At 40.6% G+C, this 72,089-nt stretch overlaps 2 protein-coding genes, 1 non-coding gene and 1 pseudogene across 3 annotated transcripts; 3 read left to right on the top strand and 1 right to left on the bottom strand.

Moving 5' to 3' along the window:
- Positions 1 to 1,215: 1,215 nt before the first annotated feature.
- LOC123581721 lies at positions 1,216 to 1,319 on the top strand. The gene has a single exon (XR_006703962.1). It is a non-coding gene; the product is annotated as a U6 spliceosomal RNA (small nuclear RNA).
- A 10,314-nt stretch (positions 1,320 to 11,633) lies between these two features.
- Positions 11,634 to 19,017, top strand: DEFB125 (defensin beta 125). Its single transcript, XM_045444993.1, has 3 exons — positions 11,634 to 11,703; positions 18,418 to 18,735; positions 18,833 to 19,017. The coding sequence occupies exons 1-3, from the start codon at positions 11,646 to 11,648 to the stop codon at positions 18,925 to 18,927; spliced, it is 471 nt and encodes a 156-aa protein (XP_045300949.1). The 5' UTR covers positions 11,634 to 11,645; the 3' UTR covers positions 18,928 to 19,017.
- Positions 19,018 to 30,653: 11,636 nt separating this feature from the next.
- DEFB127 (defensin beta 127) lies at positions 30,654 to 32,609 on the top strand. Its single transcript, XM_045443829.1, has 2 exons — positions 30,654 to 30,762; positions 32,294 to 32,609. Exons 1-2 carry the CDS (start codon positions 30,654 to 30,656, stop codon positions 32,545 to 32,547), a joined length of 363 nt encoding a protein of 120 aa, XP_045299785.1. The 3' UTR covers positions 32,548 to 32,609.
- Positions 32,610 to 34,086: 1,477 nt separating this feature from the next.
- LOC123579822 lies at positions 34,087 to 59,733 on the bottom strand (annotated as a pseudogene).
- Positions 59,734 to 72,089: the final 12,356 nt, after the last annotated feature.

A 72,089-nucleotide genomic window follows, 5' to 3' on the forward strand; every position in this document is an offset into this window, starting at 1 on the left:
TTTTCTCCATTCATCTATTGATGGACACTCGGGTTGCTTCCATATCTTGGCTAATGTAAATAAGGCTGCAGTAAACATAGATGTGCATACATCTTTTCAAATTGGGTTAATATCCAAAATATATTAAGAACTTATACAGGGGCGCCTGGGTGGCGCAGTCGGTTAAGCGTCCGACTTCAGCCAGGTCACGATCTCGCGGTCCGTGAGTTCGAGCCCCGCGTCAGGCTCTGGGCTGATGGCTCAGAGCCTGGAGCCTGTTTCCGATTCTGTGTCTCCCTCTCTCTCTGCCCCTCCCCCTTCATGCTCTGTCTCTCTCTGTCCCAAAAATAAATAAACGTTGAAAAAAAAAAAATTTAAAAAAAAAAAAAAAAAAAAAAAGAACTTATACAACTCAACACACACACACACACACACACACACACACACACACACACACACACAAATAATAATCCAATTAAAAACGGGCAGAAGACCCGAATAGACATTTTTCCAAAGAGGACACACAAATGCCCAACAGACACACGAAAACATGCTCAACATCACTCATCAGTAGGACAATGCAAATCAAAAACCACAAGGAGATATCACCTCACACCTGTGAACAACTAAAATCAAAAAGACAAGAAGCAGCAAGCGTTGGTGAGGATGTGGAGAAAAAGGAATCCTTGTACACTGTTAGTGGGAATGCCACTATGATCCAGAAATGCCACTTCTGGGTATTTACTCAAAGATAATGGGATATTTTTAATTATTGCATTTTGAGAGTTGTTTATGTACTCTATTCGAGTTCTTTGTTGGCTATGCAATTGGCAAATAACATCTTTCAGTCTATGATCTCTTTTAATCCTTTCCATTTTTTTTTTTATTCATTACCACACCTAGTTACAGTTTTCTTTTTTGACCTTTTTTGTGGTGGCAACATTTAAAATCTAGTCCATTGGCAAATTTGCAGTATATAATACAACAGTGTTAACCATAGTCACGTTGTTGTGCGACAGAGCTTCAGAATTTACTCATCTCGCATAATTGAAATTTTGTACCTCCTGAAACCATCTCTCCACTTCCCCCTCCACACAGTCTGACTACTGAGAGCCCACATGTAAATAAGATGGTGCGGTATTTTTCTTTTTTTCATCTGGCTTATTTCACTTAGCATGATGTCTTCTGGGTTCACGCACGTTGCCAAAAAATGGCAGGACTTCCTTCCTGATTATTGTGCTCGCTTCACCAGCACATGTATTAAAATTGGAACGATGCAGAGATTAGCACAGCCCCTGCACGAGGATGACACACAAATTCATGAAGAAAAGTCTGATTCTTATTCCACTTTATATATACACACTTTCTTTAGCCATTCTACCGTCAACATACATTTGGGCTATTTCCATACCTTGGTTATTGTAAATACTGTGAAGAACATGGGAATGCAAATATCTCTTCAACAGAATGATTTCATTTCATCCAGCTATATATCCCGCAGTGGGATTTCTGGATCGTATGAGAGTGCTATTTTTCATTTTTTGGGGGAGAAACTACCATACTGTTTTCCACAGTGGCTGCACAATATTTGACAATATCACCTTCTGTCTGTGAACGCAGGATATCTTTCCATTTATTTCTGTCTTCAATTTCTTTCTTTCTTTCATCACTTTGGCCCATGATTATAAGACGGCTACCTCGCCTCCAGCAACATGACAGTGATTCAAGCAGAGGGAAGTGGCAGGACAAAAGCTAATGGGTACCTGCCACTTCAATCTTTGCCCCGTCCCTCTGAAGTATCTTACAAGATCCCCCACCAAATATATTCTGCTTAACATCACTGACCATAATTGCATCACGTTTCACCACTCTGTGTTTGCCAGATTTGGAAAAGTTGTTGACATGGGCGTGCTGCTGCACCTAAACTATCATCCAGACACAACAGGCCGTGATAAGGAGCAAAGAGGCGGAAATGCCCAGAGCACGCTCACTCCTCAGCAGATATCACCAGGCACACGGAGTTCTCCAAGAATGACGGCATCCCTGTGGGGCCAAACAAACGATTCCGTTCTTGGAACATCAAGATCTAATCGTGCTGATGGCCCGCAGGCACACCCCAAGCTCTGTGGAACATCACACTGGGTCAGGTGAGGAACCGCATGTTCAGACCACCCCCCGGGAGCAGAGCAGGCTGGAGACGTGGCAGATGGAAGAGCTCCGTGGACAGGTGATCAAGCGGCACTACTGAGAGTTCAGGAAGCTGAAGAATTTGGGCGACTGGTACCAATCTGCAGCCCCTGGAACACACGGGGGCTTCTCAGAAAGCCTGTCATCTCAGGACACAGTATGTGGCCAGGCAACACTCAGTGTCGGTGACAAAGTATTCAGGGGCAAAGTTCTTTTATGCAAGCTGCCTATGGCCCTGCTCACTGCTTTGACCTGTTACCACCTAGGTTTCTTTTTGTTAGCTTTTGATTTAGCAAATAATTCACATAGATAGGTTCACTAGCTTCCAAATCAGAAAGTGATTACCTTGATTTATGTGCAAAAATACTTGAAGAAAAATGTAAAAAATCTATATGTCCTAAACAGATCATCCAATATATGTTCCAGAAAACTAATGCTACAAGATAAAATGGTATATTGAATTGCTGCTATTATTTAATAATTAATGACTATAATTTGCCTACATTAGTTATCATCTATTTTCTTCTGTAGTAAATGAGGGTGTATCTCACTTATATCTTATCACTGGAACCTTATTCTTCCTTCTACAATGTGAACTCATTACTTGCTAGACAGGGTACAGGGATGTCATTTTAGAATTTTCATTTTGGGGCACCTGGGTGGCTCAGTCGGTTGAGCGTCCAACTTCGGCTCAAGTCATGATCTCACAGCTCGTGAGTTCGAGCCCCGCGTCGGGCTCTGTGCTGACAGCTCAGAGCCTGGAGCCTGCTTCTGCTTCTGTGTCTCCCTCTCTCTCTGCCCCTAACCCCCTCACATTCTGTCTCTGTCTCTGTCTCTGTCAAAAATAAATAAACATTAAAAAAATTTAATTTTTTTTTCAACGTTTATTTATTTATTTTGGGACAGAGAGAGACAGAGCATGAACGGGGGAGGGGCAGAGACAGAGGGAGACACAGAATTGGAAACAGGCTCCAGGCTCTGAGCCATCAGCCCAGAGCCTGACGCAGGGCTCAAACTCCCGGACCATGAGATCGTGACCTGGCTGAAGTCGGACGCTCAACCGACTGCGCCACCCAGGCGCCCCTAAACATTAAAAAAAATTAAAAAAAAAAGAGTTTTCATTATTATGGGGCACATGGATGTCTCAGTCAGTTGAGTGTCCAACTCTTGATCTTGGCTCAGGTCATGATTTCACTGTTTGTGGGATAGAGCTCTGCGTCAGGCTCGGTGCTGACAGGAGCCTGCTTGGTTCTCTCTCCCTCTCTCTGCCCCTCCCCAGCTCGTGCTCTTTCTCTCTTTCAAATAAATAAACTTAAAAAAAAAATTCTTATTATTAAACTCCTGGGTTGGCATAAATATTCTTGGGTGCTGTATTTGCATATAAAAAAATTACTCCATCTTTCTGCTTATGTACCTTTTATAAAGAGAATAAAGCAGGAAATTTCGGTGCCATGCATTCCAAAAATACGTTTTTCTATATTCATAAACATCTTAAATCAAAAGCTAATTGAGGATAGGCTTAACCACATAAAAATGCATACAATCACAATTTCTGTTCTGTCTATTAAGTATGGACAGGAAATCTAGGATTACCACACTTTGAGGAAAAGCTGCAATTTGACAGAAAATAAATTAAAACAATCAGGCTCTCACAGTGAGTATCTGGCTAGTGGCAATGCCGACACTCTTCAAGACTTTCTTCCTAACAAAGGTCTAGTCTCTAGGGAGAAAGAATTTCACAGAAGGCAATTCCGAGACTTTATCCCGGATGAAAGGTATTGGGGTGCCAGGGTGGCTCAGTTGGTTAAGCGTCCGACTTGGGCTCAGGTCATGATCTCACAGTTGGTTGGGTTCGAGCCCGGATCGGGATCTCTGCTGACAGCTCAGAGCCTGGAGCCTGGTTCCAATCCTGTGTCTCTCCCACTCATGGTCTCTCCCTCCCCCCATCCGCCCCCCCTCAAAAGTGAATAAACATTTAAAAAAAAAAAAAAAAAGAAACGTATCTTGCCCACTCCAACCTGCTCTAAACTTATTTCATCTAAGGAAAAAAATAGGCGGCAGGGAAGATATCTTCAAGGAAATACATTGGTGGCACTGTTCTCAGGGAAGGGAGTAACAGATGGGCAAAAGAGTATATGCTGGGAAAGGGGACAGAAATACTGGTGAAGGTCATAGCCCTGAGACACAGCCTCAGTAAAAGTATGGGACAAAAATCAGAAAAATTTAGATCTTTTTCCTTCTACCACACTGTACCAATATACCAAAAAACCTTCAGTATGTTAACAGTGGATTTCAGCTGAAAGGGCTGAACACAGACTCTTGGTGTTTCTAAGCAGACTTAGATCGTTTAAAAAGATATAACTAAAACTCTAGGTCAAGCACTTAAAACAATGTAAAAATAAGTTTAAATGATATGCCAAGAGACAGAGAAAGAAAATGCAACCATGCAGGGCCATAGGCAACTTGCACAAAAGAACTTTGCCCTTGAATACTTTGTCACCGACACTGAGTGTTGCCTGGCCACATACTGTGTCCTGAGATGACAGGCTTTCTGAGAAGCCCCCGTGTGTTCCAGGGGCTGCAGACTGGTACCGGTCGCCCAAATTCTTCAGCTTCCTGATCTCTCAGTAGTGCCGCTTGATCACCTGTCCACGGAGCTCTTCCATCTACCACGTCTCCAGCCTGCTCTGCTCCCGGGGGGTGGTCTGAACATGCGGTTCCTCACCTGACCCAGTGTGATGTTCCACAGAGCTTGGGGTGTGCCTGCAGGCCGCCAGCACGATTAGATCTTGATGTTCCAAGAACGGGATCATTAGTTTGGCCCCACAGGGATGCCGTCATTCTTGGAGAACTCTGGGTGCCTAGTGCTATCTGCCAAGGAGTGAGCGTGCTCTGGGCATTTCCGCCTCTTTGCTCCTTATCACGGCCTGTTGTGTCTGGATGATAGTTTAGGTGCAGCAGCACGCCCATGTCAACAACTTTTCCAAATCTGGCAAACACAGAGTGGTGAAACGTGATGCAATTATGGTCAGTGATGTTAAGCAGAATATATTTGGTGGGGGATCTTGTAAGATACTTCAGAGGGACGGGGCAAAGATTGAAGTGGCAGGTACCCATTAGCTTTTGTCCTGCCACTTCCCTCTGCTTGAATCACAGTCATGTTGCTGGAGGCAAAGTAGCCGTCTTATAATCATGGGCCAAAAGCACGTGCTAGGAGTGTGTGAAAAAAAGGGTAGATGTTGCCTGGTCCCTGATGTCAGTGTGAAAGTCTTATAGCATTCCTTGACATTATACCATATGAGAAGAATAAAACCCTAATTTGTGCGACACCTTTTTGCATGTTTTTGTGTTTCACATTTCCTCCTAATTCACAGGTCATATCCAAATATGTGGGTTGCATCTAAAGTGATAATTAGAAGGAACTTTTTATCACTAAATGCTTATAGTTAAAAAGAAAAAGGGGTGCCTGGCCGGCTCAGTCAGTAAAGCATGTGACTCTTGACCTCAGGGTCGTGAGTTCAAGCCCCACACTGGGTGTGGAGCCTACTTAAAATAAAAATAGAAAAAAAATTTTTTTTTAATTAAAAAAAGAAAAAGAAAGATCTCTATAATCTAAGATCTTATCTCAAAACTAGAAAAAGAAGAGCAAAATAAACTCAAGGCAAGCAGAAGAAAGGAAATAATAAGGGGAACAGGAGAAAAATAAAATTGAAAACAAAAAAAAAAAGAAAAAATAAACAGAAAGCTGATTCTCAAAAAAAAAAAATCTGTAAAATTACTAAGTCAAATTTCAAAATTGACAAAGATAAAAGGAAGCAATTCAGAAACCATCAATGTCCACAATGAAACATTGATATCATTAAGATCCTACAGCCATTAAAAAAGATAAGAGGGGCGCCTGGGTGGCTCAGTCGGTTAAACGTCCAACTTCTGCTCAGGTCATGATCTCAGGGGTTTGTGAGTTTGAGCCCCATGTCGGGCTCTGTGCTGACAGCTCGGAGCCTGGAGCCTGCTTCAGATTCTGTGTCTCCTTCTCTCTCTGCCCCTCCCCAGGTTGTGTTCTATCAAAAATAAATAAATGTGTAAAAAAAAAAAAAGATAAGAAAAGAAGAGCGCCTAGGTGGCTCAGTCAGTTGAGCCTATGCCTCTTGATTTCAGCTCAGATCATGATCTCACAATCATGAGATCGAGCCTCATGATGACCCCCCCCCCACCAATAGGTGTGGAGCCTGCTCTTTTCTCTCCCTCTGCCTTTGCCCCTCTCTAGTTTGCACAAGCATGTGTGCTCTCTTTATCTAAAACAAATAATAATAAATAATAATAATAAGATGGGAAAACCACAAGAAATTTTTCACTCAAAAATTTTACAGCTTAGAAGAAATAGGTCCATTCTTCAAAAACCAAAAACAATTTAAACTCGATCTCGATGAAATAGACCACCTGATTAGTTCTATAACCATTAAAGAAATTGGATTTCTAATTTAAAAGCTTTCAAACAGTAATCTCCAGGCCGAAATGCTTTCGCTGGAGAATTTGACCCAATATGGGTTTTCCCCATTAACTGAGGGTAGAACGTTTCTATGAACACTTTTGTAAGCCCAATGGCATAAAGCAAAGATGCAATACCATTAATTCATATGGAGAATTTGTTGAGTGTTTCCAGACCGAAAGATAACCTTTCTTAGTCTTTCTGATATCTTGGGACACAGCCTGCTAAGGGATGCACAAAATCCAGACAAAGCCCAGATGCTCAGAGACATAGTGCAAAGCCATGGCAACTTGATGCTGAGATACTGAGTGTAGTTCCCAGGGCAGCAGCTTGGTGGGGCTATTCTGGCTGCTCTAGGCGTGAGTTGCCTCAATAATGACTCATTGCAAAGCAAACGCGTAATTGATCACTATTTTTGCTTTTCGCCTTTTGTAAAAGCAAAAATCCTCTTCAGATTTCTTTGTTAGCAAGAACAGGTACTAATGTAGGTCTTTCATAAAAGCAGAGTGGTGTGACCCAAACTTTCATATAGTGAGGGATACCTGTATGTACAAAGATTTAATCTCCCCCAGAAACTAGAAGAGAAGAAAGTACTTCCTAACTCATTGCATGATATCAGCATTACCCAACTACCGAAACTAGAGACATTTCTAAAAACAAAAACTACAGACCAAATGCCCTTGTGAACTTACATGCAAATACCTCAGTAAAATATCAGCAAATAGAATCCACAATGTATAAAAAATCAGACACCAGGACCAAGGGGAAGCTATTTCAGGTATGCAAGATTGGTTTCATATAATTAAAAAAATTAAAAAATCAACGTAACCATATCAATAAGGAAATTATAAAAAAACATGAGCCTATTGATTGTCACAGAAAAAACATTTTACAAAACACCAGTTCATGATAAAAATTCTTTTCAGGTGAGGAGTAGAAGGGAATTACTTCAATTTGATAAAGAACATCTACAAAATAAATCCCTCATATTTAGAGATCAAAGGCTAACTACTTTCACATTACCAGTACTGGAAGTTGTAGTCATCACAATAAATCAAGAAATAATAGACAAAGATTTAAAAGGAAAAAAGGGCTGCCTGTTTGCAGAAGACATGATTCTCTAGGTGAAAATCGCATCAAAAATCTATTTTAAAAAATCCACAAGAATCGACTAGTGAGTTCAGCTGGGTTGCAGGATAAAAGACAAGACACAAAAGAATTCAGGTTTCTACTTGAATCTGTGTCTCCTGAATTACAACTCTAACGGCCCAAATAAATGTCTGTTTGCTTAAAAAATTATTCAAAAGTAAATTCCATTTCTATATATTAGCAATAAACTTACAGAAACTGGAATTTAAAGGCAGTAGTAATTACAGTCACCCCCAAGTAAATGAAATACTTAGGTATACTTTTAACGAAACAAGTTTAGGGGCGCCTGGGTGGCTCAGTTGGTTAGGCGTCTGATTTCCGCTCAGGTAATGATCTCCCAGTTCCTGAGTTCGAGCCTGGCATCAGGCTCTGTGCTGACAGCTCAGAGCCTGGAGCCTGCTTTGGATTCTGTGTCTCCGTCTCTCTCTGCCCCTCCCCCACTGACTGTCTCTGTCTCTCTCAAAAACAAATAAAACATTAAAAAGTTAAAAAAAAAAAAAACAAGTTTAGGATCTGAATGCTGAAAATTACAAAATCCTGATGGAAGCAAAACAAACCTAAATATGGAATGAGTCATACTGTGTTTACGGATTAGAAGACTTCACATTGATCTATAGGGTTAGTGAAATTCTTATCTAATCTAAGCAAGATTTTTGTAGACATAGACAAGTTTGTTATAACATTGATACACAAGAACATCAGCCCTACCATCTTGACAGAGTATAAAGTATAAAGTAAGAGGTATCATTCCATCAGAGAGCAAGGCTTAGGTACAGCTGTGTTGTATTAGTGGAGGGATTGGTGGAACAAATTACAGGATCTAGAAACAGATCAGACAAATATGCTCAACTGACTTTTGGCAAGGCCATAGTGAATGAAAGGTGGGACCCTTATGATGATGGAACTGCTCCGTATCTTTTGAGTGTGGCGGTGGACACACAAACCTAATGTGTGGTAAAACTGCACGGAACTCCAAACACACACACTATCACAACACACACATGCACACACAAATGATTACAAGTAAAACTGGGGCATCAGAATGAGATTGGGGGGATGTATCAGTGTCACCATCCTCGTTGAGACTGTTCTATAGGCTTACAAGATGTGACCATTGGGGGACACGTGATAAAGGGCAAACAGGCTCGCTCTAAATTATTTCTTACAAGTACCTGTGAGTCTACAATTATTTCAGTTAGAAAAATACTGGCAGGGGCACCTGCGTGGCTCAGTCATTAAGCATCTGACTTCGGCTCAGGTCATTATCTCACGATTTGTGAGTTCAAGTCCCACATCAGGACTTGAGCCCCACTTCAGGGGAGCTCAAGCCCCGCCTTGGATGAGCTCAAGCCCTGCATTGGGTGACCTCCAGCCCCACTTCAGGTAAAACATGAGCCCCACTTTGAGTGAGCCCCACTTCTCTCTCCCTCTCTCTCTCCCTCTAGTGGGATTCTCTGTCTCTCTCTCTGCCCCTCACTTGTGCCCTCTCCCTCCCTCTCTCTCCCTCTCTCTCAAAAAAAAAAATTTTTTTTAAAATATTGGCAGATGGAATTGGGCAATATATAAAAAGAATTAAAGTCATGACCAGGTGGGATTTGATGCAGAATGAAAGGTGGTTAAATATTTGAATATCCCCTAACAAATCAACAGGCTAATAGAAAAAAAATCAAATGATCCAATCAATTGATGTATAAATAGCATCTGAATAAGTTTCAAATGCATTCATGATAAAAACTCTTAAGAAAACTAAGAATGGGGATACCTGGTTGGCTCGGTCGGTTGAGCATCTGACTCTTGATTTTGACTCAGGTCATGATCTCATGGTTTGTGGGATCGAGCCCCACATCAGGCTCTGTGCTGACAGTGTGGAGCCTGCTTGGGGTTCTCTCTCTCTCCCTCTCTCTCTCTCTACCCCACCCCCCACTCACGCTCGTGTACATGTGCTCTCTCTGAAAATAAATACATAAACATTAAAAAAAACACTAAGAATGTAGGGAAACTTTCCTAACTTGATAAAAAAAAAATCTACCAAATACCTACAGCTAATGTTATACTTAATGTACTTAATGTTATACTTAATGGTAAAAGAATGAATATCTCTAAGATCACAGAAATGCAAGGATACTCACACTCACCATTCTTATTTAATGTATTCTGAAAATTCTACTCAACATGGTAAGACAAGAAAAGGAAATAAAAGACAGCGTTTGGAAAGGAAACAAGAAAACTGTCCTCATTTGCAGCTGACATGGTAGTTTATGTAGAAAAGACCAAGGAATCTATAAAAAAAAAAAAAAAAAAAAAAAAAAAACACCTCCTAAAACTACTGAGTTGAGCAAGGTCCAGGATACAAAATCAACACATAAAAATGAATTGTATTGCTGTATACTAGTAAGGGTATGTGAATGCTGAAATTAAAAGTTTCAAATTATACTTACGTGAATGTTGAAATTAAAGGTATTAAATACTTAGGTGGAAATTGAAAAATATTTTAAATCTTGTATCCTAAAAACTACAAAACACTGATGCAAGTAATAAATGCTAAGTGAAATAAGTCAGTCAGAGAAAGACAAATACCATATTGTTTCACTGCTCTGCACAATTTAAGAAACAAAACAAATGGACAAATTAAAAAAGAGACAAACCAAAAGCAGACTCTTGACTTTAGAGAACAAACTGGTGGATGCCAGAGGGGAGGTGGATGGGGAATGGGTGAAACAGGCGATGGGAATTAAGAGTACTTTTATCTTGAAGAGCACTGAGGAATGTATGGGATGGCCGAATCACTATATTGTACACCTGATACTAACATGACACTGTATGTTAACTATACTGGAATTAAAATTAAAAAGAAAGCAAAAAACAAAAAAAAAAAGGACAGAAAGAAATTTAAAAGACACTTAAATGAAGTGGCGTAGGCATACCTGTTCATGGACTAGAAGACTCAACATTTCTCCCCAGACTAATACACAGGTACAACTCAATTGCTATCATAATCCCAGGAAGATCTTTTGTGGATATGCACAAGACTATTCTAAAATCTGTATCGACAAGCAAAGGAACCGGTATATAGCTAAAAAAAATTTTTTAAAGAAGAATAAAGCGAGAAGAATCAGTACACTATCTTAGGACATATTATACAGTTACAGTAATCAAGAGTATGTTGTTTCGTCAGAGGAACAGGCACATAATCAATGGAAGGTAACAGAGAACCACGTATGGCCGAATAAGTTTTGACAAGTTTTGACAAATTGCCAAAGCAGTTCAATGGAGGAAGGATAGTACTTTTAATGAATCGTTACTGCAAAAATTGAATATCCACAGTAAAAAAGGAATCCATCTCAAACTAAACTTCAAAACTTAGACAAAAATGAATACAAAATGGATTTGGCAATCATTCAGATGGAGAGGAAGATACTCTAGTGGAAGTCATAAGCTATTGGTCTGAAATAAGTGGGATCTTCATGTAGCATTCTGCTACCATTGGTGTATATATATATATGATGCTGCATATAGACAGAGGAGAAGTAATTGGCCTCATCTAGGGTTAAAGAGAACAACTTCCTTTGGGAGTTGTTTCTTTCCATCAGACTCTATACTTCCTCAGGATTGATTATAACTCATTTCACAAGGCCTTAGTTTCCTTTAAAGGTTTCTAGAACAGAGCATGATTTTGTCATGCACACTCAGTGGTGCAAGTTAATGGTTTGGTGTTCTGGATGGTGTCCCCATTTCTGGTTCATCACCCACGATAGGCAAGTAAAGGTGACTATTTAGAGTCCTAGCTGGGCAAAGTGCTCTGGATTCCTCAGGACACAGAGCTTCCTCTCTGCCAGAAGCCATGAACCTCCTGATGCTGGCCTTCATTATATGTGGGTTTCTAAATCTGGTGACCAAAGGTAATGGAACCCTACAACATAGGCACAATGGAACTAGGATATTGTTGACCTTGGGCTTTCAGGTGTCTTGAGGGGAAAAGAGGGTCTGCAGGAAAAGCCTTGGGCCAATAAAGAACCACAAAAATGGTCTCATTATGGCAGCTCAATGTCCCTACTCTCTAAGACTCTGTTGGAGGCACCTATCATGTGAGGGTATCTTCTTCTTCTTCTTTTTTTTAATCTTCTTGGCCATGATGTATTTTTTTCTATTCTTTTTTTTAACGTTCACTCATTTTTGAGAGAGCACAAGCAGGGGTGAGGCAAAGCGAGAGAGAGAGAGGAAGACACAGAATATAAAGCAGGCTCCAGGCTCTGAGCTGTCAGCACAGAGCCCAACGTGGGGCTCAAACTCACCAACGGTGAGATCATAACCTGAGCTGAAGTTGGACGCCTAACCTACTGAGCCACCTAGGCACCTCACGTTGGGGTATCTTCTGAGACATTTCTCTAAAGGCATGAATTTCCTCAATCTTCTGAGCAGCTCTTGCTAGCTCTCTCTATAACTAACCAGTGTTAACCAGTGAAATAGTAAGCTTCTCATATTAGATCGATATGAATGGGCTTATTCCTGCTTTTTAGTAATGCTACTTTTGAGAATTATTCACTTTTATTGAAAAGCAATACTTGCAATTGATGGAAAGTATCAGGCACTTGATAGGTTTATATGAGTTTAAGTACTCTCTTACCCTAGAGTAATATTTCTGCAATCTATCTTTCAGAATCCCTCAATCTTACCAATTTCTTGTATATCCTAGCAGATATAGATAGATAGATAGATAGATAGACCGATCTTAGATTTTTTTTTCTTTTTTAGATCTTAGATTTTTAAAAACCCAGTATAAATGAACCATGTGGATTCTTCTGCAAGGTACAACTAGTATGTCTTAAAAATTTGTTATCAATATAGAAACTTACTTTATTGTTATTAATGGATGCACAAGACTTAAAGAAGGTGGGTGGATTTCTGATTATGAACTATTTGCTGACATTTTGAAAAGTTTTGAAATAGTAAAGGACTAAAAATAAAGTTTTGTTTTGTTGCTCTCCCTCAGACTTCTTGGATACTGTGTGAATAAAAATGTGTAGCCTACTTTTAAATTTTCTATTATAATGTAAGTATTTTCCCATGTATTAAATATTTTCCAACAACTGAATTTTCAATAATTGCACAAAATTTCATTGAATGGATGCTCTGCAAATCATTTATCCAATCTGATAATTGGACATTTTACGTCCTTATTTTTGCTAACAAGTATATTTATGTTATATTTACAAATTAGTTCTATATAACCATTCTCAGCCATAAATCAAAAATTTTAAATGAAGGATAATATTTAAAGATGTAATTGTTTCTACTTCATTCAGTATGGAGAAATCAAACTTCATATATATTTATTGTGTATTTTAATTTGTCTACAAATTGTGTGGTTCTGCCTGTTTTTCCTTTTTATTTGGGGGGGGGTAGCTTTTATTCCGGTTGATTTATAGATCTTCCCTTATAGGTTCCGTTTTGAAATTTAACTACTTAATGTATTTGAGTTTATTTTTGTATTTTCAAGTAAGAGAGCATCTGATGGTTTTGTGAAGTAACTTTCTACTAAGCCAAGTTGTCCATCAATGTCAATGGCTATATTTAACTTGGTGCCATCTGATTCTGCATCTGGTATGTTTTAGGCAGAATTCACGCACGGGAAAATGTGTTGGCGAATGGCTTATGTGCCCAAAATGATACAATTGTTATTCATATTCTTTAGTTTTATGATTTTGAGATATTGGTGGTGGAGGTCACAAGTTTTAACAACATAATTCCAGACTGAGGACCTTTGGGGAAAAAAACCAAAACTGCTGTCATTCTAAACAAAAATACATTCAATGAGAGATTATTCCCAATTGCCATCATTGCGTTGCTTAAGCCATATTCTTGGAGTTGTCTTTGGTATTTTTATCTGTGACATCTGTATCTATCAGGGAGTCCACTGGCAAATTGTGTCCAGAGCCAACCAATCTCACCACCTCCACTGCTACCACTCTGGTTCAAGTCACTACCATCTCTCACCTCCTATTGCTGTAGCTTCCTCACAGGTATCTGTCCTTCTACACCTGCCTCCTGCAGTCATCTCACAAGATAGCAGATGGCATAACCTACTCCCAAGAGAAGTCAGATTATGTACCTCATCTGCTCAAAACTCTGCAATGGCCCCCTCTTTACTCAGAACAATAACCAAGGTCCCAACAACGGCTCACCTGCTGTCTGTGATCTGTCCCTTATGAACTGTCTCACCTCATCTTCTACTCTTCCAGTCTTTGCTCCCTTCACTAGAGCCCCACTGGCTTCATTGCTCTTCCTCAGACATGCCTGGCTTGCTCAACCCACAGAGTTCTGTCTGTTTCCTCTGCTTAGATGTACTTGACCCAGATACTGGTGTGGCTAATTCCTTTACCTCCTCCAAGTCATTATTTAATTGTCACCTTCTTTCGAACCCTATGCTAACTGCTGTTTAAACAACTGTCAGGGGGTGTCTGGATGGCTCCGTTGGTTAAGCGTCCGACTTTGGCTCAGGTCATGATCTCACGGTTCGTGGGTTCAAGCCGTGCGTTGGGCTCCGTGCTGACAGCTCAGAGCCTGGAGCCTGCTTCTGCCCTCCCCTGCTCACGCTCTGTCTGTGTCTCTCTCTCAAAAATAAATAAAACATAAAAAAAAGAAACTGCTAGTCTGCCCCCATGACACCCCAAATAGATTCTGCTGAAATCTATTCTCTCTTACTTCTGCAAACCACTATCACCTTCTCACATATAAGGTAATGTATTTGTTTTTCATCGTCTGTCTTCCCCTGCTAGAAAGTAAGCTCTATGTGATTTTTTGTCTGCTTAGTTCACAAATGTACTATACGGACCTAGAATAAAATCTGTATCATAGGTAGGGGCTCACACTTTCTTGAATGAGGGGCATTCAAGAATGGATATCCTAGAGGAAAAGAAAAATTGAGAAACAATCTTTGTAGAAACAAGGAATGAAGAAGTGATGTCAAAGTTTGTCTTGGAAGAAAAAAGTGGAATGTCTACACTTAAAACTTACAGAAAATTCTAACATGAGCAAAGCAAATCGGAGCCAGTAAAAAATAAGAGAATGAATCATCGGAGAAGAGGAATAAACTTCTTGGCCCAGGGGAGGCAACAGGAGACAAATTACTGTTATCTCTATATATGTAAACCCATGAAAGGTGCTTTTCATACATAATCAAATTAAATCCAGAAAAGGTTGTTTTGAGAACGGCTTCCCTTTTTTAATACATACCGGGCTTTCTCCAACATAGAATATTTGCTCTAGCTGCTTCCTCTGCCTAGGATACACTAACCTTTATACATTGCAGGCAATTTGCTGAGAAATACGGTCATATTTACTTGCCTGAAAAATGATCGTAAAATGGAGCAGGCTAGTTTCACTTTATATTCAGATCCTCATCCCTCAAATTATCACATTGCTTAGAAATCCTACCATATTTCTTTTGTGAGCTAATCCTTCCTCTTTCCCAGACAGCTATTTTGTACTGACCTTTCTTTCTCTTTAATTCTCCTGCTCTATTTCTCTACATGACTCTCCCTCCCAGCTTATGACTTTATCCCACACTTCAAGATTTAAAAAATTCAAATAGTCACATGAAAAGATGCTCAACATCACCAGTCATCAGGGAAATGCAAACCAAAACCACAATGAGATATCACCTTACACCTGTCGGAATGGCTAAAATAAAAAGACAAGAAGTAAGAATGTTGGTGAGGATGTGAGAAAAAGAACCCTTGTGCATGCCTGGTGGGAATGCAAATTGGCACAGACACTGTGGAAAACAATATGGATTTCCTCAAAAAAATTAAAAATTAAAACTAGACTGCCATGGGGTGCTTGGGTGGCTCACTTGGTTGGGCGTCCCACTCTTGATTTCAGCTCAGATCATGATCCCAGGGTAATAGGATCAAGTCCTGTGTTGGGCTCCACGTTGAGTGTGGAGTCTGCTTAAGATTCTCTCTCCCTCTGCCCCACTCTTTGCTCTCTCTCTCTCTCTCTCTCTAAAATAAAATTTAAAAAAATAGAAACACCATATGATCTAATAATTCTACTACTGGACATTTACCCAAAGAAAATGAAAACACTAATTTGAAATATATGTGCATTCCTATGTTTATTGCAACATTATTTCCAATAGTCAAGATAGGGAAGCAACCCAAGTATCCATCAATAGACAAACGGATAGGAAGATGTGGTATATATATATATATATATATATATATATATATATACACACAAAATATTATGCAGCCCTAAAAAAGTATAAGATTGTGCCATTTACAGCCAATATAGGTGGACTGAGGGGGTATTTTGCTAAGTGAAGTAAGTCACACTGAGAAAGACAAGTACTATATTACTCCACTCATATGTGAAATCTAAAAAACCGGTTAAACAAATAAATAACAAAAAAATAAACAAAAAAATAAAAAAATTAAACATTCAAATAGAACTTTTTCTTTTTACCACGGTCAACATTCCTACCAGTATGTCTTTGCACCCATCTTCTCTTTCCCTCTTGACATAGCTGAGGACGTGTGCCTTCTCTGCCTCAATCTGTCGAATGTGATTTTGATCCTTGCCAACCATGAAGAACTATGCCTTTCGTTTGTCTCATTTCCCTATTCTGCATTAATCTCTCCCTTTCTACTGGTTTCTTCTTAAGCGTCTTCAAACATGCTCTGTCATTTCCCTGAAAAATGCTCCCTTGGTTCCGTATTGTCCTCCAAGAACCTCTCCATTTCTCCGCTCTTCCTCACATGGAACTTAAGAGTTTTGTCTCCAGGTTCTACTTCAACTTCTCTCATTCACCTTTCACCAACTTCACTTTTCTTTCTCCCCCCCCCCCCCCCCCCCCCCGCTCTCACTCTGAAACCACTCCCCTCATGGTTATCAGTGACAATCATCATGTTAAACACAATGGACACTTCTGCCGTATCTTACTCAACTTCTCCTCAATATTTGCCTACAAATGTCCACTCACTGTTTTAAGAAACACCTTCCTCTCTTGCATAACCTAGTTTCACTGATACAACTTTATTTGTATCCTTTTGGCATTTACCATTTTTCATGCATACTAGCCTGATCTGCACCTTGCAGTTCTCCCCAAAGCATGGTTGATTGTGTACGAAATGCCCCTGTACAGAGCAATCCAGAAATGACAGAAAATTATGAGCTCACTCTGGGATCATCTATCAAATATTGGCTGGCCAGGTGGCAGATAAATACTCCAGCTCGTTTCATTTGCAAGGAGAATTCTGAGGCACTGGCTGCCACAGTTTCCCACAGGATTATGCTCTAGTCAACCACACTGGTAACTAACTCTATAACTCACCTCTTCTTGGCTTTCTTACTTTCCTAACTACCATATTTCCAAACTGATTCCAGATGGAGGAGAATGCCTCTCGGTTCACTTGTTATACTCAAATTTCCCCCCAAGGTCTGCTTTTGGAGAAACTAATCTAATTCTCTAGTGTCTCATTCTCTTGTTTTGTTCCAACTTACCTGGTTGTTCCTTTTGGGTCTTTTCCTCCTATTTGAGCTCTTAATATTGACACTCACCAGAATTTAATCTTGGTCCCCTTTTTATCTCACGTTATTCCAGCTCACTATACTTTATCCATTACTGTAGTCTGAAATATCCATAAGCAACGATTCCAAAATTTACACCTAGAGTCCGAACTTGTCTACTGAGATCCTACAGGTGTTTCCACCGCCTTTTTTGACATTCTAGGTGTATGTTACATGCCCTGAAGTGAATACTTGAGCCTGCCTTTTTCTCTTCCTTCCAAAGCTTGTTGTTTCCTCAGTTTACCATCCTGCGAATGGCAAGTACCACTAATCTCCCTTATCTCAACAGAAATGCAGGAATGCACTTTGATTTCTCCATCTTCCTCTGATCTCATATCCAAACAACCAATGTCTTAAATCTACCCTCTTTTTCCCACAGTTCTTGAAGCCCCAATTCCAGTCACCATTATATCATACCTAGCCAAAGCTTCTAACACACCTTCCTGATTCTGTTCTTTCTTTTCCCTAATCTAATTTCCACATAAAATCCAAACTAATCATCTAAAGCATAAAATAAATTAGTTCACACTGTGTTTTGAAACCAAAATGCTTAACAATGGTGTAACATGACTGGGTGATGGCATTGGCCACTTGAAGTTCACTTCATCTTAGGCTCCTTGTCACGTTACACTTCAGACTCATCGGCCTCCTCCAAACACATGATGCAGTTTCTCAGCAGTGGGACTGAGCATTTGCTGATCCTTTCTCTGCTTTCTGTGTACTTGGCTGGCTCCTTCCATCCTTCTTGCCTTGGCTTAAATATTAGCTGTACATAGGTCTCCCTCTCTACCTCTCTTTCTTCCTCCTCCTCCTCCTCTTTCCTTCTTCTGCTTTCCTTCTTTCTCTCTCTCCCCACCCAGCCCCCGTTTCCTTGATGGCATATGACACAATATTTACCGTACAGTTTCGTTTTTTGGTCTCCCAATGGCTTGTAGCATTTATCATATTGCTCTAGATGGGTAATGGTTGTCAAGTTTTTCAATGAATGCTTATCATATTGGTGCTAGAGTTAAAAACTTATCCTACTCATTTATTCCCCGCAGCTGGCTGGGGAGTCAAAAGATGTTGGAAGGATAACATCGGGCACTGCAGAAAACGATGTTTTCATGTTGAAAGGTACAAGCTTCTTTGTATGAACAAGCTAACGTGCTGCATTCCCATAAAAGAAGATGACGGATACACTAAAACACCACCACATCCTGTACCCTTTGGAGAACAGATAACTGTTAATATGAATGATTGGGATTTATTTTCTAATTCCCCCATATCTTGGTTTGATGATGAGGTAACAGTTAACCCAACTATACCTGGAAACCAAAATTCTTCCACAGCTCCAGCACATTCTCTTGAGACCACTGAAGGTACAACTAATTAACATTTCTTCTGGGTACGGGACACTAGAGATATGCACTGGGAATAATATGCAGGGACCCAATCTTGTTGATGTTATTTCACCAGGGACAATTCTATTGGGGATTGGATGGCATGCAGGCGGACAAAATGCTACCGCCAAGACAAGTACCAAGAGTTACCCTACAGTTGGAAATGTGTAAAGGGAAGTGCATAGAAGACACAGGGGTTCTCTTTATTGGGCTGAAATTCTTTATCTGTCTTCCTCTGATGTGTTAAAATATATTGGTCTCAGTGAACATTTTGTGTGTCTGTGTATTTTTCCATACCAAAAAAAAAAAAAAAAAAAAAAAAAAAAAAAAAGACCACAGTTTGGAGCTGCCTTTATGGTTGAGACAAGGATCCTATCATATACGGAGGAACCTGTGAAGGCACATAAAAAGTTCCAGACAAGTCCTCCCTTTCCTATATTCCCCGCACCCCCACTTTATTGCAAGTTATGAATTTAAGTCCCTATCTGTATGATAAGGTCAAACTTTGTTTAAGGCTTCAACCAGAAACTAACCCAGTTATAGTCAGAAACCACCTCATTCTGCACAAATACTGTGTTAACTAGATAGAGATGAAACTGTGACTTGCCTTGAGAGCAGCATATGAAATTAAAAGCTGCATCACAAATTCGACTCATCTTTCCAATGTTCTTTCCAATCAAAAGTCCAACTTCCCACAATGGTGATCTCACAGCATGCCTCTCCAGATCTTTATCTTGTCCGTGAATGCCTGTTGTGTGTAGGGTGTCTATGCTTTGTGTGCCTGTATGCAGGTTGAGTGATGGTTTGTATGGTGACTGATGAGTCAGCAAGTTTACTCTTTGATATCCCAAAGAAGCAATTATTAACTCTAAACTTGATTGATTATTAATGTGTTGGGCTAAGTCTGGGATGCTACTGAAAGCCACAGTCTCGGGTGCCTAAATGTCTCAGAATCAAGAAGGTTTTTTCCTCTAATTCTTTTGTCTAAGTCAAGTTTTGTCTAAGTCAAGTTGCCAGTGACTGTGACTGCAGTTTGGATATCAACCATCAGATCACTGACCTTTCAATAGACCTCTATTCCAGTAGATCTTAGACACCCTGTTAGGCTGACAAGCCATCCTAGCTTGTCTAGGACTGAGGGTTGTCCCAGAACTTGAGAATTAGAGTGCTAACATCAAGAAAGTCTTTAGCAAATTAGAACAAATTGATCACCTTCTCTCTAAATTGCTCTTCTCTATTTCTTTGCATAGCGGACACTTCATCACAGGTCCTACGTGGACTCTTCACAGGGGCATCTTTTCACTATGAAGGCCTCCCTAAACCACCAGTCTGCCTCAGTCTAGACTTTTTTTTTCATATCTTTGCTTCAAATGTCAACTCCTTAGAAACAATACTTGGCCATGAGACCACTCCTCACTACTCTATATTATTTTCTTCTTCTTATGCTCTTTGAAATTATTTTGTATATTTAAACAAATTGTTTTTATTTTTCTATTTTATTTATTTATTTTTGAGAGAGAGAGAGAGACAGAGAGGGCAGGGGAGGGGCATAGAGAGAGAGGGAGACACAGAATCTGAAGCAGGCTCCAGGCTCCAAGCTGTCAGCATGGAGCCCGATGCGGGACTCGAACCCACGGATCGTGAGATCATGACCTGAACTGAGGTCAGATGCTTAACTGACCGAGCCACCCAGGCACCCCTATTTTGTATATTTCTTCAGTCTCCTACTGAATTATTGAGTTATTCACTAATTTATGGCCCGTCATCAACACCATAGTGCCCATATAGTCCTAACACCTTGATCTTGTTCATGGCTATGTCCTGACCTACTAGACCAGTGCCTTGCACATGGTGGATGCTCAACAAAACCTTGAGAACACGTGGTTCATGCAGTCATCTCAATAAATATGAGAAGGTCACACAATATAAATCAGTAGTCTTCAAAGTGGGATACCAGCTACAAAAAGGATTTCCAAGGTGTGCACATTGAGAATTTAAGGAAATAGATTTTTAGACCCTTGATTTCTGAATGTCTTATCATGATCAGACAATTCTTAACAGGCTTTTCTTTTCTACCTCCACTTTCTCAGTTTCTCTTCTCCCACTCTGAAAAGAAAACTTAACCTCTCACCCATCCTTTTTTTTTTTTTTTTTTTTCCAACGTTTATTTATTTTTGGGACAGAGAGAGACAAAGCATGAACGGGGGAGGGGCAGAGAGAGAGGGAGACACAGAATCGGAAACAGGCTCCAGGCTCTGAGCCATCAGCCCATAGCCTGACGCGGGGCTCGAACTCACGGACCGCGAGATCGTGACCTGGCTGAAGTCGGACGCTTAACCGACTGCGCCACCCAGGCGCCCCTCACCCATCCTTTATCTGACAATCATGGATTGCCCAGAGTGGACAAATCTCCAAGTGTCAAACCAGTGGATAATTGAAATGTTTGTGCTAGTGTTCACAAGATGAGTAATCATAGACTTTGGGTAACAGATCTTTTGGAAATCCAAGTGACTTAAATTTTGTTTATCAAAGCAATGATAGCAGGAAGAATCAAGCTAATGGTGGATAGAGCTTTGAAATTAAGCTTTTTTGAAGCTTAATAATAGCTTACTAAAGAATTTTTGGCATATAACTTGTAAGGAGCTAAAAAAAGCTGTGTGATCTACTATCTGTGTATTATCTATCTATCTATCTATCTATCTATCTATCTATCTATCTATCATCATCATCTGTCTATCATCTACCTGTTGCCTAATCTTCCAACTTTTACATCTACCTATTGATACAAATAAGATCTTTCAGTGTTTACATTTTTCAAAATAAAAACTGGGGAAAAAAGTTGATGCTGACTTTCACCTCGTTCCAGTAAAAAGTAGTATTCATCTAAACTAGTAGAAAGAGGGGATGGGATTCCTGGGTGGATCAGTCGGTTAAGCGGCGACTTCGGCTCAGGTCATGATCTCATAGTCCATGAGTTTGAGCCCCACATTGGGCTCTGTGCTGACAGCTCAGAGCCTGGAGCCTACTTCAGATTCTGTGTCTCCCTCTCTCTCTACTCCCTTGCTCATGCTCTGTGTCTCTCTCTTAATAATAAATAAACGTTAAAAAATTTAAAAAATAAAATAAAATAATAGAAAGGAAGCACAATCTATTTACTAACAAGATGCATTTACAGTAAAACAAAGTTATTTTTGGTTGATAATTATTTGTCATGTTTGACAATACATTTATGCATCTTTAATCAATTTTGTTCCAAATATTGCAATGATGGTTCAATCTTGAATATGTTGTTAAACATTTAGAGCTTTATGTTCATGGAGATTTTACAATAAATCACAATATATATCCATCTTTTGTTACAGGCAAATATGATAGAACGATCAATAATAGACTTTTAAACATAAAAATATATTACATTAAGATTTAATTTTGTGGGGAGGGTGGAATAAAAACTTAAACTGGTGGAATAAAAATTTAAAGAGAAAAAAACGATGTAATGTTTCTATTTGCTTTTCTAAAAAGCTTTTCATATTTATTAAATGAATAATTGCCATTATTATCTATTCAGATTGAAGAAAAACTAAATTGTAATTTTTACATGTCAATTTTTATAATACACCAGTAATCATATCTTTTTATTATATACATTTATGATGAAATATTTTATTTTTCCGTTTTAAATAGTGTTAGGAAAACCACACCCTCAAAATTCAAAAAAGTTTGAAGACCACTCCTAAAACGTGATATAAGGCTTCAAACGTTACCTGACACAGACCACACCAATCATTCCGTTTTTCCACAATTCCTAGATATTACATTTTCATGAATATATGCTTTCTCCATCATTCAGCATGATAATCTTCATATTCTTTTTATCTTTGTCCTTAAGGATCCCCCGTAGCTCAATAACCCATCACTTCACTACATGCGAACTGACCTCCAAATCGCTGCTATCTTCATATATAAACATAATATTTGCATTTGGTTTCTTTTTGTAGTTTCTAGCTCCAGTCTGAAATTCCCCATCTCTTGGGGCGCCTGGGTGGCTCAGTCAGTTAAGTGCCCAACTTGGGTTCAGGTCATGATCTTACCATTCATGGGTTCAAGCCCTGCATCAGGCTCTGTGCTGACAGCTCAGAGCCTGGCATCTGCTTTGGATTCTGTGTCTCCCTCTCTCTCTGCCCCACCCCTGCTCACACTCCATCTCTCTCTCTCTGTCAAAAATAAATAAACATTTAAAAAAAAATTTTTTTTAATGAAATTCCCCATCTCTTGAGCTATACTGCCCATGTTACATATATGATTTGATATGTTAGACATATATTTCCTCCATTCTCTGGGTTTCTTTTTCATTTTATTGATCGTGTCTTTTAAAATATAACAGTTTTTAATTTTGATGAAGTTCCATTTATCTTTTTTGCTTTTGGTGTCATGTCTAAGAAATTATTGCTTAACCTAAGGTCATGAGGATTTACACCTGTGTTTTCTTCTAAAGGTTTTATGGTTTTAGCTCCTACATTTATTTAATTGATCCATTTTAATTTACTTTTTTGTAGGATGTCTATTAGGTCCATTCAGTCTAAAGCATGGTTCAATTCCAAATTTTTTAAACTGATTTTCTCTCTCAATGACCTATCCATTGCTGAAAATGGGGGTACTGAAGTGCCCTGTTGTCATAATCTCGTCTATTTCTCCCTTCTGACATGTTCATATTTGCTTAATACATTTAGGTCCTCCAATGTTGGTTGTATATATATTTATAATTATTATATCTTCTTGATGTACTGACACCTTTACCATTATATAATGACCTTCTATGTCTCTTACTACCAGTTTTGGCCAACAGCCTATGCCCCCACTTTCTTTTGGTTTCCACTTGCATGAAATGTCTTCTTCCATCCCTTCACTTTGAGCATATATGTGTTCTTAAAGCTGAAGTGGGTCTCTGGGAGGCAGCATACAGTTGGGTCTGGTTTTTTATAAACCTCTAGCTATTTTGTGCCTTTTGATTGGGTAATTAAAACCATTTATCTTTAGAGTGATCATTGATATGCAAGAACTTACTACTGCCATCTTATTGATTGCTTTCTGGTTGTTTTGTATTTCCATTGCTCCTTTTTTCCCCTCTGTTTCTAACTACTTTTGTAAGTTGCTGATTTGCCCTGGTGGTGTGGTCTGTTCTCCCCCTTCTCCCTCCTTTTTTTATCCTTTATGAACCTACTTTAGATGTTTGCTTTGTGGTTTTCTTGAGGCTTACATAAAACCTCTCATAGATAAAACAGTCCATTTTATGATGATAGGAACTTAATCTGCATTCACCTATAAAGTCTCCTCCCTTTTTCTCCTCCCCTTTTATATTTTTGATGTCACAATGTACCTTTTATGCTGTGAATTCATTAGCAAATTATAGTAACTACAGTTATTTTTAACACTTTTTCTTTAACCTTTATACTTTAGTTAAGTGGTTCATATACCACCCTATTATAAAATTAAGAGTTTTCTATATCTGACTAACATTTTCCAGCTTTAGCAGTGGGCTGAGTACTGTCATATGTTGTCATGTTGCTGGATTAGCATCTTTTCATTTCAGTTTCGAGAACTCCTATCAGCAGCACCTCTTGCAAGGCATGTCTAGTGGTGAAGAACTTCCTCACCTTTTGTTTGTCTGGGGAAGTCTTTATTTCCACCTCATATCTGAAGGACAATTTTGCCAGATATTCTTGGCAGGCGATTTTAAACCTTTCATCAGGGGCGCCTGGGTGGCGCAGTCGGTTAAGCGTCCGACTTCAGCCAGGTCACGATCTCGCGGTCCGTGAGTTCGAGCCCCGCGCCGGGCTCTGGGCTGATGGCTCAGAGCCTGGAGCCTGTTTCCGATTCTGTGTCTCCCTCTCTCTCTGCCCCTCCCCCGTTCATGCTCTGTCTCTCTCTGTCCCCAAAATAAATAAACGTTGAAAAAAAAATTTAAAAAAATAAAATAAAATAAATAAACCTTTCATCACTTTGCGTATGTCACTCCACTGTCCCCTTAGGGATTCTGCTGAGAAATCTGCTGACAGCCTAATGGGGTTTCCTTTGTAGATTACACTCTTCACTTACTGGATGCCTTTTGGGATTTTCTTTGTATCTTTGATTTTGAATAGTTTTATTATATTATGTTTTGGAGGTCTTTTGGCCTTGAGATAATAGGGCAATCTATTTATTAGCTTTGTGAATTTGGATGTCTAAGTCTTTCCCCAGGTTGGGCAGTTTTCAACTATTATTTCTTTAAATAAGATTTCTGTCCCCTTCTCCCTCTCTTCTCTCTCTAGATTCCCGATTATTCCAACATTTCCCCTTTGATTCAGTCCCATAGAATGTGTAAGCCTTCTTCACTTTATTCTTTTTTCTTTGTTCTCTTCTGTGTTCAAAATTCCTATCCCCTAAGTCACTTATAATATCTTCCATCTGCTCTCTTCTCAAAAAGATGTTCTCTGTTATATTCTTAATTCATTGAATTCTTTAGCTCCAGAATTTCTATTTGGGTCTTTTTTAGGGTCTACCTCTTTGACAAACAGTTCATTTTGTTCCTGTATTTTTTTTCCCTGAGATCATTGAACTGTCTTACTAAGTTTTCTTTAGCTCATTAAGTGTCTTCAAAACAGCTATTTTGAATTCTTTATCAACTCAATTGCAGTATTCTCTAACTTTGGGCTCAGCTGTTGGAGAATTATGGACATCTTATGGTGATGGCCTATTTATTTGATTCTTCACGTTCCTACATTTTTGCACTGTTGCTTTCACATGTGAAGCAGCAGAAACCTCCTTAAATCTCTACTGGTTGTCTTCCCATGTGGTATTCCTGCTTGGTGTCAGTTTACCTGGTGTTTCCTAGGTTGTGTACGGGTAGACCAGCACCACTCTTCTTGTTCCATCTTGTGACAGGATTTTTAAGCTTTTATTGTTTTCTCTTGTTATAACTCACCAGTGTAGCTGCTGGAAACCTCCCTTTAGATTCCAGAAGGTGGCACTGCTGCTCCAGTTTGTGGTTTCTCCTTGCCCAAAGACCTGGGTAGGAACTGCTGTGGCTCCCGTGAGCCACACAAAGATCTGGCTGTGGGGGGCGGGAAGGGGGGTTGTGGGCTTAGCACTGGGTGCACATGGGTGCGGGTGGACCAGGAGAGTCTCCAGTGGGATACTCCCAGAGGTTTGTAGGCAGACTTCCTAGCAGAAGCTGCTTTCTCTATAGCGTTTTAATATTCTTATCTGCTTTCTTCCGTGTCTCTCCCCCCAACCCCACCTCCGGCATGGGGTTCTTTCCTCAGTACTCTGGGATCTTCTGAAGAGAAACAAGTTTCTCCAGCCACAACCCATACAACTAGGGTAACTGGGCACTAACTCACTGCTTTCCACCCAACGCCCCCAACGCTGGACAGCTTAGCCCTGTGCAGTAGCACCCTAGGTGATTCTGGTAAAATTCCCCTCCACTGTGTCCAAACTGATATCCTTCCCACTCTGCTGCTGTGCTAAGCCCAGGCAGTTGTTTTGTGGTTTTTTGTTTGCTTGTTTTGTAATGCAAGTGCCTGACTTAAGCTTTGATTGCTGAGGCATCCACTTCAAAGAGGCAGCCAATTCAACAAAGGCTATCTCTAATAAACACATTGCCAGCCACGGAGCTAGAAAAAGAGCCACCCTCCCCCCCCCCCCCCCCCCTCAATGAGTTTCCTTTGTTTCAGAGATTTTGGTTGAGTTTGAAAACTAACCAGTTGGGACACTAGCTTTTTCTCTTCCCATGCTTTAAATGCCTGCTCTTATGTTTTAAATTCACCTAGTTAGACCATTATACCCTAGGCTCCAATAAAAGCAGAACCCCAGAACCCTGCATGCACTCTCTTTCTATCTAAGACTTTGCTATGCAGCCTCAGGTGTGCTATGTAATTTCCATGCCCCATAAGTAATGAGACTTTATTTTTTCAAAGTTTCCTGATGGTTATTGCTGAAGGGCACCTTGCAATCATAACCACAAGGGCTCGTCCAACCACAACACCAGTAACTGATAGGCTGAGACTGGCACACGCAATACACCTTCAGGTAGGCTGGATTTCTACAAATTCTCTATAGATTGGTTTGCAATTTGTAGACTATCACATAAATGACATTGATCTTAGCAGTGATTTTTTAAATAGGACACCAAAAGAACAAGGAACAAAAACAAAAATTAACAAGTGGGATTATATCAAACTTAAAAGGTTCTGCACGGCAAAAGAAACTATCAACAAAATGAAAAAGGCAACCTACAGAATGGAAGAAAATATTTGCAAACCATATATCAGAAAAGGGGTTAAGATCCAAAATATATAAATAATGCATACGACTCAATGACAGAAAAACAAACAATCTAATTTTAAAATAGGGAGGGGAATTAAATAGACATTTTTCCAAAGAAGACATCCAAATGGCCAACAGACCCATGAAGATGCTCAAGATTATTAATCATCAGGGAACTACAAATCAAAACCACAATGAGATATAACCTCACACTTGTTGGAATGGCTGTCATCAGGAAGACAAGAAATAACAAATGTTGACATTAACAACTCAGGCAACAACAGATGTTGGCAAGGATGCGGAGAAAGAGGATCTCTTTTGCACTGCTGGTGGCAATGCAAACTGGTGCAGCCACTCTGGAAAAGAGTACGGAGGTTCCTCAAAAAACTAAAAATAGAACGACCCTACGACCCAGCAATTGCACTACTAGGCATTTATCCACGGGATACAGGTGTCCTGTTTCGAAGGGACACATGCACCCCCATGTTTATAGCAGCACTATCAACAACAGCCAAAGTATGGAAAGAGCCCGAATGTCCATCGATGGATGAATGGATAAAGAAGATGTGGTAAATAATTTGACAATAAATTATATTCATAAAAAAAAGATGTGATACACACACACACACACACACACACACACACACACACACACTATGGAATATTACTCAGCAATCAAAAAAGAATGAAATCTTGCCACTTGCAACAATGTGGATGGAACTAGAGTGTGTATTATGCTAAGCAAAGTAAGTCAATCAGAGAAAGACAAGTATCGTAGGACTTCACTCATATGTGGATTTAAGACACAAAACAGATGAACATAAGGGAAGGGAAGCAAAAATAATATAAAAACAGAGAGGGAGACAAACCGTAAGAGACTCTTAAATACAGCGCACAAACTGAGAGTTGCTGGCAGGGTGTTTGGTGGGGGGAAGGGCTAAACAAGTGAGGGGTATGAATTAAGGAGGGCACTTGTTAGTGCCCTGGGCACTGGGTGTTATATGTAAGTGATGAATCACTAAATTCTATTCCTGAACTTATTATTGCACTATATGTTAACTAACTTGGATTTAAATTTTTAAAAAATTAAAAAAAAAACCATCAATGATGTCTTCCAGTCCTTTTGAAAGTTGCTTGTGTTACTGCCAAGTAATCACCTTCTCAGTAACCCTCCCTCCCAAACTCTTATATACCTTCTGATAAATTCCAAAGTGCTTAGTACGTGTGGTTTTACTTTTGTTGGGAATGAACGAAGAGTTTTGCATCGGGGAGGATGGATATGGTGCAAGTAAGAATTAGCAAATGAAGATAGAGAATTCTGAAAGCCGGTGTATCCTAAGAATGTAAACATCTGGAACCCACAGAGATTTGAAGAATCCTAGACTTTCAAAAGCCATGCAATTGATGTAAGTCTGAAACAGTTTTATCACATCTTTCCTGTTAATCAGGAAAACCCCATAAGGTGATATCTGGATTAAACAATAAAGGTATTTTTGCTCTATTAAGGAAAAAATTATAAATGGTATGCATGTTTTCAGATGTTTTCTTTAGACAGTAGTAATGCCACTGGTTATTTCCTTTCTTGTGTTTGGTTTTTATTTCCTGATTCTTGTTAATAATGCACACACTATACAAGAAAACTATTTTTCAAGTCTATTTTTAATTGACATAAAAAGAAAAACTTTTTAACTCTTGCAAACAAACACAACCTCCCTGACTGACCCATTTAAATAATCAAATAATTTACTCTCCTAACTCTTCGACTCAACAGAGCATGATAGGTGAGTTATCCAGAAATATATTACACTCATGTCTTTTCATAAGAAGTACATTAAAATGTTGTACTTTTCCTAAGAAACATCATGTTCTTTATTCATCCCATCTTGCACATGGGAACATGTACTTTTTTAGCCCTAAGGGAGTCTTGCGAAAGGAAGACTCTCTATGGAATCAATCTAGAAGATCATGTTCATAGACTCTCTGGCAGCAGGGGACAGAAAAGACACACACACATACGTGTGTGCATACACGCACACGCGGGCACACACACACATGCACACATGCAAGCACACACACAGTATTGAAGTGGGAGTATGGAGACACCACTTTTTCTAAAATGCAGTCTTAATGTTACCTGTGGGACAAAAGAATGTGAATTTTCTAATCACGGAATTGGTGAAAAAGACAGTGCAGATTAGATACAGAATGTTCTCTCCATTGAACAAGCAATGTATTTTGTTAACATAAATAAACTCTTCATCTTGAAAACTCAAAAATCAATTTATCAGCCCCGCTTTGTTTATATTTCTGTCTCTAACCAGAAGAGAGTCCGTGATCTACTTCAATAGCTCTCTAGCCAATAACTAGGGCTCCTATGTTCTTCTTCTTTTAGTCCTTTAATTCCTTGGACACCACAATCCTACATTAACGCAATTAATGTTGTGTACATTTCTGAATTTAGATAGACCAGTGTTGCCGGTGGCATTACACAAACACATACGTTGATACTACCATAAATTCATGGAGATCACTCTCAATTAGTTCATCTACACTGTCCAGATGCTATCGTATCGAATGCTTACAGCCAGAGCCTGAGTGAGAGACTGTTAAGTTAAGGGATGAGCTTAGAGATGGTTTAGAGATGGCATAATCTCCAGAAGCTTATTCTGTCAATATCAGTGCCCTGGTTGGGATCTAAAATGAGTTTCCATGATTCAAAACTATTTATTGATTGATCTTACAGACGAACATGACTAAAAGCAATTCAAAGGAAAGTCTTATCTTTCAAACGAGTTATAACGCAAGAGAAATCAAAGCCTGGGTAACAAAATCATTCGTATAATTTCCAATACCTGCACTAATAGGAAATGTGTTGCTAAAGTAGCATATCCCCCAGAAGAAGTCTCCCCCAACCTCCTCCAAGAGAGAGCCACTGAGATCCATGGACAAAGGGAATCTTCCCAGAGAACAGAATGGAAAAAATACAAATCGAAGAATTCTCTATGTTGGCAGGAGAGAAACCCTTGCTATTGTCCATCAGGACAATGCTATATTGCTGTGTTACCTCTGTCTTTTCTCCCCCTTTCTGTTGTTTCTAGATGAAATTTTATTGTAGTCATCCAATTATTCCTCTATCATTGTATATTGCTTGTCTGTGAGTCATTAAGTATATCCAGGATGTGAGGATGAAAGTGGGCTGCCATTTGGACAGACTGAAGTGATAGACACAACACCCAGAGATGCTACACTTAGCTGAATGCTGCAAATGGAGAATGCTTCATTGTTTGTATTCTTTTATTCATAACTAGATGTGAGCACATGTCTACCTTGGTCTAACAGGGCAGACAGCCAAAGTACAGAAAGCACAGATTATTCTCACCAGTAGTCTACAGCCGACAGAAAGCATCAGATAAGATGGGGTAGAACATGCCGTGTCTCTGAATTCCACGTGGGGGAAAAGTGGGTAACCTCAAATTTCCTGTGCCCACCCACATGGTACGAAGTCTACAGTTCAGAAGTTTGGGAACACACTTCATATCATGCCATCCGTTCTGGTCTGGTGCATAAGAATCCAAGTCTCTGAGGAAGGTGACATGGTGTGCAACCCACTGGACAAAGAGCTTTGGCTGCCACATCCTGTGGCAAGCCTGGCCTTGAAGCTCCTCCTGATCATTGCAATTCTGCTGTTCCAGAAGTCCACAGGTAATCCAGAGCTTTCCAGAGGCTCACCCAAATCAACAATGGGATGGAGTATTTCTAAGAACCAAGGGAATTTCATAAGTCATGGCAGGAGAAGATAGGCCCCCTTGGGATGGCTGAAGTCTACCCAACCTCACCAGAAATTCCCTCTCCCTGATGCCTTCTACCATGGTACTGTTCTTTAAAAAAAAAAAAAAAAAAAAAAAGTATTGACAGAGCTGAAAAGAGGCCATAATTTCCTCTGGGAAGGTGTCATTATAGAAAGGAGTGAGACCATATCTAGGAATGCCCCTATTTATTAGGATACAGTTTTTACTCTGCCACCTAGCCATATTTTCTTCCACTCCAATATATATTTTAGTCTACAGTGTGTGGATAGTGGAAGAAGCACAAACTGTGAAGTCAGGTGTCAGAAATATGCCTTCAGTATCTCCTGGCTGGTCAACTTTGGATAAATGGTAAAGGCTCTCTGAGCTTCAGTTCCCTCATTGTGGAGATATGACACCTGGATCATAGGGGCTTTATAACATTTGTAAAAAAATCCGGCATAAGGCTTGGCCCATATTAAGAACGTAAAAATTCATTTTCTTTCCTCTTTCAAAAGCAGATCTCTTATATTTGGCTCTTACTATAGGATTAGAAGTGGTCCATCCCCAGCCCCTCAAACTCCTAAGAATCAAAGGAATTCTGGAATCTGGGGTTGGAGGCAGCATCTCTGTTTTCAGTCTTCATCTTCTGGGGTCTATCTCAGGGGATTATATAAGTCCAGAAGCCAAAATCTGAACATCTTAACTCTGTAGATCACTAAAAGTATTTAGGTTCACTAAAGAAAAGACTATATATCAAGGTGAGCAAAGTCTGGGACTGAACATTGGAGAAACTCTCGCTCTAGAAGTGGAAGAGGAATGAGGACTCAGAGAGGAATAAAACAAGTTCAAGATTATTGTGATGACATAGAAGTCAAAGGAAGACCTGCACTGGCAAAAATGTGCAATGCTGAGAATCGGGGAGGAGTATTACTGAGGGAAAAAAACACCTGACTGAACAACAAGACAGTCTTTCTTGATCATGGTAGGGAGTATGAACCCAAGAACACAGTCTGACTCAGACAGAAATACAGAGTAACAAATACTATTCTCTGGGCATTACAGGTGGGGCAGTGGTAGAGAAGTGGTGCCCTGCGGCACCCAAACAGTGGCAGATGTGCTGAGATTCCCAGATGGAGTAATAGTTCCATACCCTGCAATCAAAGCTTCCGTTCCTTTATTTTCCCAACAAGAGCTGATGCTTTGGGGGGAGTCCATTGGATGTTGGATGGAAGCCCAAAACCCAGGAGGAAATAAATATGAGCGATCAGTTAGACATAAACACTGAGGTTTACCTTCTTGGAGCATCCTCCATAGGATATTATGAGTATATGCCTGCAGGTTTTCCATACACCTAATCCCTACAAACATCCTCTGTCTTCCCCATGACCAAAGTTGCCTTTTAGTCTCAAACACTGATCTTGGCCTATTGTTCTTTATATGCACAGTAAGTGAACAACTTAAGAGATGCTGGGGTGAATATATACGAGGATATTGCAGGAAAATATGCAAACTAAGTGAAATACGTGAAGTACTATGTGAGAATGGGAGATACTGTTGCCTCAATATCGTGGAATTGGAAGCACATAAAAAAATTACAAAGCCACCTCGTCCAAAGCCAAGGACATATACAGTGACTTTCCCTCAAGATTATGATATAAACATAGAAAATTATTCAAGACCCAAGGCAAACTCTACATGAATCAAGTACAATTTTCTGTTCCTTTACTTCTCAACCTATTCTAATAAAGTAAGCTGAAGAGGTCCACATCTTCTTCCTTCTGATTCCTTGACACCCCCCCCCCAGAATGACCTTACAGTAGATTCTAATAAAGCTCATTGCCAGTTTTCTGACTTGTTTGTTCTTTAATCAGAGATCGAACACTCAATACACCAAGTGATGAACTGATAAGGACAACTCAGAACCTCTCCCTTAGAAAGGGAATATAACCAGCACATAAAAAAAACTATAGCAAGAAACTCAAGGAAGTTGTCATGGAATTCAGGAGAGGGAAAGGTGAAGCCAAGTATTCAGGGAAAATCGCAAGTGAATTTAAGATTAAAGTGGTGCCTTATAAAATGTGTATGATTTCAACCGGTAAGTGTTAGTGAGAAGGCAATTTGCATGAACAGAACAAAATCAACAAATGGAAGGAACAGGACATTTCAGAAGAATATACATGCACTTTGTTTGGTTGATGAATAGGTTCCCAAAGACAAACTATGGGGTAATCTAATTTATTTAGTTCCTATGCAAAAGCAGTGAGCTGTGAAGACAGAGATGAATAAATTCCACTACTATGGAGCTCACTATATAAGGTAGAGGCAGAAATAAATACATAACTCCAAGACATAAGTTTTTAGTTATTCCTTTGTTGTTATTTTACGTGTTACCACTAGTAATGGATCCTTTTGGAGATTGGAGTCCTTTGAAGTTTGGAGGAAACGTAAAGGACTTAAGAATTGGTTTCAATTGCAGTATTGCATGAGACTTTATTGCTGTCTTGAAATACAAGATGACATAATGATAATTCATGTATACAGTCCACCTAATTCTTAAAGATATACCTTCTGGATATGATTCACATGAAAAATGTCCTTTCCCACTACATTTCACATTCGTTTTCCAGTTTTGTTCCTTACGTCATTGCACCAAGGTAACGTCCACCACACAAATTTGTGGCATATGCTCTCTTAATCACCCTCTTATCTCCTGTTCTAGGGCTGGGGCAGGGAATACACACGAGCCCAGAGCACCTTGCAATGCCAGAAAGCCAGGAAGTGTTTTAAAACTGAGAAGGCTGGGGCATGTTAATGGGACACAGGAGTTAGGTTGAAAGAATTCTGAACAACCAAAGTTGGGATGATTTGACTAATAAAATATAGCATTGGATTGTAATACAATGTAGAAATAAAATCCAGGAGTCCATACTGATCTGAATAAATAATTAAATAAATACCTTGGCGAGAAAAGACAGATTTTCTGTGCAGAAGAATTCCAAGTAAATTTATGTAGACACTCCCTCCTCAAGGAGGGGGAGCTTCGCCTCTCCCTTCAATATGGGCTGTGCTTAGTCACTTACCTCCTGCGAGTAGAGTATGGAAAGGAGCAAAAAGGTAATTTTACAGTGGAGAAGCCTGATAAAACCATGCTTCGGATTCTATGGGGGAAATCTGTTGATAGTATGAGCATGTGAAATGACGTCATGAGAACAGCACTTCACCTGTGTGGCCATCCTCCCTAAAAGCCACAGCCCCAGGCTAACAATGAGGAAATCACCAGAAAAAAACCAAACTGAGTGGCATTCTGCAAAATATCTGACCAGTACTCCTCAAACATGTCAAATTTGTCAAAAACAAGAAACTTCTGAGAAATTGTCACAACCAGAGGAGGCTGAGGAGACATGACAACTAAAGGTAATGTGATATCCTCATGGGCTCCTGGAACAGGAAGAGGACATTAAGGAAAAACTACTGAAGTTCGAGTAAGTGTAGGGCTTAGTTAATGCTAATGCACTTAGCTGTGACAAATGCAACGTGACATATAAGATGTTAGCAGCAAGGGGAAATTGGCTAAGGAGTATACACAAGCTCTCTGTACTATCTTTGTAATTTTTCTATAAATCTAAAACTGTTCTTTAAAAAAAAAAGTTTACTTAGATTTTAAAAGCTAAACACAAAACCAATTTGGTCATATTCTCTTTTTTCCTATTTATCTAAGAGCCTCTCATGTTATTTCTTCCTTGAATGTTTGATAGAATCAACTGAGATTCAACTTCTTATAGGAATTTTTTTAATTATAGGCTGTTTCTTTAAAAGCTAAAAGGACAATTGTAATGTTTTTAGTTGACTCATATTTTTGTTTTTATTGTTTCTCCCATTTTGCTATGATTTTTAAATGTATCAGCCCTAAAATAATTTGTAATATCTTCTTTTTCTTTTTAATGCTTATTAAGATATGTAGTGATGTCTCCTTTTTCATTTCTGACATTGTTTATTGTTTTTTCTTGGTAAGTCTCACTATTTGCTTATTAATTTGATTAGTCTTTACAAAAACTAAATTTTATTTGTTAATTTTTGATCCAGCTTCCATTTCTTTAGTATCTTTATTAATGTTTTTATTTCCACTTGTTTTTCAACCAACTTCCAGTGCCATAAAATTCAGTGTTTTAGGTGTATAATAGAATGTCTTATTTCTACTTTTTTGGTTTTAATATGCTTTTCTTTTTCTAACTCTGTTAGGTGATGTTTATCTCTCTTATTTACAGCCTTTCTTTGTTTCAAATATGAGCATTTTAAAGCTACAAATTTCCTTCTATACACAGCTTTAGAAGTGTCCTACAAATTTTTGGCATATAGTACATTCATTCTTACGTTATGAACCTTCTCACTTTTCTTAGATGAGTATAAATAGAACCTTGATTATATGAAGACAATGAGGACACATGGTGACCATGCAATTTTCTCCATTAATTATTATTACGTGTATAGTAACATTACTTTGATGATATATAAACCAAAGTCAAACAACACAACTTGAAAACAAACAGAGAAATCATACACAGAAATGTTTACACACTTGTCCCTCATACAGTTTGTTCTCAATATGATCCTCTGTCTTGCCATGAGATTTTGTATGGCTTAAAAACTGACATTTGCTTTTCATTTATATCCACCTTTTTTATGATTCTTCTAGTCCTGGCTTTCCTGGATGAGTAAATTTTTAAAAAAATATTTTAGGGGCGTCTGGGTGGCTCAGTCGGTTGAGCGTCCGACTTCGGCTTAGGTCATGATCTCGCAGTCTGTGAGTTCGAGCCCCGCGTGGGGCTCTGGGCTGACAGCTCAGAGCCTGGAGCCTACTTTAGATTCTGTGTCTCCCTCTCTCTCTCTCTGCCCCTTCCCTACTCATGCTCTCTCTCTCTGTCAAAAATAAATAAAACATTAAAAAATTTTTTTTTAATTTTAGTTATCACCATCATTTACTAATTTATCTTTAAATGTCACCAAAAGTGACAGTATATGTCACTTTTGATTCCAAATGTGAAATTTTACCTTCAAGAAATATGTACATATGACATAGCAGGGAAAAATAGGATGAATTTTTTTAACTGAATTCATTCAAATTACTTAAAATCTCATTGCATTATTCCAATTTTTCTCATTTTATTACAGACTGGCTCAAACTATATTACGAACTACATTGGGACCAATCAATCCACCTAAGAATTCAATTCTCTAGGAGCGCCTGGGTGGCTCAGTCAGTTGGGTGTCTGACTTAGCTCAGGTCATGATCTCATGACTCGTGAGTCTGAGTCACATCAGGCTCTGTGCTGACAACTCAGAGCCCGCTTCGGATCCTCTGTTCCCTTTTCTCTCTGCCCTTCCCCCATTCATGTGCTCGCTCTCAAAAATTAATAAGCAAACAGCCAAACAAAAAGAATTCAATTATTTAGTTCTTAAATTCTTAGAATTAAAATTTTATATAATAACTGACACTCGGGGGGCAGTAGTCTTCTGGGATGTATCCATTCTATCATGTTTTATCTTCTACAATCAATCTCTGAATCTAAATGTCTTTTCAGTTATTTTTTGGTCCATAGTTAGTTGTGGAAGGTATTTGCTTAGTGTCTCCTCTATCTTAATAAAGAATGTGTTTTGCCTTCCTAATGGTTAGTGGTTTTGTCGTTTTTTATCTACTTGTGACACGTGGACTCATGGTCTTTTCTTGACCTCTGATAAATAGTGATCCCCAATGCCCCATTTAAAGACCGTAATGTCAACATATACTCAACACTTTTGGAAATTTCTATCCATATTCATATTGCTATGACGTCAATACTCCCCTAATTATTTGATATCCAAAATACGTAAGGAAATCATACAACTCAAAAGCAGAAACTCAAACAACCCAATTTCAAAGTGTGCAAAATACCTGGATGCACGTTTTTTCCAAAGAAGACATACAAATGGCCAACATGTACAAGAAAAAGTGCTAAACATCACGAGTCATCAGGGAAATACAAAACAAAACCATCATGAGGTATCATTTCACACCTTTTGGAACAGCCATCATCAGAAAGATAAGAGATATCAAGGGCTGGTAAGGATATGGAGAAAAGGAAACCCTAGTGTGACAGCTGGTGGAGAGGCAAATTGGCATAGCCACTGCGGAAAACAGTGTGGAAGGGTTTCCGGAAGGTTCCTCAAAACCTTCTGGAAGGTTCCTCACAAAACCAAAAATAGGGACAGATGGTAGCTGCACTTGTGGTGAACATGGTATAATGTATAAACTTGTCAAATCATTCAGTGATACACCTGAAAGTAATGTAACATCGTGTGTCAACTATACTCAAAAACAAAAAAACAAAAACCTAGTTGAATAAACCTACCTAAAAAAATAATAATATAAAGTTGAAATTGAAAAAGAACTACCATGTGATCTAGCAATCCTACTTCTGGTTATATATTCAACGGAAATTTTAAAACTATTTTTTTTTAAGTAGGCTCCACTCCCAGTGCAGAGCCCAGCGTGGGGCTTGAACTCATGACCCTGAGATTAAGACTTGAGCTGAAATCATCACTTAACCGACTGAGCCACCCGAGTGCCTCTAAAACTATTTTAAAGAGATGTCCGCACTCCCATGTTCATTGCAATATTATTTACAACGGCCAAGACGTGGAAACAACCTAAATATTTGTCAATGGATAAATGAATAAAGAAAATGCGACATAGATACACATACACACACATACACACACACACACACACGCACACACCGGAATACTATTCAGCTTTAAAAAATAAGGAAATCCTGCCATTTGCAACACAGATAGGCCTCAAGGGCTTTATGCCAAGTGAAATAATTCAGACAGAAAAAGACAAATACCAAGTGATCTCATTTATACGTAAAACCTGAAAAAAGTCAAACTCACAGGAACAGAGAGTAGAATTGTAGTTGCAAGAGCTGGGGTGGAGGAAATGGGAAGACGTTGGTCAAAGGGTACAAACTTTCAGTGATAAGATGACTAAGCTCTGGGGATGTAATGTACAGCATGGTGACTACAGTTAATAATACTATGTTGCATACTTGAACACTGCTAAGCCAGTAGATCGTGAATGTTCTCACCACACAAAAACAGAATAATTATTATGTGAGGTGATAACTAACCTTATTGTGGTAGTCACTTTGTAATATATATACATGTTTCAGATCACCACATTGTACACCTCAAACGTATACAATGTCACCTGTCAATTCTATCTCAGTAATGCCGGGCAGTGGGGGAGGGGGGGTGGAATTGGGCAGTAGGAGGTCCCTGAAGAGCGTCTCAAAGAATCCCTCAGGTACCCCATGAACAAGCTGGGATTTGAACACCTGCCACACAAAACACATCAGTTACCTCACAGAGCACGAGCATGTTGCGGTGCTGGCCCAGTTGCATAAAGAGGGATTTACTCTTTCCTTCTCTCCTCCCCAGAGACAGTAACCCATGGAAGACGGAGTAGAAAAGGGTAGGGGGGAGTCCTTCGCGTAGCTGACACCGAGAGTGGATCACTTTTTATTGCCATGCAATAAAATACAACACACAACAAAATCTGCCTGTAATAATCGTGTAAAAATCAGCAATAATTTTCATTAATTTATTTTCTTTTATGTTGAGGGAGAGCGAGCAAGCGCACGAGTGCACAAGTGGGAGAGGGGCAGAGGGGGAGGGAGAGAGAGAATCTTAAGCAGGCTTCAAGCCCAGCACAGAGCATGATGCCAGGCTCAATCTCATGACTGTGAGATCATGACCTGAGCCAAAGTCAAGAGTTGGACACTTAACCGACTGAGCCACCCAGGCATCTCTATTTTTTTTATTTTAAAATAAGACCTTGGGGCACGTGGGTGGCTCAGTCGGTTAAGCATCTGACTTCAGCTCAGGTCATGATCTCATGGTTCATGGGTTCGAGCCCCATGTCGGGCTCTGTGCTGACAGCTCAGAGCCTGGAGCCTGCTTTGGATTCTGTGTCTCCCTCCCTCTCTCTGCCCCTCCCCCCCCTTTCAAAAATAAAAACATTAAAAACATTTTTTTAAATAAATAACTAAAATAAAACCTAAAAGAAGAATAAATTTCAATCTTAAATATACAATTCAAATCCATAAAAATACTTCATATATGAATTAAAATTGGTGCTAACCATACAAAAATATTACAACTTGCATTCTCTTTCACTGTTTGGATAAACACAAAAGTGATCACACAGAATGACAGAACTGAAGTAACTAACACTAGTGCTCTTTCTTTGTATCTTTACAATCACTCCAGGATCACTGTTAAGTTCAAATCCACTATTTACACACGGAAATAGATAGTACTTGAGGGTTTGGAAACATCAACGGGACCTGAAGCAAGAGGAATCATTATGAACTGATTCCTAAAACAAATGCGTGTATCAGAATCCGCGTATACCAATGCAGACTGTAAAACTTGGAGTTCTCCAAGTTCTAGAGTTCTCCCTGTAGAATATAATGTTTATTAAATCATAAATAATCTTAAAATGTGCCAATTTGGTGCTTACATATCACTGCGAAAACATATACATTATTTAGAGAACAGTCTTGAAGATTGACATTACCAGACATCAAGATTTACTATAGAGCTACAGTAATCAAGATGGTGTGGCATGGTTGAAAAAGACAAGCAGATCACTAGAACAGAATAGAGAGCCCAGAAATAGACCCACATACTTACAGTCAACTGATCTTTGCCAAAGGAGGGAAAGCAATTCAATGGAGAAAAGATAGTTTCTTCAACAAATGGTGCTTAAACAACTAGACATCTACATGCAAAGAAAGAAAAGTGAAAAAACAGGGCTGGTGGGCAGACTGCAGGACAAAGGATGATGTTGGAGATGTGGGCGAAGGAGACCAACGGACTAATAGGGTAGGGGCTAGTAGACCATTTTCATCTTTAACTGAAGAGGAATAGGAAGCGAAGCCACTAAGAATTTTAAGCAGGAAAAAAAATAATAAAGTCACCAATGGAAAGATTAAAAAAAAATTTTTTTAAGCAGGGAATAACGTGGTCAAGTCTGCGCTTTTTAAATTGCTCTGTATTGAGTGAATAAAATGCACTGAAACTGGGAGAAAATAGGGAGAGAACAGATACAAGCTATCACAATGGGCCAGGAGACAGGTGGCTTGGACCAAAGTCAAGATAGTGAAGATGGAACAGAGTGGGTAGATTTGAGAGGTACTTAGTAGCTATGATTTATAGTAGTTGATTATTCATTGGAGGTGGTGGGAGTGAGGATGACTCCCTGGTTTCAGCCCACAGTGACATGAGAAACTGGGTGGTGGTGACGTCATTCCCTGAAGGACAGTATATGTCCTTGTGTTGTGTCATTATCGCAACATCAGCTGCTGATGTAAGCCCCTTAAATGAACTCTGGAAGCCATGGATTGAGCCAGTAGTACAGTTTTAACAGTTATGGCAGAGTTGACAAATGAAGCTCAGTGAGATCCTGACAATACACCAAACTGACAGCAGCATCCGACATTGGATGTGCGTAGTAAGTCTGTTGAAATAATAAATAAATCTTCCTTAGTTTAAGCTACTATAGAGGGTGCTGATTCTGCTTCCTTCCATACAGTCGCCCAAGTCACCTACCGTCCACTGACCTTGCTACAATTTCATGCCCCAATTCACTCTCTGCCTCACCTAGCCCACTCTTAGAGGGAAAGGTGACTGTGTCTTCTGTGCCTGGGAATGTGGTGTGATCACATTGAGGTAGGTGGCTCTGAAGCTGAGACATTGCCCTGAGAAATATCGAATTTTTTCCTTGAACTGTAACCCAAGAGCAGTGTCTCTCATTTCCTCAAAAATCAAGCACTGTAGGTTGTAGTGCAGTGTCTCCTCACAACACGCCTGTTCCCTTTCTAGTGGGATCTCTAAGGCTAGGCCAATTACTCTGATTCTGTCCCTGAAAGTCTACTCTAGCTCCAGCCACATTAAAGGAAGAATTCTTTATTCTTGCTCCTGAATTCTTATTTCAAAACTAGTGTCATGGACAACTGTCAGGGTATTGGCTTCTAAACACTTCTTCCAACACAATTCTTATTTTGGTTGTAGGAATGAGTCTGTACAATCCAAAGTTGTTAAAAACAAACAAACAAAAAAACCAAAGTTGCTCCTAGGGTGCAGACATGTGACCTAGACTATTCTCAATAATGGTGCTATGAACACAAGTCTTTATGCGGAAGTATGTTTTCATTTCTCTGCATATATAACTAGAAGTGCAATTGTCAGATCGTTTAAACCTATGTTTAACATTTGAAGCACCACCAGATTGTTTTTCCAATATGGCTGCACCATTTTATATCCCCACCAGCAGGGTATGAGGGTTCCAAGTCCTCTACATCCACACTGAGACTTGTAGGGGCACCTGGGTGGTTCAGTTGGTTAAGCATCCAACTTTGACTCAGGTCATGATCTCACGGTTCATGAGTTCGAGCCCCACATCAGGCTCTGTGCTGATAGCTCAGAGGCTGGAGCCTGCTTCCGATTCTGTGTCTCCTTCCCTCTCTGCCCCTCCCCCGCTCACACTCTGTCTCTGTCTCTCTCAAAAGTAAACGAACATTAAAAACATTAAAAAAGGGGCACCTGGGTGGCGCAGTCGGTTAAGCGTCCGACTTCAGCCAGGTCACGATCTCGCGGTCCGTGAGTTCGAGCCCCGCGTCGGGCTCTGGGCTGATGGCTCAGAGCCTGGAGCCTGTTTCTGATTCTGTGTCTCCCTCTCTCTCTGCCCCTCCCCCGTTCATGCTCTGTCTCTCTCTGTCCCAAAAATAAATAAACGTTGAAAAAAAAAATTAAAAAAAAAAAACATTAAAAAAAAACTTGTTATTATCTGCCTTTCTGATTATGGCAATCCCAGTGAGAGTGAAATGGCATGTCATTATGATTTTGACTTGCATTTACCTGATGGCTAGTGATGTTACGTATTTTTTTCATGCATTTACTGGTCATTTGTGATGTATCTTCTTTGGAGAAATATCTATCAGATCTTTTGTCCATTTTTTTCTTTTCATATTGTATATATATTTTATTAGTTTGCACTAACACATTCTCATTGCTTATAAAAGCAATTTAGTGGAAGAATCTTTCTTTTGATACTTAAATCATCTAAAATAACACAAACAGAGGGGCGCCTGGGTGGCTCAGTCGGTTGAGCGTCCGACTTCAGCTCAGGTCATGACGTCACAGCTCGTGGGTTTGAGCCCTGCGTCGGGCTCTGTGCTGACAGCTCAGAGCCTGGAGCCTGCTTCGGATTCTGTGTCTCCCTCTCTCTGCCCCAACCCACTCGCATTCTGTCTCTGTCTCTCTCAAAAATAAATAAACATTAAAAAAAATGTTTTAAATAACACAAACAGAATGATACTTTTTTTTTTTTTAATCGTCATTTGGATAACAAAAAAGACACACTGAACAACAAAAAAGTTTTCCTTTCTGACAGGTGACATTGAAGGGGACGTAATTCAGTTTTCTTCTTTTTTTTAATGTTTATTTATCTTTTTGAGAGGGAGAGAGAGAGAGAGAATGAGCAGGGGAGGGGCAGAGAGAGAAGGGGACAGAGGATCCGAAGTGGGCTCTGCGCTGACAGCCCGAGGTGGGGCTTGAACCCACAAACAGTGAGATCATGACCTGAGCCAAAGTCAGAGGCTTAACCAACTGAGCCACGCAAGTGCCCCTCGGTTTTCTTTCTAAAAGCCTCCAAAGACAAAAGCAGCTTAAAATCTCCAATTAAAATGACTTGAAAACTTGTTTCCTGTACTTGCTGGTCGCCAGCGACCATCGTTTTGTTTTCTGTTGTTTCCACGCAGGTTCTTCTTTGTTTCTGCTCTTGCTCTTTCCTCGGCCAGCTGCGCCATTTTTATCACGTTCATAATCACTATCATGTTTCGTTTTCTTGCCCTGAAACTGAACTTTTCTTTGCCCATTCCAGACAGCTTTATTTCCCTTTCTTTGTCCTTTAAAGCTGAGACCTTTAGACTTCCACTCATTTAGGGATTCTTATTGATTCATGACTTTTCTCTCTCTTTTTTTTTTTAATGTTTATTTATTCTTGAGAGATACAGAACATGAGCCAGGGGAGGGGCAGAGAGAGAAGGAGACACAGAATCCAAAGCGGGCTTCAGGCTCTGAGCCATCAGCACAGACCCTGACGTGGGGCTCGAACTCACAAACCGTGAGATCATGACCTGAGCCAAAGTCAGATGCTCAATCGACTGAGCCGCTCAGGCATCCCAGATTTATGACTTTTTTCAATGCTTCTGGTTCCATGTCTTCCTTTTAGTACTTCCCAGATCACTTCTCTGTTCCTTTATTATAAGTTACCATCATTTGCATCTTTGGCTTTATCCAATGTCTCCTTAGCTCCTTCATTAAATAGAATTATTCCCTCTTTTGCTCCTCTGACAAAGTCTATCCATTTTATTTCACCATGATTTAAGAAAAAGATATGCAAGGGGCACCTGGGTGGCTCAGTCAGTTGAGCATCCGACTTCAGCTCAGGTCATGATCTCAGGGTCCATGGGTTCGAGCCCCACGTCAGGCTCTGTGCTGACAGCTCAGAGCCTGGAGCCTGCTTCGGATTCTGTGTCTCCCTCTCTCTCTGCCCCTCCCCCGTTCATGCTCTGTCTCTCTCTCTGTCTCAAAAATAAATAAAACATTAAAAAAATTTTTTTTAATATGCAAATCTTCTCTATGGTCTGTTCATCTAAGCTGCCCCAAAATTTCATCAAGCATCCAATCTTTTCTGCAAGAGATTTCATTTCAGCACTTTCTGCTAACTTTTGTTTTTCTTCTTTCTCTTGTTTGGGATATAATTTAGCCTTTTCATTTTGCCTTCTTTCTTCCTCTTTTTCCTTTTCTTTCTCCTCCTCCTCCTCACCATCCTTCTCCTTCTCCCTACCCTCCTCCTTCACTCCCTCTGCCTTTTTGTTCTCTTTCTTCTTCTCTTCTGCTTCTGCTTTTCCTTCCAAAGTAGTCTTCCTTGAAAAGCATTATCAGGTCCCTGTCTTTGTTCTTCTGTCCAGGAGTCTCAACAAACTTCTTAGATTCAATAGTATCAAACACAGCATATATTGATCCCTAAAATACTTGGTGCAATGTTCTTTTCATCTGAATATTTAGTATTTAGCCTTTATCTCTGATCACCCTTGTATGTCATCAAGAGTTGCATCAGTTGGGAAGTTTTTAATATAAACAGATCTTTTTTGGTATCATTTTTATGCTCATCAGTCACTTCAAGATGAGGTTTGCTTGGAGATCTTCTGATTTTAGTTTTAGCTTCAATTATTCCCATGAGTCCTGCCCTTGGTTTGCTCAATGCTTCTATAATGGTTAGATGGTTAGATGAATTTTATCATTATCTTTAAAGGTAACCAACCCTTATTCAGTTTGATCCATGCCTTTAAGATTTTATCACGTGGCACACTTAAGTCACCAAAATCTTACTCAATTTGATGACAGATTTTGGCCTCCAGAGCAGCCTTCCCCCCCACCCCCCATTATCACCATTTCACCCATTCTGGCTGTCTTTAAGGTCCCGTTCCACAGACCTGAGGTCACTAACAGTGACAACAGACAGCTATGTATCCACTTCCCAGCACTACCAGTTGCCCTAATGCACATAAAGATGGGGGTCATTTTCTGTATGCTTTTTAATCGGGTTGTCTTTTTTTTATTGAGATGCAATAGGTCTTTATATATTCTAGATACAAGTCCCTTATCAGATACATGATTTGCAAAAATTTTCTCCCATTCTGTGGATTACCTTTACATTTTCACCATGATGTCCTTTGAAGCCCCACGGTTTCTAATTTGGGTAATGCCCAATATTCACTGTACATTAGCTTTTTAAAATAAAGATTGGCTTTGTGCAAACTTTGGGGGATATTCTGTGTGTCTGTGTAAGTCATTAGTTGCATATTACTTAACATATGCTTTTTGGGGGCACCTGGATGGCTCAGCCAGTTAAGCGTCTGACTCAATTTAGCTCAGGTCATGATCTCACAGTTCATGGGTTCGAGCCCCACATCAGGCTTTGCACTGATAGCATTCGAAGCCTGCTTGGAATTCTCTCTCTCCTCTCTGCCCCTTCCCCCACTTGCATGTGCATTTTCTCTCTCTCTCTCTCTCTCTCTCCCTCTCAAAATAAAGAAATAAACTTTAAAAAAATAAATAGGGGCGACTGGGTGGCTCAGTCGGTCAAGTGTCCGACTTTGGCTCAGGTCACAATCTCACGGTTCGTGGGTTTGAGCCCTGCGTCGGGCTCTGTGCTGACAGCTCAGCCTGGAGGCTGCTTTGGACTCTGTGTCTCCCTCTCTCTCTGCTCCTCCCCCACTCATGCTCTGTCTCTCTCTCTCTGTCTCTCTCTCTCTCTCTCTCTCAAAAATAAACATTAAAAAATGTTTTTAATAAAAAAAATAAATAAAATGTGGTTTTTCTAGGAGGGAGGGAGCTTTCCCAGCATGGCAATGCTTATACCACTAACCTTAACTAAAGAATACAGATACATTACTAAATTTACATTTTACTACCTCAAACTGGTTAACTATACTTTATACATCGTAATTCATTTTTATTTGTAGAAGTTACAGGTAATTGCCTTCCAACCCTTACCAGATTGAAAGATAGCAAAAAAAAAGTGCTACAAGACAGCTGTACTATCATTTCTGTGCTTCCATTTTGACATAAGGTAGTGATTTCAGATGTACGTAACTCTTACATGACCTGATTCTTGGACTCAGGAAATATTACTTAATGGCATCTGGGCTTTTCACATTTATCTGACCTGCACTATTTGGGAGGGATTATTTAATAATATCCGAATTATCATTCCATACAATCATTTTCCACTCGTTTGATCGTGTTTTCTTTTTTTTTTCTTGTTTATGTTTATTTAGTTTGAGAGAGGGAGAGAGAGAATGAGTGGGGGAAGGGCAGAGAGAGAGGGAAAGAGAGAATCCCAAGCAGGCTCCATGCTGTCAGTGGAGAGCGTGACCTGGGGCTCAGTCCCACCACCATGAGATCATGATCCGAGCCAAAATCAAGAGTCAAACACTTCACCAACTGAGCCACCCAGGTGCTCTGATCATGTTTTCTAATATTTATTGGCTATTTTTAGAAAGCTTGAAAAGTATCACACTGGGCCAATGAATATCTACATATTCCCAAGGGCCACTGAGCAATCGAAGCTAAATTAGAACTTAACTACAAACACAAACTATCATCATAAAGTTGCTTTGAACATGGCGTCTCTTAAGTACTTGGTTATCTCTAAAACTAGTTGTTGGGCACAGAGCCCGACACGGGGCTCGAACTCACGGACCGTGAGATCATGACCTGAGCTGAAGTTGGATGCTTACCAACTGAGCCACCCAGGCGCCCCACCCTAGTCTTTACTAATTAAGTATTACTAATGAGCAAACCTTCTATTTGTACCTCTGTGCCTGAAAACTTGCCCTATACACAATTTTCATGTCTTAGATATGAGGTCATAGGAACATACGCCCACTCAAGCCCACCTATCATAAGAAATGTTAGTAATTACAGGAGGCCTAAAGGTCTAGAACCAGTAACTAGAAATCTCTCTCCCTCTCTCTCTCTCCCTCCCTCCCGCCTTCCCTCCCTCACTTTCTCTATCTTTTCCTATTCATCAGTGCACCAGGACCCAACTTGGATATCCAAAAGAGTTCAGTCTCTACATATACATCTGTCATCCACCCTGGTCCAATTACTCGTAGTCAAAATAATAAGGTTCTCTGGCCCTCTACTCTCTTGCCAGGGCGTATTGAAATAGATTCCCTGAGAAAGGCTATGAGCAAACTTTCCAAGAAGGTGTGAATGTGGATGGGAAATGATTACGATCTCTGGCACCTTTCTTGATCATTGTCCAAGATCCCCCCCCGCCAAAGAGATTAGTGGTCCCAAATGCTGAGACTTCTTAGAAAAATGTATCTGGAACATTCTGGAAATTTCACAATATTCTATAAATAAGACTTCAGAGAGTGTTCTAAGATCCAAAAGAAATAAGGCACTAATAATATCGCCTGTGCCACAGGAGACATAATAAAAGTATCAGATTTCAACTTAACTCCGTATATAAAAATAAGGACCAAAAAACATGTATCTAGCAATACTGACCACATCCACTCTTCTATGAGTATAAAGGGGATACAAAAAGTATCATAAGGGGAAAGTCCAAGCAAAGATTAGGTCCACCACTCAAAGCGGAGTTTGAGGCTTGATTTATCTGTTCAGCTCATTACACCTCGCTCCTGACTCAGGCAACACTTCACTGGTTGATCTGAAACTAAGCCAAAACAGATTCGTGTATCTAATTCATCAATGGACTCATACAGAAAAGAGGACACACATAGATTAAAGACAATGGACAAGATCCCTCTTCATACCATGGTGACAAAATGGACCCTCCCTAAAAATGCCTCTGGTGATCCACAGTGACGGAATACTGAAAAAGAGGGGCTTATGAAGTATTGAGATAAAGAATGGGCTTTCTTATCTGGGCCCCTTGAAAAACCCCTCTGAGAGTAGACTGAAACAGTCATACATTAGTTCCTATGGCGAAATCATCAACAAAATAATTTCTAAATTTCTACAATTTAGTCTGGTCCTGGTTTCCTGTACATGTCTCCAGAATTCTCAAAATCCACAACGACTAAAAGTAAGATCTTCGTAGATCCTCCGAATGTTAACGTATCCACCTAAATATGTGTCTCGCGGTCCGTGAGTTCAAGCCCCGCGTCAGGCTCTGTGCTGACCGCTCAGAGCCTGGAGCCTGTTTCCAATTCTGTGTCTCCCTCCCTCTCTCTGACCCTCCCCCATTCATGCTCTGTCTCTGTCTCAAAAAGAAATAAACATTAAAAAAATTTAAAAAAATAAATCTCTCTTCACAAATTTATATCATGCTCTCCCATCCTGTCCATCAAGCTGGCCCTATTGAGCTCCTAATTTTCCTTCCAAACCGAGTTCAGTCATCTCCACATCTGTGAAAGTTTCCCTTGACCCAACTAAATATGCTGCAAACTCCCTTCTTTTGTCAACACTGTATCTTGTCCATATTTTTGGTGGCGGTCACCATACGTCACGTTCCAATTATTTGTTCATCTGTAATAATCTATGAGCCCCTCAAGGGCAGGCCACTAGCCTTGTTCAATTTGGAGTTCTTAGTGCACAACACAAAACCCATGCTATATTCTCAGTGTGTAATTACGGAATGAATGATTGCAAAGAACCAAACAAATTATTGCTCTATAAAATGCCCAAGACAGTAATGAAGTTAATTAAGACATTTCCTCAAGAATTCTGTTTACCATGTTTTCCAATTTCTGGACACCAGAACTTTGAATTTACAGTAATTAGTAATTACAGTAATTTTGAATTACAGCCCACCCAAATAGCTTTCCGTGACCACAAAGAATCTGGGAATATGTGAAGGCTGAATAAATATTTGTTGATGATAATGAAACTTGTATCACAACACAGGGTTCAGGCTACAGCTAGGGTTGTATTAGGAATGAATACTGTGTATAGCATATTATGTTTGCCAGTAACCCGAGTGAATTAAATTTGTCAAGGAGGAGGAAGTGCCAAATGCTACTGATATTTCAAGATGAGGAACAAGAATTGACCAGTGGCCCCACCAGATCTGTACTAGTCCCACCAGTACCTCATTGGTTTCAGCTCAGTGACCTCTCACATGTGCCTACTATATGACAAATGCATTTTGTACACATCACTTACTTTAAGCCTTTGCATTTATGAAGTACAAAATTAATACCTCTCTCTTTCCAGTTGGAAAACTACGATTTAGGGAATTGCTAATGTGTCCAATGTCACACAGCTAGTAGGGAATGAACTAGGATCAACCCAGGTTGATCCCAGGATCAACCCAGGTTCTCCATGAACCTAAAAGTAAAGGCCTTAGCTATTAGTTAACTTGCTTCTTTTGGGCAGTTGCCTCCTTTGGGTCAGTCTTTGGGAGGCCAAGACAAAATATTCAAATACAAGATGTTGCTTTGTTCACAAAATTTATTGGTCATGCATTTGACTGGACATCCTCCCACCCACCTCCTTATATCCCACTCACCACTCAGAGAGCAACCTATATTGAGAGAATTCGTATTTCTGATTTTCACAGGTGACATTGTTACATCCTGTAAGTAATATCTCTTGCCTGCTTGAATAGATTCCTAAGTCTTTGTTGGTCAACTCCTTGTCACCTGTGTCAACTCTTTAATATCAGAGAGACCTTTTGCAATCCTTATGGGGCACAAAAAGCACACAGTCTCATTTTCAAAGCCCTTTGTGGCTAAGCAAGAGATTTCCCCTTGAGTAGACTGGGATGCATAATTAAATGTTGCATTTTAGTTGTGGTCATTAAAAAGAAAAATCACCCATCAATGTTTGTAACTGAACCTCCCACTGTGACCCATAGTCATACAAATTGCTTTTAATACCTTACTTATAAATGGACTTTAAATGTGTTATATTTCTTAGAAATATCCTCTGAATTCTACTCAAGATGTTATCTTCCCAAAATGTTGAATAGGCTAAATCCAGACAAGGAATAGGATTCCTAATTCCCTCTTACAAAGAGGGGAGGACTCAAGCAAGATTCTTCTGTTGTTCTTTCTTTAGAGATGTGAGGAAGTTGAATTAACACTTCATGCTAGAAAAAAATCAGACACACAGACAAACAAAAAAGGTGACAACAGACCACCCATACTCTTGCCTCTGTTGTTAACATACTGATGTTTAGCCTTCTAGATATTACACTCCAAAAGTCATTTATTTTGACAACTGTGTAAGAAGTAAGATGAAATAAAGTGAGCTTGCTTGTTTTTCAGCCACTCAGTTTAAAATAGAGTCTGCTAGTCAACGCTCCCTGGGCACACACATACTTATAAGCATACAAAGTCTACATTCATTTCTCTGATTCAAGAAACAGGCCTATTGGCAAAGCAGACATGACCCAATACAGAAGAACCACATTCAGCTATGTTTGCTACCTACCATTATGCCTAAATATATGCCACCAGATAGTTTCAGAAAAATAAAAAATATAAAAGAAGAACTTAAATGAACAATAAGGATAAATAACTTCAAAGGAAATAAAGCTAATAATGAGGACAAAAGATAATTATTAAAAATGATAAGAGTGACAGATTTGACTACATAAAGTGCATAACATCTTTATAACAAAATGCATGCAGGAGAGGATTCAAGCCTGGTGTAAGACCTGGGTCAGGTCATGGTCTCACAGTCATGGGATTCAGCCCTGTGTCGGGCTCCATGCTCATCATGGAGCCTGCTTGGGATTCTCTCTCTCCCTCTCTCTCTCTGCCCCTCCCCCACTCTCTCTCTCTCTCTTTCCCTCTCTCAAAATACATAAATAAACTTAAAAAAAAGATAATCAGAGTAGAATAAAATTTATAAATGCATTCTATACCATAAAAGGATTAAAATCCATAATATATAAAGAGTGTTTACAAATCAATAACAAAATGACAAATGACCCAGTAGAAAATAGGCAAGCAATATCATAGAAACAAAGTATGTATGTGCTTCTTGCAGAAGGTTGATATAAATTTAGAAATACAATGTTCATTTTAAGAGAATCTGCTTTTAATCCATAAATTGCCTCACAAGATAGATTTATTACGTTAAGATTGAGGGACCCAATTAGGATTGCAATTTGCTGTATATTACTGTTCATTCTCATTCCACTGCACTCCTGAGACCCAAGTATACCAGGAATGCGTCATATTTTATGAAATGCACATTTGGAACTTTTGTGTGTGTGTTTGGACAATAAGTGTGAAACAATACACAAAAAGCATACAAATGTGTCGTGATAATAATAGTTCACAAACGATATTTGCTTAAATACTAAAGATATAGGTGCTGGGGGGGCCTGGGTGGCTCAGTCAGTTAAGCGTCCAACTTTGGTTCAGGTCATGATCTTGCAGTTTGTGAGTTTGAGCCCCGTGTCAGGCTCTGTGCTGACAGTTCAGAGCCTGAAGCCTGTTTCAGATTCTGTGTCTCTTCTCTCTGTCTGTCCCCTGCTGTCGCTCTGTCTCTTTCTCTCTCAAAAATAAACATTTAAAAAAATCGTTTCAAAGAAATAAGTACTTTAAAGTAGCTTTAAATATGCCATTTAGGGGCGCCTGGGTGGCGCAGTCGGTTAAGCGTCCGACTTCAGCCAGGTCACGATCTCGCGGTTCGTGAGTTCGAGCCCCGCGTCAGGCTCTGGGCTGATGGCTCAGAGCCTGGAGCCTGTTTCCGATTCTGTGTCTCCCTCTCTCTCTGCCCCTCCCCCGGTCATGCTCTGTCTCTCTCTGTCCCAAAAATAAATACACGTTGAAAAAAAAAAAAATTTAAATATGCCATTTAACCATTGCTCTCCTTCCCCCCCCCCCCCCCAGAACTATTAACAGATGAAAGTATATGAAATAAACAATGTCATGATTTGGTCTCCTTGCTGCAGTGTGTTTCAGATCATATTATAAAATCAAAAATGAATCTGAAGTTTTATTTGTTTTTGTTATTTTTTTGATAGTTAAATAATACCATGATATGTGGATAGAGAGGTATCACCAGTGGCTTTGATGCGGCATTCCATAGCATGCCAAAGAGAGACTTTTCTCCAGGTGAGATGTATGGCTACCCATGTCTGCCTGATTCCTCGAGGCTTTTGTTGATAAGAAGTGTCAGGTCAGAGGAACACAAGATAAAAGAAAAAGATCATATGTTAGTTATGAAAAATAAATGGTTAACTGATAATTAGTGAATCTGGTTTCAGCAGATTGGCCTTAGAGATGGTCAGAGTAAGTCTCTAGTAATAATTAATGATTGAAAAACTTAAAGTGACTTTTTTTTTTTAAGTTCAAAGAGTGTTAGATAGGGGCACCTGGGTGGCTCAGTCAGTTAAGCATCCGACTTTGGCTCAGGTCATGATCTCACAGTTCGTGAGTTCGAGCCCTGAATCAGGCTCTGTGCTGACAGCATGGAGCCTGGAGCCTGCTTTGGATTCTGTGTCTCCCTCCGTCTCTCTCTCTCTCTCTCTCTCTCTCCCTCACTCAGGTCTGTCTCTCTCTTTCAAAAATTACAGATTAAAAAAATTTTTTAATAAAAATAAGAGATAAAAATAAAAACAAAGAGTGTTAGATGGCTCAGATGGACTCTGCTTCTGATATGACTTGAAGAGAAAATCACATGCATGTCCATGATGGTTCAGCTGTGTCCACGACTGGATGGTTCAAATATCCTGTTATTGTGAACTCTAGTTAAAGATAAACAGAAGAGGGGCAGGCACCTGGGTGGCTCAGTCGGTTAAGCCTCCAACTTTGGCTCAGGTCATGATCTCACAGTTCGTAGGTTCAAGCCCCACATCGGGCTCTGTGCTGACAGTCTGGAGCCTGGAGTCTGCTTCCAAGTCTGTGTCTCCCTCTCTCTCTCTGCCCTTCCCCCACTTACACTCTGTCTCTCTCTCTCTCTCAAAAATAAATAAACATTAAAAAAGAAAAAAAAAAAAACATAAGCAGAAGAAACCAGAATCAACCAACGACATGCCAGATGCCTTCATGTTTCATCTTCTGTGTATCTAAACCCAAGTTGATCTCAGCTAAATATTTCTCTTCTCCCTCAATAATAAAAAAAAAAATTGATAGTAAAAACCAACATGTTATAGAGATTTTTCTCAATTTATGATGAAGTTGCATCCTGATAAGCCCATTCTAAGCTGAAAATATCATAAATCAAAAATACATTTAATATACTTAGCCCACTTAACACCATAACTTAGCCTAGCTGACCTTAAATGCGCTCAGAGCACTTACATCAACCTGCAGTTGGGCAAATCATCTAACGCAAAGCCTATTTTATAATAGAGCACTGGATATCGCGTGTAGTTTCTTGACTACTGTACTGAAAGTGAACAACAGAATGGTTGATGGTTACAGCATGGCTGTTAAGTGTATCGGGTGTTTACCCTGACGGTCGGTCGCAAGGCTGATTGGATACTGCCGATACCCAGCATCAAGAGAGAATATCTTACCACACATCACTAGCCTGGGTAAAGATCACAATTCAGGGGCGCCTGGGTGGCTCAGTCAGTTGAGCATCTGACTTTGGCTCAGGTCACGATCTCGCGGTTTGTGAGTTTGAGCCCCGCGTCGGGCTCTGTGCTGACAGCTCGGAGCCTGGAGCCTGCTTGGGATTCTGTGTCTCCTTCTCTCTGCCCCTCCCCCACTAGTGCGCGTGCTCTATCAAAAATAAATAAATGCAAAAAAAATTAAAATAAATAAATAAAGATCACAATTCAAACTCAAAGTATGGTTTTTACTGAACATGTATCACTTTCGCAACCATTGTAAAATCAAAAAGCCTAAGACAAAACATCGTAAGTCAGGGACCATCTATATGTGAAATTTTGAGTTCTAAAGGTGGGAAAAATTGCATTAATAATATTTATGGTAGGAAGAGTAATGGTCCCCCTAAAGATGTCCACATTCTAATTCTCAGAAGCTGTGCATGTATGTTACATGGCAAGGGAGAGTCACGGTTGTAGACAGAATTAAGCTTGCTAATCAGCTGACCTTAAAATAAGGAGACTATTTTGGATTAACTGGATGGGTCTCATGTGATTACAAGGATCACTTAAACGTGGAAGAGGGAGGTAGACGAGTCAGTGTCAAAGAAAGATCTGACAATGCTACGTAGCTAGTTTTGAAGAAGGAGGAAGGGGCCATGACCAAAGAATCCAATCCTCTAGAAGCTGGAAAAGATGAGGAAAGATTTTCCCTTAAAGACTCCAAAAGGAACACAGCCCTGCTGACACCTTGCTTTTAGCCAAGTGAGACCCATTCCGGACTAACTGCAGAACTATAAGATGGTAAAGTTGTGTGGGCTTAAGCCACTAAATTTGTTGTAATTTGTAATTGCACCAATAGGAAACTAAGACAACATTCAATCTCCTGTCCAGAGGTCAGGCTCCTTCCAGTGATCTAGAACAATTCCATTACTCAGCCGAGTGATTATAACAAAGCACGTACTGTCAGAAAGGGCATGCTTTGCCAGCAAGCTTCTAAACCTGAACCGACACTTTATTCACACAGGACAATTGGTATCTTCTAGCCCAGAAAGCAAACCCTGAAATAACTCATTTGCAGGGGTTTTTCTCTGAGAGTTTTAAAACCTAAATTAGAGACACAGGGGCACCTGCCTGGTTCAGTTGGTAGAGCACACAACCCTTGATCTTGGGGTTGTGAGTTCAAGCCTCACACTGGATATAGAGATTACCCTTTAAAAAATAATAAAATATTTTAAAAATAAAGAAATAAACTAGAGATACATTCATCCTTTGAGAGAACAATCCAGAGAGATCTGAAGTACCTCTAGGCCAGGTTATGGAGGAAAGCCTATGTTCCCAGAAGGAGTTCACATACACCTTCAGATGTTCAGAAAAATGAAAAAAAAAAAAAAAAAAGATTTTTTTCAATCAAAATAATTTTAGGGTAAAAATGTTATTTTGAAAACTCATTTACTGAGAGAGCAAACTAGGTATGTAGGTAATGGCTCAACAAAACACCTACTTCATCTGGAGTTTTTCCATATTGTTTTAGGTTGAAAACAATAGTTACAGATAATTGTAAACTTTTTGAAGCAACAAAATTGATATACCTCAGAGAGCATGTATAAACTTTCAAGGTTAGTCAAAACTGGGTTCTTAATCCATTCCCTTCCTATCAGCCCAAGAGGCAACAGAAGATGTTAGGCATATTTTTCCCAGTTGAAATACTCCATCCAGTATTCCTGCAGCCCCCGTAAAACCCACTGCAGTCATGCTTCCTCCCCCTTTCTTCCATCCTTTTCACTGTCGAATTCGGAGAGTTTGCATTTATCACGACGAGCACTGAGGAATATATAGAATTGCTGAATCGCTAAACTGCACACTTGAAACTAATGTAACAATGTACGCTAATTATAATGGAACCAAAATCAAAAACATAAATAAATAAACAAACAAATAAAATGAAAATGAAAACATTCAGGTAGTTTGGACTTCGAGCACCACCTAGTGGCCAGAGCAAATCCTCTCATTAGCTGTCCAAGCATTCCAAACTCCAGAACTTCAAGGCAGAGCCCCAGCCATGATGAACATGTTTCTTTTTTTTTTTTTTTTAATTTTTTTTTTTCAACGTTTATTTATTTTTGGGACAGAGAGAGACAGAGCATGAACGGGGGAGGGGCAGAGAGAGAGGGAGACACAGAATCGGAAACAGGCTCCAGGCTCTGAGCCATCAGCCCAGAGCCTGACGCGGGGCTCGAACTCACGGACCGCGAGATCGTGACCTGGGTGAAGTCGGACGCTTAACCGACTGCGCCACCCAGGCGCCCCAAACATGTTTCTATGATTGTTCTTCACGGTCCGTGGACATCTAGAGACTTCAAAACATTAACAAAAGAATTTTCTAATATCAGGGAAAACCTTGAAAAATTCAAAAGCAACCATTATAGTTTTTACCCTGTGTAGGCAACTCTAAACAAATTTGTGTGCACAATATCTTCTGAAATTGAAAATCAGGTATAAAAAATTTTTTAATTTTTAAATTTTTTTTTTTAACGTTTATTTATTTTTGAGACAGAGAGAGACAGAGCATGAACGGGGGAGGGGCAGAGAGAGAGGGAGACACAGAATCGGAAACAGGCTCCAGGCTCTGAGCCATCAGCCCAGAGCCCGACGCGGGGCTCGAACTCACAGACCGCAAGATCGTGACCTGGCTGAAGTCGGACGCTTAACCGACTGCGCCACCCAGGCGCCCCTGTTTGTTTGTTTTTAAATAGGCTTCACACCCAACACAGAGCCCCAACACAGGGCTGGAACCTAGGATCCTGAGATCAAGACCTGAGCTGGGATCAAGAGTCGGACACTTAACCAACTAGGCCGCCTGGGTGCCCCACAAGTTCATACGCTTTATGTTCTCATTAACAGACCATTGAGGTCCAGACTATTGGTGCCAGTGGATGGAAACACAAGGAAATCATAACTGATTCTTAAAAGCCTCTGCCCAGAAGTGACACCAATCATTTCACCTCACACGTTATTGGTAAGAACAAATTATATGACTACACTTAGATGCAGGGGGAATGCGACATTGGCAACCTTTTCCCAGTGACAGTTATATACTATGGAAGGGGAGGGCGCGTTTCAGGGGAAAGCTGGACAGAGTGGCCACAGGTATAGAGGAGGGTTGAAAGACACAGAGAGGTACAGAGGAGTTGAAAGATGCTAGGTAGCTAAAAGATAGTGCCACATGTCTATGACAGGAGGGCACAGACACCAAAAGAAACGAGTGAACACTCTTTTCTTATTTTACAAATAACAATCACCAAAAAAGAAAGCACAATTTGTCACATATTCAAGCATTCAACAAGAAAAGACATTTTTGCATCAACGTGCTTCCAGAGTCTAAATACCCAAGTAATCATGTGGCTAGGTAATGAGGACTCCAACCAGTTTGGGATTACATAAAGTGCCAATGTATATTGTATTGTACTAAAATGGTACGTTTTCTTTGTATTTGCTATTGTAACGCAAAGAATCATGGTTCATTGTCCCAAAACAAATAGAACTGTATTCAACTTGCTTATCTGCTATTATACAGCTTTATAAATGAACCTATCTTGTTTCTGACACTTACACAAATTTCGCCTCCAGAGAACTACAGGCGCACAAACTCTGCACCCACCCCATGATCACCCGTGCAAATTTTCAGTCCCCTGCATGCCAGGCTGTCTTCACTGGGAGATGGGAAATCTCTTGTAGGTCCTTGCTCTCTGGACAATGGCAGAAGGGTATGTGCGTAAGTGGCTGCAGATCATGCTGTGCCCTGGGGTGCCCTGGGGTGCCCTGGGGTGAGGGCCCGTTCGTAGGACTAGGAGAGATAAGTCACAGGTACAAAGAGATTGGGATCTGTCTGCCCAGACAGAGGGGTTATCAGAGGCTCCCCGAAAAGTTCATTGTACTTCCCACACTGGACTACCTTGATCCCTGAAATCGCCCTAGTCATGTGACCTAGATGAAGGAATTGACCTTGTTCAAGCTCTCCTTCTTAAGGTCTTTTATCTTCTAGTCCCTTGACCTGGATTTCCTGCACAATTTCTTTATTCCTCATCTCATTTCATGGGACAATAACTTCGCTAGGACTCTAACAATAGGAACAGGAGAAAGGGAAGGAATAAAAGAAGGCTGGGGGGCATCACACAGTAGGAAGCAAATATTCTATGGGCACCAACTATGCACTGAATGCCACTTAAGTTACCACACTTAAAACTTGTAACACTTTCGGGGCGCCTGGGTGGCTCAGTCGGTTGGGCGTCCGACTTCAGCTCAGGTCACGATCTCGCAGTCCGTGAGTTCGAGCCCCGCGTCGGGCTCTGGGCTGACGGCTCAGAGCCTGGAGCCTGCTTCCGATTCTGTGTCTCCCTCTCTCTCTGCCCCTCCCCTGTTCATGCTGTGTCTCTCTCTGTCTCAAAAATAAATAAACGTTAAAGAAAAAAAAAAACTCGTAACACTTTCGAGTTTGGTGTCATTGACAGCGTTTTTTAAATTTGGAAACTGAGGCTCAGAGGCTTGACTGGACTTCTCCAGGGTCTCATTAATGTGTGAGCAGTGTAAGCTGAATGGAATCTGTTCTGCCTAACTCCGCCTCCTGGGATTACACCCAGTCACATCTTCAGCTCCCTGATTTTGTTATTATGGAAGCCTTCTCCTTGAATTCATCAAGACATATACTCCCTTGACTCAAGTACATTCCATGTGTCAATCAGACTCTTCCTTCCTCACTTTTCTTTATCAGCGGCCACTCCATGACTGATCACGTCAACTGCTTTCTTGCCAACATCTTAATCCAAACACTATCATTTTCTGCACCTATCTGTAAGGAAAAAGTTCAACCTTAGCTCCTTTCTTTTTTAATATTTATCTTTAAGAGAGACAGAGCAGTAGAGGGGCAGAGAGCACGGGAGAGAGGATCAAAAGCGGGCTCAGCACTGACAGCAGAGAGCCCAATGCGGAGCTCGAACTCACGAACCATGAGGCCATGACCCCAGCTGAAGTTGGACACTTAACTGGACTGGATCCCCAGATCCTTTTAAGTGCTTGCCTTCTCAAAAAGAAAAAAAAAAAAAAAAAGAACAACTGATAAGAACGCTGGATAAAATCACAAAACTGTACAGATTAGTGGCATCTGAATTTGTCATTTTCAATCTTTACAGAGCCCTCAGCAGCAGCCATTGAACTGCCTGTTTGCCTCACTCAACAGAAGGCTCAATGAAAGTGAGAGCAGTACCTGGTTTTGCTCACTATTTTAAACCACTTTAATGTAAACCCCATGATGGTAGGAACTGCTTGTGGTACATACTACTGGCCCCTGAGACGGTTTCTGGAATGTGATACATGCTCAATAAATAACTAATGAGGACATTAAACGAAGAAGAGCTTAAAATGGTCAACAGTATGGGGCGCCTGGGTGGCGCAGTCGGTTAAGCGTCCGACTTCAGCCAGGTCACGATCTCGCGGTCCGTGAGTTCGAGCCCCGCGTCGGGCTCTGGGCTGATGGCTCGGAGCCTGGAGCCTGTTTCCGATTCTGTGTCTCCCTCTCTCTCTGCCCCTCCCCCGTTCATGCTCTGTCTCTCTCTGTCCCAAAAAAATAAACGTTGAAAAAAAAAATTTTTTTTTAATTAAAAAAAAAAAAAAATGGTCAACAGTAGTCCAGGGTTTAAAGAGACTGCTTTGGAAGTTCCAATGAAGCAGAGACTTGAGAAGTCAGTAGGAGGTTGCTTATGAGAGGAGCGGGAAAGGACACTATCAGAGAAAAACTGAATGGCGTTCCTAAGATCCCTCCTTCATACTTTATACGCTGTTCTGAATATGCTCTCTACTCAGAGCTCTCCCATTCTCTCCCGTCCCACGGTCACTCCCATGAATACACGCAGATTCAGTCTCTGTGTTGCAACCAAATGTACTTCTGCTGTTGAAGGCAGCAAGACGGTGGAAGAGGAGGCCCCTGGATCAAGTCCTCCCCACAGAAATACAAATTAGCAAATATCCACAGACAAGATGCCTTTCTGAAAATCCCAGAGTGAGGCTGAAGCACCGAAACCAAGGAAACCTACTTTAGAAAGGTAAGAGGAGCAGGTTCACTTTGACCAGATCAGCCCTCCCCCAGGCAAACACGGTGCCACACCAAGCGCGATCTCCTGGGCCCACAATTTCTCCCCAGACGGTTAGCCTCCCCAGCATTTCTGGGTCCCTCCTTGGGAGCCCACTTCTATCTTGGAGAACACTGGGACAACTGACAGACCTAGACCACAGCAAGGCAGCTGGAACAAAGAAGGGGTGGGGCTCACATTGCAGCCATGACCTTGCCCAAACAGAGAGGCCGGGCAGTGGCTCCTCCCACCTGTGAAGCCAAGTCAACAATCCCTCTGGCCGGGGAACACAGTCAGCATTTCTGCCCGGGAGGGTCCTCAGCCCATGGTCCAAGCCAGATGCAGAGCACAGTCCATGGCCCTGCTTGGCCGTGGTACACAGTCAGGGACCCTGCCCAACCACAGAGAACAGCCAGTGACTCCGCGGGGCCAGGGAGCAAAGCCAGCACCCCAACCGATCACACGGCACAACCCGCAACCCTGCCCAGTGTCAGACCACAGCCAGTAGCCCCACCCAACGATGAAGCACAGCCTGCGGCTTCACTTGCATATAAAATCCAGCTAGAAGCACCATTTCATCAGGGAGTACAAACTGCAACCCCATCCAATCAGGGGTGGCTGCAGAAACTAGCCAGTGGCCCTGCCCGGTTATGGAGCCCAGCCAGCGGCAGCGCTCCACCAAGGAGCCCGGTGAGCCCAGCGACTGGCACTGCCTGACCGTGGATCCCAACAGGCAACACTTCCCCACCACGGAACCCAGCCAGCAGGTGGGAGGCCAGCCACCAGCGTTACCAAAGCTCACAGCACAGGCAGGAGCTCCAGCCAGCCAGAGACCCCACAGCAAGCCCCACCTGCCAGTGAAAAGTCCAGAACCCCAGGCTGACCCGACTTGTGAAGGTCCTTCCGTGCCAAATTGAACCTGTATCGACTGGAAGAGGTGACTGCGTCCTCAAAGGCACAGACACCACTACAAAGATACAAGGATCACAAAGAATCAGGGAAACATGGCACCACCCAAAAAAAGTAATAAGATTCCAAGGGTGCCTGGGTGGCTCAGTTGGTTGAGCATCTGACTTCAGCTCAGGTCATGATCTCACGGTTCGTGGAGGCGGGCCCCGTGTCAGGCTCTGTGCTGACAGCTCGGTGCCTGGAGCCGGTTTCAGATTCTCTCTCTCCCTCTCTCTCTGCCCCTCCCCCACTCACACTCTGTCTCTCTCTCTCTCTCTCAAAAATAAACATAAAAAAAAAAAAGTAATAGGACTCCAATAACCAACCCTTAAAAATAAAGATATGTAAACTGCCAAAGAATTCAGAATAATCCTCTTAAAGAAGTTGAGTGAGGTGTGCCTGGGTGGCTCAGTCGGTTAAGCGTCCAACTTCAGCTCAGGTTGTGATCTCAAGGTCTGTGAGTTCAAGCCCTGCGTCGGACTCTGTGCTGACAACTCAGAGCCTAGAGCCTGCTTCAGATTCTATGTCTCCCTCTCTCTCTTTCCCTCCCCTGCTCTCGCTCTGTCTCTCTCTCTCTCTCTCTCTAAAAAATAAATAAACATTTGAAAAGAAGTTCAGTCAACTGCAAGAAAACATAGACAGGCAATAAACAAAATTGGGAAAACAATACTTAAACAAAATAAGTTCAAAAAAAAAAAAAGAAATCACTTTTAAAAAATTCCTAGAGCTGAAGAATTTCATAACTGACCAAAGGCACAATCCATGAAGAAATAATTGATAAGGTAAACTTCACTAAAATTAAAGACTTCTGCTCTGCAGAAGACAATGTCAGGAACATGAGAAGGCAAGTCACAGACTGGGGGAGAATATTTGCAAAAGACCCATGTGATAAAGGATTGCTACCCAACATATACAAAGAATTCTTAGAACTCAGTAATAAAAAAAAAATAATAAATAAACAACCCAAGAAAAAAATGGACCAAAAGCCTTCACAGACACTTCAACAAAGAAGATACACCGATGGCAAATAAGCGTGCAAAAAGATGCTTCACATCATTTGTCGTCAGGGAAGTCCAAGTTAAAGCAATCATGAGATATCACAGCATACCTATCAGAACGGCCAGAATCCAGACACCAAAACGCCAAATCCCGGGGAGGCTATGCAGCAGGAACTCTCCAGCATTGCCGGTGAGAATGCAAAATGGCACAACCGACTTGAAAGACCAAAGCCAATCCGGTGGCTTCTCACAAAACTGAAGACACTCTTACTGTATGATTCCACAACTGTGGTTCCTGGGTACAGGTATCCCCCCACTTCCCAAAAGTTCACGGTACACCACTTTGCTTGTACGAAAGCCCCCCACGAGCGCTGTTTTCACTAGCCAAAAGAAACCCGAGGAGGATTCTTCCTTCCACAAAAAAAAGGCAGAAAGCGAAGCCAGCATTCAGCATTTGTTTTGCAGCCAGCTGGTATGGAGGCGGTGTGCCCCCGAGTAACAACAGTGGCCCCGCCAAACACCTGCCCCCGGACCTACACTCGGCATCTCAGCGTCAGGCCACCAGAACCAGAAAATGGGTCTCTGAGCATCTGTGCCTTGTCTCGATTTATTCTGTGCATTCATTGGCAAAGGTGTTTCCTAAGATATCGGAAAAGCCTAAGAGAGGTTACTTTTGGGGTCTGGGAACACCCTCAAATTTTCCCATATAAATTAATGGTAACTGTCTCTTCATTTTACACCATGCCATCTCACAAAAGATTTCACAGGAACGCTCCACTTTTGGATACTGCGGGAAACCTGTACTTACCTAAAGGAGTTGAAAACTTAAGCCCACACAAAAACCTGCAGACAGAAGTTTAAAGCGGCTTTTTTCATAATTTTGCCAAAACATGGAGACGACCAAGATGTACTTCAGAAGGGAAATGGATAACAACGGCGGTGCGTCCAGACAATGGAAAATTATTCCATGCCAAAAAGAAGTGAGCTAGCTAGCAAGCCATGAGAAGACATGGAGGAAGTTTAAATGCGTATTACTAAGGGAAAGAAGCTCATCTCAGAAAGACACAAACTGGGGGCGCCTGGGTGGCTCCATTGGTTGAGCGTCCCACTTCAGCTCAGGTCAGGATGTTGCAGTTGGTGAGTTCGAGCCCCTCGTCGGGCTCTGTGCTGACCGCTCAAAGCCTGGAGCCTGCTTTGGATTCTGCGTCTCCTTCTCTCTCTTTGCCCCTTCCCCACTTGCAGTCTCTCTCTTTCTCTCTCTTCTCAAAAATAAACACTTTAAAAAAATTACTGGTAAAGGTAAACATATAGTCAAATTCAGAATCCCTATATATTGCAATGATGTTAAAATCCCTTTTAACAAGTGCAAATCACTGTAACTATGATAACTCGTTAATGGAGACACAATACAAAAACATGTGAATTATAACATCAATAACCTATGTTCTGAAGAGGGGAGAAGTAAAAGTATGAAGTTTTTGTAGCAAACTTAAGTTGTCATCATCTTAAAACAGGATGTTGTAACTATAAGATGTTTTGTGGAAATCACAAAGAGCTGCAGTGTATGCATGAAATGTAAAGGGAAAAGAATCAAAGAATAATACCACTACAAAAAGTCATCAGATCACAAAGGAAGACGGCAAAAGAGGAAGAAATGTTAAAAGTTACTAAAGGAAAGAGGAGAAAGAAGAGGAGGAAAAGCAAACAATTAGCAAAATATCAAACTAAAAAGCTTACTCAACAAAGGAAACAACCAATAGCGTGAAAAGGCAATCGATGGACCAGGAGAGAATATTGGTAAATCGTGTAGCTGATAAGAAGTTAAGATCCAAAATATATAAGGAACTCCTACAACTCAGTAGCAAAAGAACAATTAACTTGATTTTTAAAAATGGGTAAAGGACCTCAATAAAAATTTCTCCAAAAATACAAATGGCCAACAAGTATATGAGGTGCTCAACAACACTTACCATCAGGGAAATGCACAAATCAAAACCCCAATGAGATATCACTTCACACCTATTAGGATGTCTATGATCAAAAAACAAACAAACAAAGCTAACAAGTGTTGGCAACAATATGGGAAATTTTTGAACCCTTGTACACTGTTGGTGGGAATGTAAACTGGTTCAGCCACTATGGAAAACCGTATGGAGGTTCCTCAAAAAATTAAAAATAGAATTCCCCTAACGATCCACCGACCTATTCCTGGGTGTATATCCAAAGGAAGTGAGATCACGATCTCAAAGAGATATCCGCATTCATATTCACTGCAGTATTATTCACCACAGCCAAAGCATGGAGTACTCGAAATGTCCACTGATGAATGAATGGATAAAGAAAATGTGGTATTTGCATATAATAGAATATTATTCCCCCTTAATAAAAAAGGAAATCCTGCCGTTTGTGACAACAGGGGTGAATCTCGAGGATATCACGCTAAGTGAAATAAGCCAGACACTTAAGAACAGATGCTACATAGTCCTACTTAAGTAATCTAAATTAATAAAACTCACAGAAGCAGAGAGTAGAGTAGTGGTTCCCAGGGACTGGCGTTGGGGGCAGGGAGGGAGATGAAATGGAGAGATGTTGGTCAAAGAGTACAAAGTTTCAGTTATGCAAATGTAAGCACTGTAGGACACAGTGCCTACGGTTAACAATACTGTATTGTATACTTAAAAATTTGCTACAGGGGCGCCTGGGTGGCTCAGTCGGTTGAGCGTCCGACTTCAGCTCAGGTCGCGATCTCATGTTCGTGAGTTCGAGCCCCGCGTCGAGCTCTGGGCTGATGGCTCGGAGCCTGGAGCCTGCTTCCAATTCTGTGTCTCCCTCTCTCTCTGCCCCTCCCCTATTCATGCTCTGTCTCTCTCTGTCTCAAAAATAAATAAACGTTAAAAAAAAAAATTTTTTTTAAAAATTTGCTACAACACGGGGAACCTGAGTGGCTCAATCAGTTAGGTGTCCGATTTCAGCTCAGGTCATGGTCTCATGGGTCTCGCAGTTCGTTGTTCAAGCCCCACGTCGGGCTCTGTGCTGACAGCTCAGAGCCCGGAGCCTGCTTCAGATTCTGTGTCTTCCTCTCTCTCTGCCCCTCTCCCACAAGCACTCTCTCTCAAAAATAAACATTAAAAAAAAAAAGTTTAAAAAAAGTTTGCTAAAACAATGTATCTTATGTTTAGTGTTCTTATCACTAACTAAATTTAAAAATATATTTTTAGGGGCACCTGGCTGGCTCAGTTGGGAAAGCATGCAACTATTGATATCGGGTCACGAGTTCAAGCCCCATGTGGGGTGTAGAGATTATTTAAATAAATAAAACTTAAATAAGTAAATAAACAAATAATAAAAATAGTTTTTTAAATAATGAAAAATAGACTTTAAACGTAGGAAGAAACTTTTGGAGGTCATATATGTTTATAAGCATGTGGTGTTGATTGTGGTGATGGTTTTATAGTTGTGTACCTATCTCCAAACTCATCAAATTGCGTGCACTAAATATGTACACCTTTTTGTATGTCAATGATACCTCAATAAAGTGTTTGTTTTAAAAAAAGAAAAGAGGGGCACCTGGGTGGCTCAGTCGGTTAAGTGCCCGACTTCGACTCAGGTCATGATCTCACGGTCCGTGAGTTCGAGCCCCGCGTTGGGCTCTGTGCTGACAGCTCGGAGCCTGGAGCCTGTTTCAGATTCTGTGTCTCCCTCTCTCTCTGACCCTCCCCCGTTCATGCTCTGTCTCTCTCTGTCTCAAAAATAATTAAAAAAAAAAATTTTATAAAAAAAAGAAAAGAAAAGAAAGCCATTTTCAGATAAAAGAAAACTAGCAACCCTGCTCTAAAAAAAAGGCTGAAGAAATTTCTTCCAAAAAAGGTTGGTGGTGGGGGGAGGAGAGGAGATACAACAGAGGAAAATAGAAGTTCAACAATGAAGGGAGAGCAAAAGAAATGGTAAATATTTTGGTAAATATAATAGACTAGTCTTTCCTCTTAAGTGCTTTAAAATACATATAACGGGGCACGTGGGTGGCTTGGTCGGTTAAGTGTCCCATTCTTGAATTTTGGCTCGGGTCACAGTCTCACAGTTCATGGGATTGAGCCCCGCATTGGGACTCTGACAGCACAGAGCATTCTCTCTCTCTCTCTCTCTCTCTCTCTCTCTCTTTTCCTCTCTCTCTCTCTCTCTCTCAAAAAGTAAATAAACTTTTAAAAAAAATATGTGTAGGGGCGCCTGGGTGGCTCAGTCGGTTAAGCGTCCGACTTCGGCTCAGGTCATGATCTCGCGGTTCGTGAGTTCAAGCCCCGCGTCAGGCTCTGTGTTGATGGCTCAGAGCCTAGAGCCTGTTTCAGATTCTGTGTCTCCCTCTCTCCCTGACCCTCCCCCGTTCATGCTGTCTCTCTCTGTCTCAAAAATAAATAAACGTTAAAAAAAAAATTTTTTTTAAATATGTATAAACCAACTAAAAGCAATGACTATAACAGGTCTCATGGGGTTTTTACTATATGTAAATGTAATACATATGACAACATACAGAGGACAGTATAAAGGGACTTATGTAGTGGTGAGAATACTGCCTTCCATTCAAATATCAATTCTATGTAGATTATGAAAAGATAAGATTATATATTGTAATCCCTAGAGAAATCACAAAAAAACTATATAGTCAAAAAAAATCAATGAAAAAATTTTAAAGAGATACTAGAAACATATTCAAATAATCTAAAAGAAGGCAGAAGAGGTGAAACAGGGAGATAAAAAAGAAAGAACAAGCAGAAAACAAAAATAAACCAAAACCCAAATATATTTATGATCATAGTACATGGAAATAGTTTAAATACAGAAATTAAAATATGAATGGATTTTTTTCACTAGAAAATTAGAGACCCATGAAAGAGCCATGGCTTATTTTAATATTTTTTAATTGTAGTAACATAGACATAACATAAAATTTACCATCTCAACCATTTCTAAGTATACACTTCAGTAGTGTTACGTACATTCACATTGTTGTGCAACCAATTTCCAGAATTCTTTTAATCTTGCCAATCTGAAACTCTTTGCCCATTAAACAATAATTCCTCATTTTCCCCTCCGCTCACTTCCTGGAAACCACACTTCTACTTTCTGTATCTATGAATTTGACTTCTCTAGGTACCTCACATAAGTGGAATTATACAGTATGTATCTTCCTTGTGACTGGCTTATTTCATATAACATAACGTTATATTCAAGGTTCATTCATGTTACAGCACATTTCAGAATATCCCTCCCTTTAAAATCTGCATTATTATCCATAGTATGTATATACCACATTTTGTTTATCCATTCATCTGTCTGTGATACTTGTGTTCCCTCCACCATGAATAATGGTGCTATAAATATGAGTGTATAAATATATCTTCTAAACCCCTCTTTCAGTTATTTGGGGTATATACCTAGAAGGGAAGTTGCTGGATCACATGGTAGTTCTATTTTAGTTTTTGGTTTTTTTTTTTAATGTGTATTTATTTTTGAGACAGAGAGAGACAGAGCATGAACAGGGGAGGGTCGGACAGAGAGAGGGAGACACAGAATCCGAAGCAGGCTCCAGGCTCTGAGCGGTCAGCACAGAGCCCGACGCGGGGCTCGAACTCACGGACCGCGAGATCGTGACCTGAGCCGAAGTCGGACGCTCAACCGACTGAGCCACCCAGGCGCCCCTCTATTTTAGTTTTTTGAGGAATTGCCATACAATTACCCTTAGCAACTGCACCTTTCTACATTCTCATCAATAGTGCACAAAGCTTCCAATTTCTCCACATCCTCACCAACTCTTGCTATTTTGGGGGGTTTTTGATAGTAGATGCCCAACAGATGTGGAGTGGTATCTCAATGTGGTTTTGATTTGCATTTCCTTAATGGTGAATCATGTGTTGAGCATAAATGGGTTTGGATTTGGAGGGAGGGGGGTGTTTCTGGGTTTGTTTGTTTGTTTTGAGAGAAAGAGAGAGAGAGAGAGTAGAGGTGAGGGGCAGAGGGAGAGAGAGAATCTTAAGCAGGCTTAAGGGCCTCAATCCACGAACCTGGAATCACGACTTGAGCCGAAATCAAGAGTTGGATGCTCAACCAACTGAGCCACCCAGGCACCCCGATAAATGAGTTTTTTACACTATATGCTATTTACAAATATATACATTTTATATGGAAATATACGTAGTCTCAAAATGAAAGGATGGGAAAAGATATACCATGCAAACACCTGTAAAAAGAAAGCTGGAGTCACTATATCAAAATCCAACAAAGTTAACTTCAGATCATGGAATAATACCAAGGAGAAAGGCTTGATTTATAAAACAATAATCATATTGTCTTGGGTTAAAAATTATATAACTACGGGGCGCCTGGGTGGCGCAGTCGGTTAAGCGTCCGACTTCAGCCAGGTCACGATCTCGCGGTCCGGGAGATCGAGCCCCGCGTCAGGCTCTGGGCTGATGGCTCAGAGCCTGGAGCCTGTTTCCGATTCTGTGTCTCCCTCTCTCTCTGCCCCTCCCCCGTTCATGCTCTGTCTCTCTCTGTCCCAAAAATAAATAAACGTTGAAAAAAAAAATTATATAACTAAAATACACAGAATCTATTGTGCATAAGTCAGGAGAGGTGGAATTATAATGCTCTAAATCTTTATAAGGAGGAGAAAGACACTAATTAGATTTTGATAGGTGAGTATGTATGATAAAATTTCTATGGGGCACCTGGGTGGCACATGCAGTTGAGCATCCAACTGCAGCTCAGGTCATGACCTCACAGTTTGCGAGTTCGAGCCTCACACTGGGCTCGCTGCTGTCAGCATAGAGCCCGCCTTGGATCCTCTGTCCCCTTCTCTCTGCCCCTGCCCCAATGCGCTCTCTTTCTCTCAAAAATAAATGAACGTTAAAAAAAAAAAATGCTAAGTTACTGATTAAGTAAATAGAGTGTGTGCCTTCCAAACAAGGGATGGGAATAAATTTAAAGTGAAAAATATTTAGTCAATCAAAAGAAAAGCAAGGAGATTCCAATTCAAGATGGCAATGTAGGAGGGTTCTGAACTCACCTCCTTCCACGGCCACACTGAATCTACAGCTACATACAGAACAATTTCCTTGGGCGGGTGAGGCGGGGCGAGGACAGTGTCTAGCTGAACAACTCCTATACATTGGATGATTGGGGGAAAAAAACACACTGAAGTAGGTAGGAGAGGCTGAGACACAATCTCACCAGGTATCCCACCTCCAGCATGGCAGGCGTCTAATTTAACACACATCTAGGGGATTATGCAAATACTCTCCAAAGACCGGGGCCCGTGGGCGCCATATTTGTGCTGTTCCTCTGCCTCACTCAGCTCACCAATATCTCCCAGAAAGGAGCTTATACAGCTTCTGACTCCCCAGGTTTTTACTGCTGCCACCAAGGGGACACCTCTAAACTGCCTGCCTCTATTTGCCAGCAGGGCTTACACTTACAGGTCTCACAGGACAAAAACAGAGAAAGATTTCTTAACCCACTACCAACACCAAGGCAGAGCGGACTGAGGTGACCAGCCACTCTGTGAAACGGGTCTATTAGCTTATCTTCAGAGCTGCAGCTCTGAGAGGAACAGGCTGCTAATGAAACACACATCTAAGGGCCAACTGTAACCCTCTCCAGAGACCTCAAGAGAAAGGCACTTATCTCTGCTCTCTCCCTCTGCTACTATAGAATACGATGCCCAGAGCGGAATTTATGCACACGTATTGTGCCCTGGTTTTTACATCTGGTGCCCCAGTTTTTATGCCTGCCACCCAGGGGACAATTCTTGATTGCCTGACTCTGATGACCAGCAGAGCTTGCATTCATGGGCCCCATGGGACTGTAATACGTGGAGAGACAGTTCTTGGCTGGCTACCAATCCCGTAGGGCACAATGCAGAGACAACAGACTGAAACACACACCCAGTCTTTCTGTAAAAGAAGCTGATTTCTTACCTTGGAGCTTCTGGTTGGGCAAACACCTAGAGGCCTGTTGAGGTGCTCTCTGGGGACAGAGGCTGGTGGACTCAATCTTTGCACTTCCCCTCCCTCCCTCCAGGTCACAAGTATCTCCAAGGGAGAAGCCTGTGTGCTCACAGGGCCCCTAAATTTTTGCATCTGCCACACAGGGGACATCTCTCAATCATCTGGCTCTGGTAGTCAGTGGGTCTTGTGCTCACAGGGCCTGCAAGACTGTTACAAAGGAAGAAAGAATTTGTAGCCAGTGACACCCCCTCTCCTGCAGGGAGCAGCGCAGTGACAGCAGCCTGAAATGCATCCCCAGTCTTTCTGTGAAAGAGGCCTATTAGCTTCTCTTCACAGCTGTAACCTGAGGGATGAGCTTCGAATTAAACACACATCTAGGGGACAACTACAGCCCTCTCCAGAGACTTGGGAGACCAGCAGGTGCCATCCTCATGCCCTCCCTCTGTCCTGCCCCAGGCCATCAGTGTCTCCAAGAAAGGACCTGGTGTATGCATCTGTGCCCCAGCTTTTATGTCTGCCACCCAGAGGACACATCCCCTGGTGGCATGGCTCTGGTGACCAGTGAGGCTTGTGCTCATGGGTTCAGTGGGACGGTAGCAAAAAAAGAAAAAAGAAACAGTTCCCAAATGGCTATTATCCCAGAGCCGAGGGCAGAGGGAGCAGACAGAAATGCCAACTCCCAATCTTCTCCCAGAAAAAGTATATTCACATACTTTAAAAACTGCTGCCTGAAAGTAAGGCTTCCAATCAGCTGGAACCTAAGTGTTGACTAAGACCCTGCCCTTTGGAACACTGACAGGCCTTGTCGCACCTCAACTACTGGTAGCCACTAAAAATAAAGTAGGCAGGACAGTCACAATGATTTCAGAGACAACAAAAGCCAGAGTGAGGCTGAACAGTAAGATTCATCTCCCTCATGAGATATCATTCAAGATTGGGATACAAATCATTCAAGATTGGGAGAGGTGGCTGTTTCATCTAATGCACAGAAACCAACACACAGAGTCAAGGAAAATAAGAAACCAAGGAATATGTTCCAAACAAAGGAATAGAATAAAACTTCAGAAAAAGACCTGAGTGAAAGAGAGATAAGTGATGTGTCAGATAATGAGTTCAAAATAATGGTCAGGGAGCCTGGGTGGCTCGGTAGGTTAAGCAACTGACTTCAACTCAGGACATGATCTCGCGGTTTGTGGGGTTTGAGACCCACGTCGGGCTCTGTGCTGATGGCTCAGAGTCTGGAACCTGATTCGGATTCTGTGTCTCCCTCTCTCTGCCTCTCTCTCTCTTAAAAAATAAATAAACATTAAAATAATAATAATAATAATAACGGTCATAAAGATGATCACCAAGCTCAGAAGATGAATGGATGAACAGAGTGGAAATTTCAACAGAGAAATAGAAAATATAAACAATTACAGAGTAAAAGCCACAGAGCTTAAGAATACAATAACTGGGGGCATCTGTGTGACTCAGTCGGTTGAGCATCCGACTTTGGCTCAAATCATGATCTCGAGGTTCGTGAGTTCAAGCCCCACATTGGGCTCTCTGCTGTCGGCCTGCCAGCACAGAACCCACTTCAGATCCTCTGTTCCCTCTCTCTGCCCCTCCCCCACTTGTGGTCTCCCAAAAAATAAATAAATATTTGTTAAAAAAATAATACCTAATAACTGAATTGAAAAGTACAGTGGGTGGGGGGGTTGACAGCAGACTAGATGCAGCAGAAGAAAGCATCGGTGACCACAAAGGGCAGTGGAACTCACCCAATCAGAGCAGCAAAAAACAAAAAACAAACAAACAAACAAACAAAAAAAAGAATGATAAAAAGAGCAGAAAACTTAAGGGACTTATAGGATAATATCAAGTGAACCAACATTCACATTATAGGGGTCTCAGAAGGAGAAGAGACAGAAAAAAGGGCAGAAAACTTATTTGAAGAAATCATGACTGAATATTCCCCTAACCTTGGGAAGGAAACAGACAATCAGATCCAGGAAGCCCAGGGAGTTCCAAAAAACATGAACCCAAAAAGACCCACCCAGGCACATTATAATTAAAGTTTCAAATTTTAAAGACAAGACGAGAATCTTAAAAGAAGCAAAAGAAAAACAACTTGTTACATACAAGGACTCACCATATGACAAAATGAGCAGATTTTTTCAACAGAAACTTTACAAGCCAGAACAAAGTGGCACAATATATGTAAAGCACTGAAAGAAAAACTGCCAATCAAGACTACTCTACCTGGCAAAACTGTTCTTCAGACTTGATGGAAACATAAAGAGTTTTCTAGATAAGCAAAAGCTAAAGGAATTCAACACAAGTAGACCAGCCTTACAAGAAATGTTAAAGGGACTTCTTTAAGATGAAATGAAAGGGAACTAATTAGTAACAGGAAAACATGAAGGTATAAATTTCACTGGGAAAAGTATACAGTAAAATTCAGAATAATTTAATGTTGCAAAGGTGATAGGTTAATTACTTGTAAAGCTAGTATGAAGGTTAAAAAACAAAAGCAGCAAAATAACTTATGACTATATTATGAGGCCAGCATTACCCTGATACCAAAATCAGACAAGCATATCATAAGAAAAGAAAATTACAGGCCAATATCCTTAATGAACATAGATGCAAAACTCCTCAATAAATTATTAGCAAGCCAAATTTCAGCAACACATTAAAACTATCATACACCATGATCAAGAGGGATTTATTCCAGGGATGCAGGATGGTTGAACGTCTGCAAATGAGACGTCATGTGACTCAATAAAAGATAAAAATCATACAGTCATCTCAATAGATGCAGAAAAAGCATTTGACAAAATTCAACATCCATTTATAATATAAACTCTCAACAAAATGGCTATAGAGGGAACATACCTCAACACAATAAAGACCACATATGACAAGTCCACAGCTAACATCATGCTCAATGGAGAAGAGCTGAACTCTTTTCCTCTAAGATCAGGAAAAGGACAAAGATGCCCACTCCCACCACCCTTATTTCAACAAAG

This window comes from Leopardus geoffroyi, chromosome A3, assembly GCF_018350155.1.
Source record: "Leopardus geoffroyi isolate Oge1 chromosome A3, O.geoffroyi_Oge1_pat1.0, whole genome shotgun sequence".
Lineage (NCBI taxonomy): Eukaryota > Metazoa > Chordata > Mammalia > Carnivora > Felidae > Leopardus > Leopardus geoffroyi.

Excerpts from the sequence above, each read along its gene's own strand:
- DEFB127 (XM_045443829.1), top strand. The coding sequence starts at position 30,654 with ATGGTGTGCAACCCACTGGACAAAGAGCTTTGGCTGCCACATCCTGTG. Across the intron at positions 30,763-32,293 it reads GCTGTTCCAGAAGTCCACAG|TAAGTGAACAACTTAAGAGA; the intron begins GTAATCCAGAGC and ends TTATATGCACAG.
- DEFB125 (XM_045444993.1), top strand. The coding sequence starts at position 11,646 with ATGAACCTCCTGATGCTGGCCTTCATTATATGTGGGTTTCTAAATCTG. Across the intron at positions 11,704-18,417 it reads TCTAAATCTGGTGACCAAAG|CTGGCTGGGGAGTCAAAAGA; the intron begins GTAATGGAACCC and ends TATTCCCCGCAG. Across the intron at positions 18,736-18,832 it reads TTCTCTTGAGACCACTGAAG|GGACAATTCTATTGGGGATT; the intron begins GTACAACTAATT and ends TTATTTCACCAG.